The sequence below is a fragment of the Sminthopsis crassicaudata genome, chromosome 1 (assembly GCF_048593235.1).
Source record: "Sminthopsis crassicaudata isolate SCR6 chromosome 1, ASM4859323v1, whole genome shotgun sequence".
Lineage (NCBI taxonomy): Eukaryota > Metazoa > Chordata > Mammalia > Dasyuromorphia > Dasyuridae > Sminthopsis > Sminthopsis crassicaudata.
Window position 1 is genome coordinate 605,969,810 of NC_133617.1, and position 60,948 is coordinate 606,030,757.

Consider the following 60,948-nt stretch of genomic DNA (forward strand, 5'->3'; position numbering starts at 1 on the left):
AGTTTATCTTTTTTCTTAAGATTTGTATCATTCTGAACTATTATAATTTTATTGTCTTCCCATAATTTGACAAACTTCCTTTAAGTACAAGAACATATATGTATATTAAGGATAAAACTTTTAAACCTAATAGTTTCCCTTCTTAAATCTTTTTATTTAGACTATGTCTAGTATTACTGTTGTCTTACATGAAATAATTATTGGTACTCCTCTCTTTAGGCTTGCAAAGAAGACTTATAATTCTGCTTTCTAAGACAATCTGTTATCTCTTCCATTTTATGAGTGAATTCACCCCATTGACATTGTTATGATTATTATTTGTTCATTTGCATCTATCTTATCTTCTTGTACTTTTCCCTTACTTTACCTTCCATTTTTACAAGAAAGAAAGTTATATAAAAGAAAGAATATACTTAATACTAGTGATCTATAATTGAAGTTATCTGTTTTTTTAATCTTCTCTTCTCTTTCCCCTCCCTTGCTGCCATCACAGATTTGTACTCTTTTTTTTTTTAATTCCTCCTTCTTCACATCCTACCCTTCAATGGTGGAGTTTATTCTGCTTATGAATACTGTCTAACCTATCCTGTCCTTCCTCTCATCCCTTTTTGCCTGTACCTTTTGCCCTTGTTCCTCTTTGAATATGTGTGTGTGTGTGTGTGTGTGTGTGTGTGTGTGTGTGTGTGTGTGTGTGTGTGTGTATCTGTGTGAGTGTGTTCACCCTTCCTTTGTCCAGTTCAGGTGAAAGTCAGATTCTTGGGATATCCACTTTTTCTATTGTTTCATCCTTGTTCACAAGCTTAAATTCATGCATCCCTATTATGTGATGTTACTTCTCCTTCCTTTTTATCCTTCCCCATTATTGTCCCCTTTTTTCCTATTTCCTTCTTCTCAGACTATAAAAATAGAAGTGACTACTCCCAGGCTTCTATCTATCTTGTTTAACTCTCTCTATAACCTTTGAAAATAATAGGGTTCTGAGAAGACACTTGTTTTTCCTCCTATTATTGTTATATGAACAATTCATTGTCATGCAGTTGGGTACTTCTGTCCTACTCATAATATGGTATACAATAATGTCAATATAATAATAGATTTTATTGAGAGGCCAAGAATCCAGGGACTATACCATATCATAATCACATCCATCTGCAATCTTATATTGAATTCTTAATCCCATATTTTAGGAAGAATATTGATAAACTAAAGAGCATCCACAAGGTACTTTGAGATCTTACCATATAAAAATTGACTGAAGGAACTATGTATGGTTTTAGAAGAAAAGACTTAAAGAAGGACATGACAGTGGTATAGATAGAGGGATTCTATTTGCTTGGGTCCAAAGGACAGAATTGGGTAAAGTAGTTGGAAGTTAACAGACTTAAATTTGGGCTTAATATATGGCAAAACTTTTTATCATTTAGAGTTATTAAAAAGTGAAAAGGTGGTATTGGCTAAGAAATAGACCGGTAGATCAGTGGAACAGATTAGATACAAAAGACAAAAAAGGATACATAAATAGCAACCTAATCTTTGACAAACCCAAAGATACCAACATTAGGGATAAAAATTCATTATTCGGAAAAAACTGTTGGGAAAACTGGAAATTAGTATGGCAGAAATTAGATATGGATCCACACTTAACACCATATACCAAGATAAGATCAAAATGGGTCCATGATCTAGGCATAAAGAGGAAGATAATAAATAGATTAGAGGAACAGAGGATAATCTACCTCTCAGACTTGTGGAGGAGGAAGGAATTTATGACCAGAGGAGAACTAGAGATCATTATTGATCACAAAATAGAAGATTTTGATTACATCAAACTAAAAAGTTTCTGTACAAATAATACTAATGCAAACAAGATTAGAAGGGAAGTAACAAATTGGGAAAATATTTTTAAAAACAAAGGTTCTGACAAAGGTCTCATTTCCAAAATATATAGAGAACTGACCCTAATTTATAAGAAACCGAACCATTCTCCAATTGATAAATGGTCAAAGGATATGAACAGACAATTCTCAGAGGAAGAAATTGAAACCATATCCACTCACATGAAAGAGTGTTCCAAATCACTACTGATCAGAGAAATGCAAATTAAGACAACTCTGAGATACCACTACACACCTGTCAGATTGGCTAAGATGACAGGAACAAATAATGATGAATGTTGGAGGGGATGTGGGGAAACTGGGACACTAATACATTGCTGGTGGAGTTGCGAAAGAATCCAGCCATTCTGGAGAGCAATCTGGAATTATGCCCAAAAAGTTATCAAACTGTGCCTACCCTTTGACCCAGCAGCGCTACTACTGGGCTTATATCCCAAAGAAATACTAAAGAGCGGAAAGAGACATATATGTGCCAAAATGTTTGTGGCAGCTCTTTTTTTTGTAGCTAGAAACTGGAAGATGAATGGATGTCCATCAGTTGGAGAATGGTTGGGTAAATTGTGGTATATGAAGGTTATGGAATATTATTGCTCTGTAAGAAATGACCAGCAGGAGGAATACAGAGAGGCTTGGAGAGACTTACATCAACTGATGCTGAGTGAAATGAGCAGAACCAGAAGATCACTGTACACTTCAACAACAATACTGTATGAGGATGTATTCTGATAGAAGTGGAAATCTTCAACATAAAGAAGATCCAACTCACTTCCAGTTGATCAATGATGGACAGAAACAACTATACCCAGAGAAGGAACACTGGGAAGTGAATGTAAATTGTTAGCACTAATATCTGTCTGCCCAGGTTGCATGTACCTTCGGATTCTAATGTTTATTGTGCAACAAGAAAATTATATTCACACATATGTATTGTACCTAGACTATATTGTAACACATGTAAAATGTATGGGATTGCTTGTCATCGGGGGGAGGGAATAGTGGGAGGGGGGATAATTTGGAAAAATGAATACAAGGGATAATATTATAAAAAATATATATATATAATAAAAAATTAAAAAAAAAAAGTGAAAAGGTGCCATAGAGGCAGAGGGTTATCTTTCATTGGACATATTCAAGCAAAACATAGATGACCACTGGTATAGTTTGTATTTAGTGCTTCCCCTTTAGAATGTAAGCTTCTTGTGAAGCTTTGTTCTTAGTATTTATATTCCAAAACCTGGCACAGTTTCTGACACATAGTTTAAGTGCTTTTTGATTTTAAGAGATGGATGCTGAGGTCCCTGACAACTTTAAAATTTTAGAATCCTAGGATCCCCTACAACTCATTAAAGGACTTAGATACTCAGTTTCTTTAGTATCACTTTGAACATTCAAATGTTGCTATTGTTGAATCATTTTTCAGTCATGTTTAAATCTCAATGATCCCATTTGGAATTTTTTGGCAGAGATACTGGAATGGTTTGCTATTTCCTTCTCCAGGTCATTTTACCCATGGAGAAACTGAGCAAACAGAGTTAAGTAATTTGCCCAAGGTCACATAGCTAGTAAGTGTCTGAGTCTAGATTTGAAATAATCAAAATGAATCTTCTTGACTCCAGGCCCAATACTCTAATCACTGTGAAACCTGGCTACCTCACTCAAGTGTTGGAAATAAACATACACATATTATTATTATAAGAAATAAAAGTCATACTAAAATCTATTATAACTTTATTAAAGAAATCATAAAGCAAGAACTATGATTTACTTCCATTGCAATAACATCTAACAGCATACATGATTGCATAAGTATTAGGCTCACATGAAGAAGAGTATTTTCAGCAAAATGTTCATGTTCAGTCTTCTACTTTACTAATGAAGGCAGTGATTTGTTCCATATTTATTGTGGTTAACACATCATAATTGTGGTTCCATCAAGGCTCCATTCCAAAGCATTCCAGGAGGAACCCTGGACAAAGGTGACAATTACTCCACAATTAATTAGGAATTTACAATAAGCAATGGCCCCAAATGCTTGAAAATATTAATTTGATCTACTTAAATAACATTTTAATTCTACTTACTGCTTGTTCCCTCCTTCCCTCCTTCCCTTTATGGAACCTGGATTACGAAACAAAGAATTTATGATGTGAAAAGTAGAAGTTTCATTCATTGTGTACTTGGTTCTAAGCCCAAACATAAAACTTCAATTTAAGTGTGTTTCTAGGATAGTCAATGCAAATCAAAGGCACTGATTCTAATTCTAATAAAATACTAATGACTAGTAGCTGATTCCCTTTTATAACTGTTTGCTTTGAAATCCTAGAACATATCAGTAAAATAAATTAATTCGGAATCAGCAAGTGTTAGGGAAGGGAATTTGGAAAATTAAGTTTCTTATCTGAAGAAACTGAGATACAGAATAGTAATGTGACCTGCCCAACATCCAGCAGATTGCTGGTAAATGTTTAACAGCCAGCTAACTGGGGAAGAGAGAAGATATATTCACAATACACTTAAGTTTCATTTGCATTATTAATGTTTTCTCTGTCACTTCTTAAGCCTAGACAATCAACAAAATAATAAATCAAACCCTGATTTGTAGCATATGCCAATTACCTAAAACCCAATATTATCATTCCTAGTCTGATGATCTGTGCCAGATTGCTTCTCCACTTCTGTACACTCTGTCACTTGGTCATTTTATCAGCTTTCATTGGTTCAATTAGCATTTCTATGAAATTCTGATGATTTTCTATGGAGTGATTTCCACATCTATATATCCATCCTTAGTCTCTCTCCTGAGTTCCAGGACCATATCATAAACTGCCTATTGAAAATTGCCAGTACCACTGGCAACTCACAAAATCATCATTTTCAAAACTGGACTCATTCTCTAGCCTTAAAATCTATACCTCTCCTAAAATGTTTTATTTCTGTTGAGGATACTACCATCTTCCCAGTCATTCATGTTCACAATCTCAACATTATCCCAATGTTTCACTTTTCCTCATCCTACATACCCATCAGTTGCCAAATCTTAGCATTTCTACTCCCCACAACACCATCCATTCCGTTCTCTTTCCTCCCAAGGCCATCACCATAATTCAAGTCCTCATCACTGCTTATTGATCATTGCAACGGCCTCTTATTTTCCTACCTCAAGTCTTTGCCTACTCAAAACCAAAAATTTCTAAACTGTAGTTCATGGCCCCATATGGAGTCTCATAACTGAATTGGGGATTGTGAAATTATGATTTATTATCAGCAAATGTTCTATTTGTATACCTATTTTATACACCTATATGCCCTGGCTTTCATAAAAATTTCTTGGGGAAAAGTAGTCTTGAGTTGAAAAAGTTTAAGAAACCCTGCTCTAAACTATCTTCCATACAACTACCAAAGTGATTTTCTTAAAGTATAGATTTTTCTTAAAGTATAAAGTATACCTCTCTCTTCAGCAAACTCTATGGGCTTTTTATTATGTCTAGGGTAACCAAAAAGTATTAAAGCTTTTTATAACTTAGTCTCTTCCTATCTTTCCTGGCTTCCTATGTTTTGCTCTCTTCCATTCACTCTGTGATTAACCCATATTTGGGCTTCTTTCTATTCCTCATACACAATGCTCCATCTTTCCGTTTTGGGTCTTTGCACTTCCTTCAGAGCTTTCTTGGCTCCATTCTAACATCACTTTCTCATAAGACCTTTCCTCTTCTGCCCAGTACTCAGAGCCTAACTTCTGAAGGATGCAAAATTTTTCATGTATTTTCCTGTACTTATTTACATATGTGTATATGTGTGCATATATATATATATATATATATATATATATATATGTAATGCATGTGTACATACAATTGAAAAGCTATAGGTGATAGCTATAGGTATATAATATTAAAATTTATATTGGGCATAAATATTGTCTCTCTTGTTAGAATATGGGTTGCTTAAGAGTAAAGATTACCATGGTACAAGACACATAATAAGTGCTTGATAAATGCTTGTCAGTTAATGGCTATTTATCCAGATACATGTGCTTATGAGTCAGTTATTCAAAATTATTTATATCAACTTCTAAAAAACAACCTACAAATAATAACTTTTTAAAATACCAAACTAAAAAAGTACATTGAAGGATCAGTTCTAATTCCACTGAGCCTCTTGGCCTCTGATAATTCAGTCACTCAAAAGTCACAGCTCCCTAAAAGCTAAAGATTTTGCACTTCTAGATGTCTGAATCACTTCAAAGTTTAAACCAAGCCCAATTTAACCTCTTTGTCAGAATCAAGAAAAAGGAAAAAAAATGTTCCAACTTGATTCCAAGGTCAGGATGCACAAAACAACCTAGTTAAAAAAAAAAAAAAAAAAAAAAAAAAAAAAAAAAAAACAATTTAAGAGAATTAGGACTTAAGGTAACATTCATCCAAAAGTCTCTTTGAGGCCTGTAACATGACAAACACAAAGATGTACTCATGGAAGCAGAGTCCCATCTTGTGCCATGAATGCTGATTATCTGTCAATATACATGCATATTCATGTATACATATATATACTTATGCACATATATGCATACACAAATATTTACACACATGTGTGTATGTATGTGCATATAGCTGTAGATCCTGGTGTATAGATATAAATGTATATCCATATATCTGGACAGCAGTAATGGAAATTATTTGAGCTAACTAGAGAAAGCTATCCTAGGGACAGAAGATTGCTCATTTCCACATACATACCAGCAAAAAGGAGACAAAAAGTTGACAGTGATTATATGTATACCCCATTTGGACTAGAAAAAGCCTTTGAGATGGAATGAGAGACCTTGCCTCAAACTCTGGCTCTGCTACTTGTCTAACTTAAACATGTCACTTCCCCAGTCAGTTTTCTCTTGTAAAATGATGTGGCAGAGGCAGATAGATGGCACAGTGTTACTAGTAGTGTGACCCAGAGCAAGTCACTTGATCCCATTACCTTACCTAAAAAATAGATAAAATAAGATAGCTGAATTAAGTTATTTCTAAGGTCCCTTCAGCTCTAAAACCTCTAATACTCCCCTTTTGGTCACCATGGCTCCTTCTTTTCCCTGTTTCCTAATGTATATTCCTTATAAAACCATATCTGTGTCTCAGGTACATGTCCAGTGCTGTTTCCAGAGAAAATCAACACTAAGCATTTCCCTTTTCTACCACAGGCATTAGGAGAGTTGATCTGAAAGCCAAAGATAAATCTGCATTCGAGTTTGCTTCTGACACATACTCTGGACAAGAGGCCCTCTCTCTGTCCTCCAGGCAATTCTCAAAGATTATAAATTGCAGAAAAGGTGCCAGATTACACTAATAGAGCTTCTCTCCAGGAACTTTCTGGCCTAAATTTCTACTCCTACTTCATTCTTGCTTTGCAATTCTTCTGTCTGGCATTTTTACAACATGAAGGTTCTCTGCTTAGTGTCCATGGAACCCAAAGGGGTCTCTTGATGGATAGGTTTCAAGGGGTCCATGCACTCAGAAAAAAAAATTACATCTTTATTTTTGATTCATCTCTAAATGAACTTTAGCATTTCCTTCAATTATTTAAAAACAGGATTCTGAGAAAGGACCCACATACTTCCCTGATTGCCCATGAAAAGACAAAAAAAGATTAGGACTTTATGCTATAAAAGAACAGCAAGTTCTTCCTAAGCCTAGTTGCTTGCATTGCTCCAAATGTCCCCATTTATCTCAGAGTCTCTTCCTTTAACCAGAATTCTCTGAAAATATGTATTTCAAAAGTTCTTGTTGGACCAAGAGACTTCCTGCTTTGTGTCTTCCTAATCTCTTTGAAAACAAATACGAAGAAAACACAGATAACATAGCAGAGCCTTAATCTCTGAGCTGGCCATTGTCAGCATGGGGACAGGCAGGTCTGTAGATTTTCTCCCTCACTAGCTTAGTCTACTGCCTGAAAGCCAAAGGAAAGCATGGGAAAAAGAAAAATCTAAATTTCCTGATGCTTCTACCTTCTCTAAACCCACTACACTACATATATATATATATATATATATATATATATATATATATAATATAGTTGTGTCCAACTCTCTGTGACTCCATTTGGGTTGGGTTTTTTTGGGGGGGAGGGTTGGGCAAAGATACTGAAGTAGTTTACTATTTCCTTCTCCAGTTCATTTTACAGATGAGCAAACTGAGGCAAAAAGGGTTAAATGACTTAACTAGGGTACAGCTAATAAGTATCTGAAACCAGATTTGAATTCAGGAAAATGAGTCTTCCTGACTTCAGACTTGGCAGTCTATCCACTACATCACCTAGCTGTCCATTCAAACACATTCCTTCTAACTAAAGGTCATTCTATGCTGTTATTCCCCCAACACAGTCAAAAATGAGAGCCCAGACTATAGTTACATTTCAGTCTTCTTGATTTGGATCAGAAAATTCCTCAGAGGTGAGGAATTCCCTTGTTGTCACTGAATTTTTCAAATATGGATTCAATCCAGCTTCTTCCCAGGGTTGCTGCTCTGGTTCCAGAATTCCACTAGCATTTGGCCTCTGGAAAGTTTTATCCTTGGTTTCTTCATCCAGCCTTTCTGAAGATGGTTCTTGTGTTCCTTTGAGTGAAACTAAGGCTGAAGATAGAAGCCCTTGGAAAACTTGTCCTGAGGGACTGTAAAAATTATATGGGGAATTCACATACTTCTTCCCTTCCACACTCAAAATGTTTTCCTGCATCTTCATCAGTTCTACTCCATGAACTTCAGTTTTGTCCAGAAAGTTCTCAAAGTCTACCACTAACTTGTCGATCAAGTCCCCAGAGGAAAATAAGTATGGTTTCGGAATCCTTTCATCCAGTGTCTTGCCATGGAACTGGACCTCTCCAAGATGCAGCTTGGACTGTCAAAAGAAAGAGGAACATCCACCACCAACCACCACCATCAAAGGTCACTTGGATGCCACATAGGCAGTTCTAAAAGAGTCTCACATAAAAAGATCCCAGACTCCTTTCTCATTCCACCCTCCCCCTACTCCCAACTATTCCTGCTCCATTCTATTTATCCTTCTAGTCTAGCAAACATGTAGGTATCATATGGTACATATATTATTCCATTAAGTTTGTCAAAAGATATGTACTGTATATCTGTAGGTCAATTCTTCTAGAAAGCCCAAAAAGATTTTGGGAATTATCTTATCTTTACAAAATTCCTTGAGCCCTGCCTTATAGAACACCAAAGTTACTTATGGATCATAGGATCATGGATGTAACTTGGAAGGGCCCTTTTCCAACTTTTTCATTTTACAGATGAGGAATCCAGGTGCAAAGAAACTAAGTGATTTGTATACATTTTCACAGCTACTAAGTACTATACAGCACTTGAACTCAGATTCTCTGACTTCCAAATCTAGTGCATTTTGTGCTGTCCAATGTTACAAGGGTTGGAAATTTGCCCAGAGTCCAGATATCCTGATAGTCCATCCAGCCCTTTAACTATCAAACTGTGTGGGGAAAAAGGTGAAGAATTTACAGAATAAGCACATATTGATCAGAGACCGTTAGCTAAAGTAGATCAAGCCTACAGGCCCCAGTCATGTGATTTTAGATAAGGCCTAGACTACATTCCATTGTCCAAAGAAGGGATTACGTGGCCAAAGAAGCTGTGTATCACCTTGTCTACTTCATTCCACTGACCAAATAGGGGAATAAAGGTTTATGTGACCAATCACAACATATAGAGGGCGGGATTTTGGAGGTTCTTTGTTTGAAATGTATAAAAGCTGTAAGCATTTTCAAGGCTCTGGCCCTATCCTGCTGTGAAATTTGGTTCACAGACCAGGATGAGGTCTGCTTCTTGAGATTCCAATTCTGCTTTCTATGAGTGATCTCTGAGTAGTCAAATTGGGTAGGTCTTTTTGTCCTAAACAAAACCATAATGCCTCTTTACTTGAATCATTTTTTTTAATCTAATTTTTTGTTGTATTTTAAGTTCTGAAATCTCTCCCTCCCTGCACTAGAGAAGGCCACCATTTGACATATATATTATATATACATATATATAGTACATCTATATGTGTGTGTATGTATGTATATATATATATATATATATATATATATATATACAATATAACTTTATATGTATATATAAAGTTATATTGTGTATGCTTCTATTGATCAGTTCTTTCTCTGAAGGTAGAGTTGACTATCTTTAATTTGAGTATAATACTCAGAATGACATAGTTGTTCACATATCATCTTTTGATCTTTAAGTTACTAAACTAAAAGGGAAATTTTGCCACTTAAGAAGGGCGAAAGTGGCAATAGAGTCCAGCTTTCATAACAAAGAGTATTTCCATAGTTAGAGCCTAAGGTCAGGCACTACTAAATTTGCTCTGGAGCAAGCAGCAAAAAAGATTCCTTTAAAAACAGCTTCTTAAGATAAATTCAGTGGAAGACAGCCCTCAGAGAGCAGAGTGGAACTGGATGACACAAGGCCCCAAAGCCTCTGGATCATTCCAAGGCATTCCTGGGGAGGCCATTACTGGCAAAGGGGAAAAACCCAGGGTTTTCTCTTAGAAATTTTCTAGGAAAAAGGTCAATGAGGAGAGGAAGCACACTTAGTGGTTTCCTAAATTTAATTACTCTTCCTAATGAAGTATAAAGGTTACTTGCTTCTACTAAATTAGAAGAGCTATCAGTATCTTGTGTTTGTTTTGGCAAGAAACTAACAAATTTTTGAAATTTCTCAATAATAATCTAGAGACAGATTTTTCTGCATATTACTCAGTTAAGCAGAGAGTTCCATTGATACTTAATTTAGATTTCACTGTAATCCCACTCAAAAAAAAAAAAAATTCCAGCCAGCAAGATGGCAATGGTAAATGGAATACCAAATTTGAAATCAAGAAGATGTGAGTTCAAATCTGCTTCAAATGGTTCTTAGTATGACCTGCGAAAGTCACTTAACCTCTTAGCCTCTATTTCCTCATCTATAAAATAATAATCCTTACCTCAAAAGTTTTCTTTAAAGATCAAATGAAATAATACACATAAAGCATTTCATAAACTTTAGCTTGTTGTTCTGTTGTAAATGACCCTTTGTGACCCCATTTGGGGTTTTCTTGGCAAAGACATAGGTATGGTTGGCCATTTCCTTTTCCAGATCATTTTACAGATGAGGAAACCGAGGCAAACAAGGTGAAATGCCTTGCCCGGGGTCACACTGCTAATAAATGTCTGAGGCTGGATTTGAACTTGGGAAGATGAGTATTCTTGACTAAGCCAGGTACTCTAGGCATTAGAGCACTACCTAGCTGCCCCAGCAAACCTTAAAGGAATGTGCAAATGCTAGCTATAGTTGCTCTAGAATCTTAAGACTAAGAAGGAGGTCTATTCATTCCAATCAGGAATTCCATTTACAATATCCCCACCCAGAGGTCATCCAACCTCTGCTTTGAAACAATAGTGTGACCAAATGGGAATATCAGGGAATCTGTATTTAAATCCAATATGTGATGTTGAGCAAGTGACTCTCTGAGCCTTAACTGTCTCATCTGCAAAATGAGGAAGGTGGACCAGGTGCTTTTTAAGGTTTGGAGTGTTTTCCTCATTTTTACTCCTTGAGAAGACATAAACCCCAATAACTAGCTAGCCACAACCCCCAAGGAAGCCCATGTCTTTGATAAGCAACTCTGATTATTAGGGTTTGTTTTTTTGTTTTGTTTTGTTTTTAATTTTGAACTCTCTATCTGCCTTTCCATAACTTTCAACCCAATGGTCCTCATTCTGCCCTCTGGTGTCACATGGGCCAGAAATCATAGATTCTCAGAGCTGGAGGAAGGTCATCTAGTCCAGCTTCAATAGGACAGAAACCCCTGTAAAATACACTGTAACAAAAGGTCATCCAGCCTTTAATCCTTCTTTCACATAACAATTCTTTTAAATACATCAGAGGCTATTGTAGCTTTGAACAGAAAGGTAATTTAGAGATTACCTGATCCAATCCTATTATTCTTATACTTAAGAAAACTCGGGAAGAAGACCAAAGTGGCTCACAGTTTCTCACAGATCATAGTCCCCTAATGAGGTTATGATCTTAGACTTCTGAATTCAAAACCCAGTTTCCCCTTCCATGGCACTAGGTCTCCATGTTATCTCTATGACATCTCGCAACTCTCAATCCTCACCCCCTCACCCCCAATCTAAGACTTGTCTTCTTGAGACATCTAATACACTCTAAATTCCTCCCATCTATCTTTGTATGGCATGGTTTGGGGTCAGCCTTCCGTGGTCATTTGTATGCTCCGTTCCCTTTGAAGTCTATGTACTGAGTTTTTACTCTTCTCACGGTTGTTTGCTATGTTAGCATTCTTTCTTTCTTTAACTAGGAAATCAAAACAAAATTTTATCATATTCCCCAAACCACCAAGTTTATGCCCAGATATACATTAGTGCTCAGTAAATGTTGATAGCATCCCTTCCTCCTTCTAAACTGTGAGACTAGATGTATATGTAAAGTGGATTCTACCTGATTTCTCCCATTCCCACTTTGATCCTTGTCATACAAAGTCTGCGCAAATCTCTCACTGACCCAACCTGCCTTACTCAGCTTCTCCTCTCTAAAACCCAGACTGCTGGAATGATTTTTAGTATTAAACATACGATCTCTTACTTTGAAATTGTCATCATGCCACAGGACTACATTGCTCTTTGCAGGATTGGGGATTTCTGGACAGACTAGACGTTTCAATCTGCCATTTAAAAAAAAAAAAATTTGATCAGGTTTTGCATTTTCCCCCTTGCCATGCCAAGTTTCAGGTATAAGTCATGCATTGGGATCTGGATCAAAAGGCACAAACATTTTTGTTATTCTTATTATATAATCTTTTATTGCTTTCCCCTAAATATGTCAGTCCCACCAGCAGTATTTTAGTATGTGAATTTTCCCACAACCATATCAGCAGTGAATTTTATCTCCTTTTCTATCTTTGTCAATGTTATGGTTATAAGGTATCCTCAGAGGTGCTTTATTTTTCATTTATCTGGTAAGTGGAAAATTTGAATACTTTTTAGAATAACTATTGATGGTTTTTTCTTGTAAGAACTGCCTGTTTCAGTAGGTCCTATAGATGTCTCAATTTGTCAAATTATAAGTACTAGATTTTTATCAGAAATATTTAAGGTAAAGATATTCTCACCCAATCTGTATTTTTATCTTCTTATTCTGAATACATTTTTTCTTTTTTTATTGAAGTTTTTTATTTTCAAAACATATGCAAGGATAATTTTTTAACATTGATCCTTGAAAAACCTTGTGTTCCAATTTTTCCCTCTCCTAGATGGCATGTAAACCAATATATGTTAAACATGGTAAAAATATATGTTAAATCTAATATAGGCATATATATTTATACAATTATCTTGCTGCACAAGAAAAATCAGATCAAAAAGTAAAAAAAGGAGAGAGAAAGAAACTAGAATTCAAGCAATAGAAAGTGAAAATGCTATGTTTTCATAATTTTTAAAAATAATTTACATAATCAACATCATTTATTCTGTCCTTAATAATTTCCTCTTAGTTATAGCTTGAATTTCTTCTTTCCACAATTATGAAAGATACAATTTTTTAATTATCTTCTTTTATTTTGTAATCATGTGCTTTCCTGTTATTAATCCATTTGGAATTTTTGGTTTTAACATACTAATATACTGCTGGTGGGACTGATTGACATATTTAGGATGCTGACTAAAACACAGTTTTCAACTAATTATATCTAGTTTCCCTAGAAAATTCTTGATCTACAAATAGAGTCTGTGGATATCACTGATTATCCAAAGTAAAAATCAATATCCCTACTGGAGACAGGAAAACATGAGAAATGGAATAATTAGAAATTTGTCGAGTTTATATAATAATTAACCTACTCAACCAGAGCAGGCAGGATACCTGCGATAATTAAAGACAAGGAAACTATGTCATAATTTGTTGTATGGAGTTAGGTACTATATGAATCTAATTAACCAGAACTGGGCCTTCCAAGTGAGCCAGTTAGAACAGATATATGTAATGTGATTTGAGGAAAAGCAAAGCAAATAACCCTTCTGATGTGCATTACACATTAACTCTATAATCTATGAATACTTTCATATGAATGAGTTTTCCAAGTCTCAAATTGGCCTTTTCACTATCCTTTCTTCCCCATGCTGGAAAACATTTCACTCTTTCTTGCCTCCATTCCCTACTTTAATTCACATCAGTACTTTAGGGAAATGAGTCAGTGCTTCAATGATCCCTTCATACTCATCTCTAAAGATCCTAGGGCACCTCTGGCCTTTTCTGCATCAGCCCAGGCTTCCTTGACCCTTAGTAAGAGCTATATTAGACAACAGCTTTGAAATTAATATATCAAATTTGTTATGTACTTTAAAAAAACAAAATTTTGCCATTTCATATGTAACCATTCTCTTTTTCATCATATATAGAAATGTTCATGTTCTATTATATTAATATACTATAATTTGTTTGACCATTTCCCCTTTGAATCCTCTTTTAGTTTTTAGTTCTTTGTCACCACAAAGGAGCAGCTATAAATATTCTTGTACCCATTAGTCATTTCTTACTTTCTTTGTTCTCTTTGGGGGAAAGGCCTGAGAGTGTATTTCTAGGTCAGATAGTATGTATGTACAGTTTAGTAACTTTTAATGATGAAGCTTATTACCTACCTCCTGAGAGGCAATGAACTCAAAATGAAGAATGAGACATTGATATTTGGACAGAGCCATTGTATGAATTCGTTTGGTTTTACTATGCATATTTGTTTTAAAATTTGGTTTTGCTAAGCATATTCTTTTTTTTTTAATGTAGGAGGGAGGTGAAGAGATAAAATAAATGCTTATTAATTCATTTCCATTGGTGCTTTTCAAGTGCAAAATAGGAGAAAAGAAAAGGCTTGTGGCTGAACTAATTTCCTCTTTTCTAGTTAAACATCTGATGAAACTTTTTTTTTTTTTTTGGCAAGGTAATTGGGATTAAGTGACTTGCTCAGGGTCACACAGCTAGTAAGTATTAAGTGTCCAAAGCCAGATTTAAACTCAGGACCTGTTGATTTCAGGGTCAGTATTCTATCCACTGCACTATCTAACTGCCCCCTTGTGAAACTTTCTAATCAAAATAATGACAAATAATTTCCTTACAACACACCCTTTTCTCCATTTGACAAACATACATAAATACTTACTTGGGTTTGTTGAGACTACAGACCATCAGTAGGATTCCAAGGGAAAAAATACCACCTCCAGTGATAGCAACCAAAAGCACAATTTTGATTATACCTATAAGAAAAGGAGAACAATATTTAACTACATCCCCCATGAGGATTATTCCATTGAGAATAATCTGTTACGTAAACTAACATATGATGATCAAAAAATTTTCAAACTGTATGGACCCTTTGACCCAGCAATGTTTCTACTGGGCTTTTATCTCAAAAAGATCTTAAAGAAGGGAAAGGGACCTGTATGTACAAGAGTGTGGCAGCCCCTCTTTGTAGTGGCCAGAAACTGGAAACTGAGTGAATGCCCATCAATTGGAGAATGGCTGAATAAGTTATGGTATATTAATGTGATGGAATATTATTGTTCTGTAAGAAATGACCAGCAGGACTTACACGAATTGATGCTGAGTGAAATGAGCAGAATCAGGAGATCATTGTACACAGCCACAAAATTCTGATGAATGTGGCTCCCTTCAACAATGAGATTGTGTCCCCTTTAATATTTGGGGGTCTCCTCTGTGTCCCCTCTGTGGGGAAGGGTGCTTCTGACTCTCAAACCCTCCAGGCCCCTGGGAAGGGCACACCCTTCTCAGACAACTCCAAGATAAGTAATCTCACTCAGTTGGAAATCTGGGGCATAGTCAAAGTTCTCTTGAGTTGCTCAAACTGTTCCCCAGCTCCAGGCCAAGACTAAGCAGATATAACCAAGGGTTTGTCAACCCATCTTTGCAGAATTCCTTATCAGATGTTTGCCCACCAAGAAAGCTATCTTCTTCTTCTTCTTTTTTTTTTTTTTTTCCCAGAAGCTGGTGTTAAGTGACTTGCCCAGGGTCACACAGCTAGGCGGTGTTAAGTGTCTAAGATCAGATTTGAACTTGGGTCCTCCTGAATTCAGGGCTGGTGCTCTATTCATTGCACCACCTAGCTGCCCCGAAAGCTATCTTCTTAGTATAAATAAATTCCCTTTTGCCACAAACTTCAGGTTTGTGAATTTTTTTCACAAAACCTGCTACCAGCCAAAGGGGATTCCATTGCTGTTAAGGGATCTCTTACCCTCAATTCTCACACCTCAACATGATGACTCAGGCCAGTTCCAATGCTCTTGTGATAAAAAGCTCCATCTACACCCACAGAGAGGACGGTGGGCACTATGGTTCACAACATAGCATTTTTACTCTTTCTGTTGTTCCATTTTATTTTCCTTTTTTTTTTAACTGGCTTGATTTGATGCTTCTTATGCAGCACAATAATTGTATGCATTAGATTTAACATACATTTCTACCATTTTAACATATATTGGAGTACTTGCCATCTAGGGGAGGGCATGAGGGAAGGAAGGCAAAAATCGGAACACAAGGTTTTGCAAGGGCTCATGTTGAAGAATTATCCACGCATATGCTTTGAAAAATAAAAAGCTTTAATAAAAAATTTTTTTTAAATAAACTAACATATGTTTCTTTTTAAACATCTTTCATAACACGTAACACTATCAATCAAGTCTATCTGAATCACCCATGTCCCAACTCTTGGCCTAAGTTGAATTTGTTCTTAAGTTTAATTTCATCTGGCACTCAAGACAAGCACCAAAAAGGGATTCCATTTTTTCCTACAGTTGAGCAAATGCAAAATAATTGTAAAAGTTTTTAGCAAACAAATAAGATATTATTAAATATATCATGCTTTTTGAAAGCCAGCTATAAATAATTGAAATTCAATTTTCACATACAGCTCTCTTTTTCTGTTTATTCTTTTTTTTTAAGGAAATAATCATGTTTGATGAAGTCTGTCAAGATCATAATTTTTTTAAAGGAAGCATAAGCAGCAATACAGGAATTCCCTAAATTGCCATAAGATGGAGCATGTTGTTCCACAATAACTTTTTTTTTCCCTCATAAAAGCAGCTGCAAGCCTCTTTATTTAGAGAGCAGAAGATAAAACATTTTTCCCCAATGAAATTGAAAGTTGTAATATTTCCAAGTTTGAGGCAGTAATTTAAAACATGTTTAAGTAATAAAGTCCATTATCTGAGTAGTGGAATTTTCAAGGCCTAATGTTAATAAATGAATTAAAACTATGTAAGAACATGGTAAACAATGATTTGCTTCTTTCTTCTCCATTATCCTTTCTTCTCTTTTGGTTCTGTGTCATCATCAGCAAAAAGGTGGAAATAAAGTATATTTGTTATGAATGATTAACTATTTTTATTGAATAGAATTTTATACTCTCAATTCTTATTTGTTGAACTGATAGGCCATTCTATGTGGTTTTCTCAAAAAAATCAGCAATAGCTTAAATTAGGTTGAATTCTCAGATTGTATGATATCAGGTATGGCGGATTGGAGTTAGGTAATCAGCATTTAAGGCTTGCCTCCACTACTTCCTTGCTTCAATTATAGGCAAATCACTTTCCCCTTTATAGGTTTCATTTACCTCATTTGTAAAATGAGAGAGTCAAACTAGATGATCCCTAAGGGTCTTTACAGTTCTTGATTCTGTGATAGGCAAAAGGTTCCTCATCTTTTCTCATGTTAGAATCAGGGTCTGTGACTTGGTAATAATTCTTATTCTTAAATTTTGTTGTTGAAATTGATGTGAAGAATAGCCACTCTTACTCAATCTGATTTGGGGAATAAAGAAAATTTACCCTTTGAGCCCAAGACACACCAGAATGGCTGTTAACTCCTAACTCAATTCTAAATTTTCCTAAGTAATGATTCCCTTTGACAATTACTCACTAATGGATGTCTTGAAATTGAAACTTGTCCCATTCTTGCCTCCAGCCAAGGTATTTGCCATGATCTTAACAGTGTACTGTGTGTTGCTCTCCAGGGACTCCAGTTCATATTGCAAGATATTAGAATCGACTGTTCTAGCTGTAAGAAAAAAATATGATGAATTTTTAAAAGAAAGGTTGGAGTGACTTAAAAGTTCCATCTGGCACTCTTGCAGGGATCCTGTTAATGGAACATTTTGATGACTAAACCAAAAGCATGGACACTCTGGATTCTAAAACAGGTCACCTCATTCCTCTCAGTATGTCCCAACTTTCCAGATGTCCATGGCAGCCCTGGAGATTTTGGAATAAAGGAAGATTAACGGCAAGAAAAGAGAATTCCTGAAAAGAAAAGCAAGCAAGTCTATGAGTGGATTGAGTGTAGGCTAGAGTCTAGAAGACCTGAATTCAGACTTGCCTCAGATTTTTACTAGTTTCCTCGTCTGTAAAATATAAACTGGGAAAATAACAGCACCCACTTCCAAGGTTGTTATGTGGACCAAATGAGGTAATAATTTTAAAGCACTTATGACAATACTGGCAAATAGTAAGCCCTGTGTAAACATTTGTTATTGTTATTAATAATAATACTGTACTTTAACTTGTAGCCAAAAAGCTAAGTGATCAATAGAAGTTGCCGACTTAGGCTTGAGGTAAAGGGGGGAAAAAAGCCCTGCTGTCTAAAAGTAGGATGGATTGCTTCAAATACTGGGGTCCTCCTCACTGAAGGAAATGTTAGGAGACCAAAAGTCAGAGATATATGGGTTAAACTAGATAGCTTGTTCTATAATATAATCAATATAATATAATAAATGATTCCTCCCTCCACCTTAGTCAGTTTCAAATTCAGTTCTGTAAGGAAAGGAAAAGGAGGGAAGTGTTCATTAATCCTCATGAGATCAAGTTGGTTTGGGGACTATTGAATCCAATTCCATTCAATAAGTTTTTATTTATTAGGCTAAATAAATGCATATTATCATTATTATTATTATTTTCTTCTATACAAGGCAGAATAAGCCAGAGAATAGTAACAAAATTTTAAGTCCCTGCCCTCAAGGAGCTTATGGCATAGCCCAGATTTGTTTCTTAATGAAACAAGTGACTTGAAGATATTTGACCAAAGAAGACCCCAAGTTGGCTCAAAAGAATAATTGAAAGTTCTAGGTGTTCCTAGAGCAGTTCCTGCCTCTTATGATCCAGTCAGTGTCCTGAGTCCAGGGCTTGCCCTTCTAGATTCATCTTCCCAGGAATTGAATTGGAACTAGATGGAGAAATAAGAGTCTGGGCAAATAGTATTTGTTCTATTTCTATCTGTTGATGGCTATGAATTAATTGTGAGACAGAAGAGGCGCTGAGAAGAAAAGAATCATTCATCTAAAGCTGGCAGGAAATGTGGACGTTTGGCAGAGAAAGAAACACACCCAGGACAGTTAATTCCCCTGAGGTCACACAGGCATTAAGCATTAGAATTGGAATCCAGATATTTTGACTTTTGACTCTAGAGTCAGAATTCTTTCCGTTACGCACTGCTTCCAGGGAACTGTCTGTCAATTGAGTCAGGGAAGAACCTGAGAAAGGTAGTGAGACTGCTTTGGGGGATGAAAATGTGTCAACTGCTATATGAATAGATGGTATTATCCAGTTGCTATTCCTATCCCTAGAAATAACCTATTGAGGCAGTGATCAAAGTGATCTCTTATCACCCTTATTCATATAAGGAACTAAATGAATTACTAAGATCACAGTGTTATTGATTGTATCAGGGCTTCAGCAAAGGCTGGATTAAAATTCAACTTCTCAATCCCTTTGTAAATCACCTTGTGGGGTCTAGGATGATAGACCCATGATGCTGGACCTGGGTTAGTAAAACTCTAAATTCTCAACCCCTCCTGGCCTCTGGGAGGGGCCCCACCTCCTGTTCTTAGGGGAAACTCCTAGATGGCAATCTCCATCTACAATTCAATTGGAGATCTTGACATGGGGTATAATCACTATCCTTTATTAAACTGGAAAATGAGTCCCTCAGATTCATCTGGATTGTTCCTTAGTTTCTAGCCACAAAATCCCAATATAATGGAAGGATAAACCCCAAACTTTTGCTAATTCCTCTTGGAAGGAGTTTTTTCTCAGAGTAAACCTATTTTTGCTAAAAATCCTTTCAGGAAGTTGTTTTTCAGTATAATAAACCCATTTTTTTTTTTGCCACAAACCTTGAGGATTGAAAATTCTTTCCCAACACCATGACACTGGCCAGGGGATCCCATTGCTGTCAGGTTTCTCTCACCCTCATTTCTCACACCTCAATACAGTGATCCAGATCACTCACAGACCGGGATGAAATAGACTTCTAAATCTCAACAAGATGCATTGTTCATGCAATTTAATTCTATACAATTTTTTTTAACAACCTGAGAGTCATAATGAATAGAAAGCTGGCCTGAGAGGAAGGAAGGACCAGTTTGCAAGCTGGTTTTGTGAATACAGACAATTTCCTAATACCATAAGTTACAGAACAGTTGATCTATATTGGTAGAAGGAGTTCCTTAAGCAGGAATTCCCTATACCAATGAATTTACATGTCATATTCAAAACACAAACCTAACTAGATGTCAAGTTTTAAAATTCCTTTAAAGATTGTGAGTTCTATGTACTTTTTCCCATTATACACACAAAGGTAAGGAGAAAATGATCACTATTCTGCTCCAAGTACCCAAGTATCACATCTGCCACCCAATTCAGCTTTAAATTCCTTTCATCAAAATACAAATATATCTTTCTCAAATCTTTTCAAAGGCACTTAGGAATTTTACTTAATCTTGTATATGTCAGAGCCCATTTACTCTAACACAAGTTCCTTGAGGACAGGATAAGTGTTGGTTTCCATCTTTGTATTCCCTACAGTGTCTAGCACAGCACTGGGCACATAGTTCAATATTCCCTGAACTTAAATTAAAATGAATTAGCTAAAGGAGGAACTTTGTATGTCATCTAGAAAACAGATCTCCACTAAGAAAAATTTGCCCAAAAAAAATTTACAATATGATCATCTTAATTGATTTAGTCATACTATTTGGTTAGAATAAAAAGATTTTTTTTCAGCTGAGCGATATGTACACTTACCAAGTTCTAGTCCATTGTCAGATTTATAAAACACTGTATAGTTATTGATGAAGCCCCTTCTCTTGATCTTGGGTATCTCTTCCCATTTTATTGTGGCTGTCTGGGTGCTGATATTTTGGGCCTTAGCCAATGGACCTTCTGAGGGAACTTTTAAAAAGACAGAAAGACAGACAATGAATATTCATTCACCATTAATTAGCCCGGCTTTCTATCTATTGCATTTGCTGCCCCCAACCTCCAGGAAAAAGAAAAACTTCTGATGAACACTCAACTCAGACTGGATTAAAGCTGGGTCACAGTGGTTTTAGAACTGTAATCAGGGAGACTTATTTCCAACATCAGGTTCATCATGTTTATTAGCTATGTAACCATGGGGCAATTACTCGTCCTCTTAACTGCTATTACATCTCTATATTTGTAAAGATTTTTTTTATTCCATACAACTTAACAATTATGAGCATGCAGTATGACAACTCTTTAGAAAGTTTTTATGGATCAAAATTATGTCTGGGCAATTGTGAGCAACAATTCAGTCTGTGTTAACTGTCCAGGGCTGAGAATTCCAAATAATTTTGAGATATATGTTAGTATGATGATTTGTTATCTGGCAGACTGTGCTAGATAGTAAGCTTCTGATCTATCATTGTAGCCACTGAGTCACATCTTACTAGCTATGAGGTAAGAGTTGTGTTCCTTACGGAAAAATGTTCTGTAATTTCTGGTGACAATAACTTCAGTATAAACTTCTTCATTTCCAAAACAAATGTGTATGAGTCATCCATCTTTCTGTTGTTTCTTCATCAATATTTTGCTGGCTGGGTTTGTGCATGTGTTGGTCTTGGGAACTTTTTAGATTTTATTCTTGGATCTTAGATTTTATTTTATTAGTTTCATATGGTAGTAACCTACTGTTGATTACATCTGTTAAATCCAGTGGTGTGCAATTGCTATCAACATTTGCCTGTGCAGAGAAGATTTCTGGTTGCTCCAAAAGATTTTTGTAGGTTTGAGGGCCTGATAACATCTTGATCTATAATTTTGGATATTTGATTTGTTAAGTGTTAAACTTTTATAGAGCAGCTAGGTGACATAATGGATAAAATGCCTGACCAGGTATCAGGAAGAGAGAAAGTAGATTTGTAATAGAAGGAGTTGTCATATGTCCATTTATGAAAAATAGTGAGTTTTTATGGCACATGATGCTGGCTAGTAGATAGTATCCTTCTAGATATATGTAAATTACTGCTATTTATCCTCTGTAATGATATTTATACAATTTCTGTCATTATTGTTGTTATAATAATAGTAATGATTATCATTATTATTATTATTATTATCTTACAGTTGATATAATTCAGATAGAAATTATCTTAGCAGTTAGGTAGAACAATGGATAGAGAGTTAGGGCTGGAATCAGATTTTAGTTAAAATCTGACTTCAGATACTTAATAACTGTGATCCTGGGCAAGTCACTTACTGTCTGCCTCAGTTTCTTCATCTGTAAAATGGGTATAATAATAACACTCACTTCCCAGGGTTATTGTGAAAACCAAATGAATATGAGGAAGTATTTGTTAAATGCTTAGCATAGTGCCTGGCACATAATAACCTCTTTCCAAATACTTTATCCTACTTTTGTTATTTTAGATTTGATGTTCAGCAGATTATCAGGCAGATGATTCCTTTATTTCAAAAAATACACTTACAACTGAACAAGAGTGTTGAAATATAGGCTCACTCAAAACATCTTTGAGACAACACCAGCAGGAGATGATAAAATGGTGATGATAATGTTATACTTCATCCTAGTATCACATGAGTTACACAGACATAATAACACTGATAAATAAGAATGGGCTTCTAATAAAAATATGACCTTTAGGTAATTTCCAGAAGCAATGACCTGGTCAGTTTCTGCTTCCATAAACAGACCCACAAGACTTGGCCAATTTTAACGCTTCTTTGTTGATGCATTGTCATTTGAGTTCAGGTAGATGTCACTCATGGAAGGCCTTGGACTTTGGTCATTTCATTGGTTCCATCCAGAGATAAAAATGAGATTGATTATATTCAATAAGTCCAATGGCATTTACTTAGTGTCAGCCTTTAAAATTATCAACACCATCATCATCATCATCATCAATCAATCAATCATTATCATGTCACTCTTTTCATCCTGTTCAATGGAGTATAGATAAAAATTATCTGGAGCCAAGTAATTATCTTACCATTATTCTTTTATAGGTTTATTTGTATATGGATAATTATGCAGATGGATAAAAGAAAAATTAAGTAAAAGTTGGTGGATGTAAACTCATCTTCTGTAGTTCACTGACACCTCTGGAACAGATAGAATGATAGAAATGACATACTTCCTGAGCCCATTCGATTCTGATTTCTTCTTTTTGAGTCCTTATATTTTGATAACTTTTCATTCTATGTCATTTGGATGTGGACTTTTTAATATAGCTACAGTTATTTAAAATAGATTGTTCTGTACACTCATGAATATAATTTCTTAAAGTGGACATTTATTATTATATATTTTGAATCTTCCCTGATGTTCTGCTGAACACATGATGTTTTGTTTTGTTTTGTTTATTTGCCTTCTCTGTCTTTTTTTTCTATTCTGTTTTTTCTTACTTAATATTTAGTTCAATAAATAAATTTTTAAAAATAAAATTTTGTGGGGTTTTTTGTTTTGTCTTAAAGCTTTTTTATTTTCTATATATATATATATACATATATATACACATATATATATATACATATATATATATATATATATATATATACATGGATACTTTTCAACATCTACCCTTAAAAAAACCTTGTGTTCTAATTTTTTTTCTCTCTTCCCCCATTCCCTGCTCCTAGAAGGCAAGTGAGCCAATATATGTTAAACATATGCAATTCTTCTCTACATATAAAATAAGATTTTAAAAACTTTTTAAAGATTGTTCTTAAATGTATATAAATCAGTGTTACATTTGGGTAGATACATATATAGTTTTGCCTTTAATAATGCTCTGATTCCAAAACAAAAAAATAGGTTCAATCATGTTATTCCCTGACTCAAAAAGTTTCAAGGGTTCATATTTAGCTACTAAAATTCAAATCCAATCTGATATTCAAGACCTTTCATAATGTGGCCCCAAACAACCTACTCCTCCCCTACAAAGGTGCTTAGTCAAACAAAACTATTCACAGCTTCACAATAATGCCCTATGTTTTCTTACCTCTGATCCATGCCTCACTCTATTTCTTCTATCTCTAAGAGCATCTCTCCTGTCAAAATACATACCTATATTGTTTTTCTCATCTCTAGTCTATCCTTCACACAGAGGCCAAATTAACCATCCTAAAGTACTGACATCAATTGTTCAATCTGTTGTGCTACAGTTCCTTAAATTGTCCTGCCCCAGTTTCCATAATTGTCTGCCTCAGTTTCCCTAAATTATCCTACTTCACTTTCCTTGAATTGTCCTGCTTCAATTTCCCCAATTGTTCTGACTCTGTTTCCCTGGTTGCCACTCCCCTTTTCTGCTCATTAGAACTGAGGTAATTAGGGCTGTGGAGATCTGGCATTCCAAAAGATAAAACTCCAGATGTCCTGTCTCAGATACTTAATTGATATTCTCTATGTCCAGATTTCCTGGCTCTAGTTCGACACCTCCTTAACTCTCAATTTGTTGGAATTTATGGTCCTACCGCCAACCTATCAGAACCAGATTGATGGTCCCTGCCTGGAGATTCCCACTCACCAGAATTTGGACTCCACCCTATCTTTGTCCACCCAAGCTTAGAGTCATATATATGTCATTGAGAACTCACATTCACTGATAGATTCTTGGAGATGATAATCTCATTCAGCCCTGGAACCAAACCATGGATCCATTTGGTCCCAGTAAATCTCTCCCTTTCAAATAAAATATTAAAAACTCTTTAATCTCTATCTTGCCTCAGTTTCTCTGGCATTACAAATCCAGGCTCATAGTATGGAAGGTTGGACAACAAAGAAGATGATGAATGAGCTATGGAAGAGTGCCATCCTTATCCCATTATTGAAAGGGCCTCAGATGCACATTAACCCCTGCAAATGCAAGAGATGCTATATTTCATACATACTCCCTTCTTTGAAATAAGCTTGGATGGAATATGGAACACCAACTTCAAGTCCCACCATGGGATACACTGAGATGTTATAACACTGGAATGGCATAAAGTTTTCTGTAAAAAGAAAAACACAAATGTAAGCCCACATATGGCTGAAAAGAGAGATTCCTTTACCAGGAGTCAAGTAACATAATTCCTGACTGGCTGATTTTGTGCAAATTACTTAAAGTTGATTGGCTTTCATTTTCCTCTTCTGCTAAGGAAATTGGACTTGATCAATTTTGAAGGTAGTAATATTAATATTAACCATAATTAATTATATGGAATTATATTATTATACATAAAATGCATATTATATTGATTATATTTTTATATTGTTGTTATAGTATTTATATAGTGCTATATTTATATATAGGTTTACAGAGCACTTTATAGATATTATCTTATTTTACCTTCATACCAATCCTGGAAAGTAGTTGCTATTATTTGCAGTTGAAGAAATTAAGGCAGAGTTTAAGTGACTTGCTCAAGATTACTCAGGTAGTAAAAGTCTTTGAGTCAGGGTTTGAACTCAGATCATCATGATTCCAGATGCAACATACCATGTATCTTGGCTACCTAGGGTGGTGGATCTTCAGATTGACTCTGAAGCATCTATTTGCTTGGTTGTTGTCAGTTATTTCGTTTAGTTGTACTCCCAATAAATAGTGAAGATAGTTTTACATAAGATTCCACTTATTACTTTTGTTCATTTGGCTATTTGTTTTTGTTCATGTATACTAAATTTGTTAGGAGAGGAAACATGGTCTAGTGGAGGGACAAACAGTCTCATTATATACTTGGCATAGGACCATGGACAGATCACAATCTCTCAATGGGAAGCCAGGCTACTCTCTAAGATTATAAATTACAGGGAAAAAAATGGTTACCTACATGGTAACCATCTAGAGGTTCCTTATGCTCATTAAATCACAGGTCTAGTCCCTATACTTTATTACATATGAATGCATACTATATATCTATCTATATACCTGTACACACACACACACACACACACACACACACACACATGCATTTACCTCTTGACAGATTGTTTACTGTAACAATGAGATCTGTATTTTCCAGCCCTTTCTGAAAGGGTTCTGCCCATTGCTGATTTTCTGATAAATTGTTTCACTAAAGGAAATGGGCAAAACTTTGTACTTCTGACAAAAAAGGTTTCATATTTCTTTACTAATTAATAATGTTCTCCAGTTAAGAAGAGAGAGCTAAAACTTTTCAGGACAAAAACAAAACAAAAAAAAAAATCTAGTCAGAACAAGAACAACCCACTTCAATGTGGATTTGGTTTGGGGGTCTCAGTTTATTCACCTATAAAATGAGGGGGGGTTTCAAAGTAGAAAATGTCTAAGCTTCTTCAGGTACCATACAGTTCTAACAATAGCTTTTACAGACTGACAACTAATCCTTTGACAGCACAATAACCATGAATAGGTTGATGAGCTCTTGTATTCATCTTCCTTCCTCCTAGACAAAATCAATGATTTCAATACCTTTAGCTGGACAATTAGATTGAATGCACGTGTCTGATAAGTGCCAGATTGGCAGCACTGTTCCTAACACATATTGCCCTGAAAGTTGAAGGCTCTGCCCTCCCCTTTGGCAGCTAGAGGAAGGAGTGCATTTCTAGAAATTAAGGTTCTGTGTCCTTATTTTAACCTGAGCAACCATTTTCTAACTCTCCCCACCCTGAATATCTAATCAGATATATTTATATCTGAATAAAATGAAATTCAAGCCTTTTAATTGCTTGTGATTCCTTATTACCTTCTGAATTAGGTTCAGACTACTTTACCAAGGCATTCAAGGCTTTCCAACCTTATTTCCAGTCCCCTTTCATGCATCTTGCACTCCTTCCTCTGATCCCCACCTCCAAGCTGCTTGCTTCTCTTTGTCCTGCAACAAGCTCTGTGTTCTCAGAGCTCCATTGCTTTGCTCAACCTGTTTGTCATGTCTGGAATACCCTCAGTGTCTGTACCTGTTGAATTTCACTCATCCCCTACAATGGAATTTAAGATTATCACCTTTTTTAAGAGGCTTTGCCCCACCATGTTTTGAAATTCTTTATTGTCTCCTTGCCTAGGGCCTGGTTAGCTTTCTTGAGGCCCTTCAGAAGGGCCTTGGTTTCAGTAAGGGGAGCAGGAGGACAGGCCAGCCACCACAAGGCTGATAAAGATGGAATCAATATCTCTCCTTGGTTCCAAGAGCTTGAGCTCCCGCTTCCCTTCGTCTGTCTTCTCTGGCTCTGACTCTGGCTGAGTTTGTCCCAGCTTTATATGTTCTATTTTAATTACATCATCATAGGTGTGAATCTTGTAGAACTATATTAAGTACTAAGTACATGTACTGAACTAGAGAACTATTAATCACCATGCTAAACTAGATAACCATTGTCTTTATCAATTCCACTGAGTTAGCACCTTGTAAGAATCCTTGTTTTAAGCCCATAACATCTCCCACTTGCTTTTGTTTTAGAACATAGGTAGTCACACCTTCCCTGACTTCTCAAGGAGGTGAAAACCCCCAAAATGGAGGTGATCATGCCTTCCCTGACTCCTCAAAAATGGGTGAAAACACCAAAGGAAATGGGGAATCAAACTAGATTAGTGGGTTTCTGAAGGGTCTCACTTGAAACAGGATAAATCCATCAACATGGGAGGTATTACAAACAAACAACATGAATCAACATGAGGAATTATACATGTCCATAAATCCTAGAAATAGTCCAAAACCAATCTATTGTCCATTGCTTCATGTGTCAGGGAATCCAATGATTCCTGCAAGTTTTGCAGTCCTGCAATAGTCTCAGATATTCACTTGCTGTATGATCATGGGCTAGCCACTTAACCTCTGTTTGCCTCAGCTTTCTGAACTATAAAATAGAGATGATAATAGCAACTATCACAAGGAATTGTTGTAAGGATAAAATGAGGTAATATTTGTAAAATGCTTAGCACAGTGCCTTGCACATAGCAGATGCTTAATATTATTGCTTATTCTCTATGTTTTTTTTCCCATTTCTGGCATAGGGAAAGATAAATAAAAATTGCCTCAAATTCTTCATCAAAACAGTACAAATGAACTATCTTCAGCTCCTTGTTGGCCTCAGCCTTCAAAGAGTAAAAATAGGTAATATTCACAACTATTTGCTAATGCACAAACTCAGCTGATTAAAATTAACAGTATTTACACTTTGGGGGAAATTGAAGTTTGTTTTAAAATTATTACAATTAACTATCAGCCTGCACTACTAAAAAGTAAGACTTTAGTTACCTGCCCTTCCTGTCCAGTTCTTGGTTTGTGAGACAAATTCCCAGGACCTCTTGAAATTCTCCGTCTCTGGATCTGGGTACCACTCAATTACCCATTGGTCAACTTCTGCATCAGAGGTCTGCCACCACACCTCCAGGTGGTCCTGAGATTGGTGCACCTGCACAGCCTCAATGCACTGGAGAGCTAATGCACAAAATGGAATCGACCTTATAAAGCATCACTTGCTCAACATCCAGTAAAAGTGCCCCAAAGTATGCATTGCACAAACCAGAAGACATGGGACATGAGGGAAGGAAGAAAGCTCAAATTCAGACAACAAAACTATTACATAAACAAAATAGGGTTTTAATCCTCCCAATCTCTCCTTTCTGTTTTTTTCATTACCCTCTCAAAGATACCATTTGTATAATTCTACTCTACCCTGCCTCTTCCCTTTTCCTTTATTTCTCATGTCTTCTCTCCATCTCCCAGTAGAACTAAGTCTTAGGAAAGTATCTAATGCTTCATAAACACTAAAGTAAAATTGACTTATAAAGCCAAATGTGTTGCCCTCCTGGGAGGGTGGGTGGGTGTGAAAATGTTTGGACTGAAAGCCCTTTATAGCTTTTCTACCTCCACTTTATTTTAGTGAATAAGTGATGGAAATTTTGAGGGAAAGGATTAAATTTCTAATGGTAAAATTCCAGGAATCAAATGAGGGGGAAGAAGAAAAGTGATATCCAAAGGGAACTTCCAGATGATGCCAGGTAAATCCACATGTTGTTTACAGGTTCAGCAGACACCACAGCACTAGAGCCAGATTTTATAGGAGGGAATATACAGATGTGGTCTCAAATTCAAGCTGTGGTTTGAACAGGAAGGATGATTTTCTACTGAAAATACATGATTTTACTGATTTCTAATTCATGAAAGCAGAAAGAAGAGAATCACAGGACCTCCTCCAACCAACCCTGTCCCCATCCTCCACTGAAAAACACCCAGCTTGGACTTCCTGGTCAAGTTGTACTTAGAATTCAGACTCATATTCCATCAACCATGTCCAGGAGAAGCCTGAGGACTTACCTACTAACCCATATTTATCCTTTAAGAGAAAGAGGAATCTAAATGTGAATAGAAAGGCTTTTTTCAGTATGGCAAATTAGGAAAAGCCTCATGTTACAATAGTTTAGAATTCTGTTCATAAAATACTGCCATGGCTTTGCCAGTCTCTAAATGTGCTCTTTCCTCTCTGCTCCTGCTGGGTCCTGACCTTACTCACTCCACTGCCAGCACATGGCCATGATTCCCCAAAAAAGAGATAGAAGATATAGGGATCCACATAAGGGCCAAGGAATTGTGGAAAGAAGGTACTATATCCATAAATCATGTCTAAGAGCCCCATGAATCTCTCCAGTAGGTTCTTGCAAGTGTGAAGGACTTACTATTTGTCCCAGAGAAGCCTCCATTTCTAGCTCATTTAATCTCTGAGAGACCTCATCCCAACTTTACACTTGTCCTGACAGGTCCCATTCTCAAAGTGAGACCAGTTACATCTCTGCTCCAAGGCTCTGATTGCTCCTCAGGGCTAAGATGGTGACTTCCAAACTTTTGAAGCTCCTGAGATTACATTCATCATCAATATTGTTTTCATTTTTCTCAGCAACTGTAGGGTCACATGTCTGCAGCTTCATGTTATCTCTAAATGACAGAAGGTCATACAAAGACACCTCTACCTCTTGGGGATCTGTATTAGCTCATCCTACTTAAACACAGACGGGAAACAAAAAAAGAAGATCAATTTTTTTCAGATGCCATTTGAAAAGCCTTTTATCCATTTTTGGTAAGTGGACTAGTAACAGTAATGCAATACTTATCCATGCCTCAAAGCCCATCTAGGGGACTGCATTAAGTCAAGCATAATGCACAATCTCATAGGGGCTGGACTCTCATATGCCAGCACACTGTTGTATAATGCATTTTAATTAAATTTCTTCTACTTCATTGGTAATGAATTTTTAAAGCCATACAGTTAAGTCATACATATGGACATCTCTAATGTACCATGTTCATGTAATAAGGGTCTGTTGAATGAAAATACATAAGAAAAGGAAGAAGGTAGAGTTTTCCCAGTGGATAGGGATCTTGTAAGAGTCTTACTGAATAAACATCACCCTAAAGGCCAACAGTTACTATCTCTAAAAGTCTAGAACTTGGGAACAGAGGTAACTATACTTTGAGAACCCTAGAGACTGGCATTAGTTTCCTCATCTATAAAATGGGAATGATAATAACACTTACCTCCCAGGGTTGCAAAGTGCTTAGCACAGTACCTGGTACATTGTAGGCACCAATACTATTATAAGATGATATATTTGTGTGTTTTAATATACATTTTGCTAAAATGGTTTTTCATTCCAAAAATATTCATTCATTCAAGTCCAAAAGATTGAAGTCTATTAGCTTCCCAGTTCATAAAACATTTCTAAAAGCCTAAATTCTATAATGCTGTCCAGTTACATTTGACTCTTCAAGACCCCATTTAGAATTTTCTTAGCAAAGATATTAAAATGCTTTGCCATTTCCTTGCCCAGCTCATTTTACAAATGAGAAAACTAAGGTCAACAGTATTATATGACTTGCCCAGGATCACATAGCATTAAGTGCCTAATTTAAACTCTGGTCCAGGCCCAGCTGCCCCTCTAATTCTTGTTTGTGCTCCATAAGCCTTAGGGTAGCAGGCTTGCACTATTTTTTCAGGCTCCTACCTTGAATACCTCACCCTAAACACTGTCTCCTCCCTTTAGAGATAGTCTTAAAATTTGCTTGGATGCTTAATTTTCTGTTTCCTACAAATCAGTTTTCCTGCTTTCTTACTATAGTGGCAGATGCCCAGTATAAGGCTAGATAGAAAGGATAGCATCTAAACTCTGGCCGTTCCAACAGCTTTAGTTCAATATCTATTCTAGTTGGCTTTGATTAGCAAGATCCTAAGTTGTAGGAATCTGGAATTTAAATCACTCCATCCTAAAATGGATTAGTGAAAATGATTGCTGAGTTCTAGTTGATTCTATATATCTTTTTCACTAGCTTTGTAATCACATCTCCCTCTCATGAAGTCCTTTTCAGTATCTTTTGAGGATGGGTACCAAGAAGTTCCATCTAGGCTATATTATCCAGGTGTCATTAAATTTAGAAATTAACCCACTCCAATTATAACTCTAGGAACTAGGTGGTGCTGGGAATAGTGATGGTCCTGGAGTTGGGAAGATTCATCTTCCTAAGTTCAAATCTAGCCTTAGGCACTTATTAACTGTGTGACTCCCTTACGTTATTCACTTAACTCTATTTGCCTCAATTCCTCATTTGTAAAATGACCTGGAGAAGGAAATGGCAAACAACTCCAGTACCTTTGCCAGGAAAATCTCAAATGGGGCCACAAACAGTGGTCACAAAGGCTGAAACAATTGAATAACAACAATGATAACTCTTCTCCCCATCCCCACCTTAATGTCACCAAAAGTGTCTCCCTTAAACATAAGTTCCCTCTATGGCAATTATTTAGTTGGTTCAAAAATCAAAGTATTTTCTATTCTATTACAAGTAACATACGTTTTTCATGAACAGCTGGTATTCTGAGTGTCGCTTCTGGAGACACACCATCAAATGTACTGTACACCACAGTCACCAGGTAGGCACCACTTCCCAGATGTAATTTAACTTGTTGATTGGTCGTCATCTTTGTTTCTTTAAGAGTGGTCTCATTTTCTGGAAAGTACCAGATGTTGTAGCCAAGTGTTTTCCTTACGCTTGGGTCTGCTCTTGCCTCCTACACACAAATAATACTGAAACTACTACCAAAATCACAACAGATGTCACTGAAAACAGGCAATTTTGTAAAAGGGGAAATAGTGATGATGAAGGATTTGTGGGACTGATTCCATAACCAAGAAATTACCCTTTGAGACTAAATAGCACAACGTGGCTAAAATAGCATGACTCCTTTTAGGATTATCAAATCCTTTGAGGGGATCCCTATTTATGGGAGTGCTGTAGAGGTCATAGTACCCACCATGAAACCCAATTAAGTAAGAAGTCTTAGATCAATTTGAACAGCTCTCTCTCTCCAACCTCCTTCCACTTAACCCCATCAATGGTTGATTAATCCCACAAAAGGCTGGTATAGTCACAAATGCATGCCTAATTATGGCCTGTTCCTAGGCCATCCAGAAAAATACAAGCAAAGATTGATTTCAGAGTTAACCTATTCATTTAGTTCCACTCTAGGGCAAGTACCAGAAGTCACTAATCCAACCAAACTCTTGAACAAGGGCCAGAGAACTACTAACCAACACTTTGTTCTAGGGAAGCAGAGCAATGCCCAGCTTACAATTAAAGAGCCAAAAAAAAAAATGTAAAGGATGGCTTCAGAGAAATTTGAAAAGATTTCTATAAATAGAGGCAAAGTAATGGGAGCAAAAGTAGAAGAATAATTCATGTAACACCATATAATAACACTATAAAAACAAAAACAAAAAAATTAGTAACTCTAATTGATAGAATGACCAACTACAACTCCAGAGAACCAATAATGAAGCAAACAATTTACCTCTCAATAAAAAGGTAATTGACTTGGGGTAAAGAATCAGATATATTTTTATATGTCTAAAATGTAGATTTTTTTTTTTGCTTAAATAGGCATTGTTAAGAAAATTTCTTTTCTCTAGGGATATCATGGAGTCACATATTGTAGAATTAGTTCATTGGGACTCTGGGATTTATGTGCACTGGCACAAAAGAAATAATATTAGGTATTCTTTTTCTTTTTCCAATTTCCAAAGAAGAAATTAGGAGGAGGAAAGATACTAAGAGTGCCAACTCCCAAAAATCAATCAGTCAATAAATAGAGACCTTAAAACATTTAAAAGAAATTGCACAGGAGAGGTCAAAAGGAAGTTTAGAAGATAATATAGACAAGCAAGACAGTTTTGAAATTATAGGTTGAATTTAATTCTATGTTTTTAAAAAATAACACTTTCATACATAATAGAAATTCATGGTTTCATACATAATCATCTTTTTCTGTTATACTTTGTATATAGAGACATTTGTTTTAAGTGCAGCTTTTTAAAATTTGTAAACAAATGAAGGGCTCATGAAGCCCCATCTGCTTACAGATATTTTTCCCTACTCCCAGGCCATCATAAATCTGAAATTTTCAACACTGTATTCTCCTTCTATAAAATCACTGTTACTTGAGGATCATATTCCTACATTTAAAAAACACCAATGTCACCTGGGAAAGAAAAACTGCTGCATTAGCCAGGATCAATTTGTCAGACTATCAGATTCCTTCAGAAATAGGAAAACAAGGGCAGTTTTAACAAACACTCCACAAAAAGGCAATCACTATACAGAATCTGATTATGGGATACAATGGGAAGCACCAGGAGCAAAATTAAAACAAAAACAAAGAAGGAATACCCAAAGAAATGTGTTCTTCATCTAGATCACAGCCTGGGTCTACAGACATGTTTGCATGCTGTTCAAATTTGCAGGAAACAGCTGGGGTAGCTAGAAGTTTCCCAAAACTATTTCTTTTGTGCCAGAGCACATAAATTCCAGAATCCCAATGAACTAATTCTACAATATGTGACTCCACGATATCTCTACAAAAAAGAATAGTAAATGCTGGCCATGGATTAGATTTTTACACTCAGTAAAATAGGCAACATCATCTATTGAATGATGATATTTATTCATCCCAATATCAGAAAAGCCATTAAAGTTGTCATTACCTCCTCACTTTCCATTACTTAAAGTATTCATCTCCTATCTTACTTACTCTGTCTCCTTTCTTCTTTCTCCTCTTTTCCTGTTTCTTTACATCTCTCTTCTCTCTTTCCTACCTCCTTGTCTCCTCCCATCTTTTCTCTTCTCATCTCCTCTCTTTTCTGTCTCTTCTCTCTTGTAATCTTTCTACCATTCCTTTTCTCCTTTTTATTTTTTTCTTCATTACCTCTATTTCAACAACTCTACATTTTTTTTTATTTTCTCTTTTCTCACAGTCTTTCTCTAAAAGAATGACTTGCTACAAACTGTTGTTGTTCCTTTTGGAGAATTAACTGATATTTCCAATACCCACAATGATCAACTAATTCACCTATTCTTAAATCACTGCTTTTCAAACTAAAAGATCTTAGAGGGAAGTCCCAAGGAGGAAGTCCTCCCTCACTTCAATCCAATTCACTTGCATGTCATGCCATTTGTAACATGCCTTCCTGGCAGTTACAATTACTAGTCTGCCCTAGGCCCAACAGAGTACCTTTGACCACTGACCTTTGCAGTGTGAACTCTTCCCGGCTCGCCTCCCCTGAGGCCTTCAAAGGTCTCTGGCCACAATCTCTTGAATCTATAGCTTAATAACCGGTAGCGCACTCAAGAACAGCCACGTGTAATCTTAAAACCTACCTCCCTGGTGTGATGAACCTTTTTTAAGACCAAAGGATAAAAACATCAACAACAAAGGCTTTATTCGTGGCATTTAAATTGTGATCTACACTGTTGAATAGCTTTTTCAATATCATAGGTACTATCCTTGCAGATGATTTATGTAGGGCTAGATAGAATTCTTTCTATTAAAAAGACAATTGTGAACTGTGGAGGATTTCCTGAGCCTTTTGGGCAAGGGAATATGAAAAAGATTATGAAGTTCTAGTAAACTAGTGGAACCTAGTGTGTGACATGAGAACATTACCTTCCATAACAGTTGCACTGTCCTCCCTCCATCAGGCTGAGCTGGCCCAAGAACTCTCCACAGGTCCAAACTGGAATTTGGAGCTGTGGAAAATGAAGTGTGAGATGATTGGTTTTCCCAAGCTACTATTATAAGTGAGGCAGGATATTATTAAACAGAAGGACTTGAAAGAATTCACCAAGCTGCTGCTAAGGAAGATGCCATTTGGAAGCCCTTGGTTGTGTCTGTGCTTTTGAAGAGAGTGGAATCAGAGAAGTGGGAGCAGAGATGACAAGAATAACTTCAATCTGTCAGGCAAAGTAATTAGTTAGTGACCAGCTAGTTCTCCAGACATGTGAACAAGAATCCCCTCTCTGTTGCTCAAGATGGGATTCCCTCTTGAGGAAGAACAGCTCATTCCATTTTCTGGCAGCTCTAACACAAGAATTTTTTCCTTACATCAAGCCTGAATTTTCTTCTCTGCAACTTTCAGTTTGGAGGTCGAGAATAGCTTAAACCCTTTCTTTCATTTGATACCCCTTCAAAACCCTACTACTTCTCTAAGTCTTCTCTAGACCAAATAGTCTCATTTCCTTCAACCAATGTTTATAATATATACTCAAGAGGTGTAAAGATCCTGGTTACCCTCTTCTGAAAGCACTCCAACTTATCATTCATTGTCCCTTTGTACATGTAATGTCCAGAATTGAACAAAATACCATAGATGTGATTTGACCTGAGTAGCACAAAATAGGACTAATTTTTATACTATTTATCTCTTTTCTTATGACTCACCATTTCTTTTATCTGTACAAAATAATGAATAACAATACTCTGCAGAGAAAAAAAATAGTGGTTTAGGATTTAAACAAGTCCCTTTATCCTGAAGCATATATTTTAAGACTTGGGACTAGTAACCTTAACTCCAACATCTCTGGGTTTAGAACCTTTGAGTCAGTGGCCTTCGAAGGCTTGGAAGCTTTGGAATCACTGAGCTTTGTGACCTTAGTACCATGATAGCCTTGGAGTCAGACTTGGTGACCTTTGTTTCAGACTGGAAGTTGTGGTCAGATGTTATGACCCCAGGGTCAGACTTGGTGATTGGGGGTCAGTGGTTCTAGGGACCTTAGAGTTGGGCTTCATGATTCTGAGGCCTGGGCATTTGGTGCTGGCCCTCAGGCCTGTGTGCTTGGTGACTTCATAGGGCCAGCATTATAGTCAGTATTACAGAACCAGAGAAAGGAAGTGATGTCCAAGGTCACAGAGATAAGTGACAGAGCTCAGATTCAGGGTCTGGTCTTCAGACTCTTAATCCTGTGTTAGTGCCACTCAATAATAATAACTGATGATAATAATAAATAAAAATAAATAATAAAAGATCAGCTTGCCTAGTCCCTCAGTTGTTTCTATTCTCTCTTCACTCCAGTTGCTCCAGAATTTTGAGGTGACCATCCGGCATCGCATAGAGATGGCATATTGCTGCAGAAGCAGCAGACCAGTGAGATTATATGGTCCTTCATTTTCCAGGCTTTGGTTATCTAGCTTCTGAAGAAAAAGACAGAAACAACAAATTGGAAAAGAAACATAAATTTGTCCCACCTCCATCTTATTTAAATGAATGCAAAAAAATTGCCCTTACATGTACTTAGGGGAAAAAATTAAATAATATTTTTAAAAAGAAGTGGGTGACATATTTCATCTTTGGTCCCTTGAAATTATGGTTTGTCATTGCCTTTATCAGAGGTCTAAAGCATTTCAAAGTTGTTTTTCTATATAAAATTGTTATCATCTAAATTATTCTCCTTACACTCTGCATCAGTTCATAAATGTTTTTCTAGTTTTTTCTTGAACAGTACACTATATCATTTCTTACAGCATAGTAGTATTCTATTAAATTCATATACCATAACTTGCTTACCCATCCCCCAATATGCGGGCACTCTCTTAGTTTCCAACGTTTTGCCACTACAAAATGTAGCAGCAATATTTTTGTACAAATGGATCCTCTTTCTCTGATCTTTTTGAGAATATGAAGCCAGCAAAGTTATTGCTAGGACAATGGATATGAATATCTTAGTATCTTTGGGATTATAGTTCCAAATTGTTTTTCAGAATGGCTGGACCAATTCAATGTTCCATCAATAAAGCATTCTTGTTTTTATATAGCCCCTTCAACATTTGCCATTTACCTTTTTTTCACTTCTGTCAACCCGATGGGTATGAAGTGTAATGCCAGAGTTGTTTTAATTGAAGGTTGGACTCTATGGCTTCAAAGGATCTTTTCAGTGCTAAATACATTATCCTATCATACTGTGTCAGAGTGAAAGGAGAACAAAAGAAGAGAGTAACTACATATAGCTTTATTAAGGAGTTTGGCTGAGGTTTTTAATTGATTGATTATTGATTTGAAAGTGAGAAGAAATATGGGATGACAGTTTGGCTGGAAGGGTATATATAGTAAGATTTTTTTTTCTTAAGAAGGGAGGACTTAGGCATATTTGTAGGTAGTAGGAAAGAAACCAATCCATAAGAATAGATTGAAAATGAGTGAGAAAGGAGGGATGGTGAAAGGAAATAGAAGGAAGAGAATCAAAAGTTCAGGTAGAAGAGCTGGCCTTGGCACAGAGAAAGGTCTTCTTTTCATCAAAGACTAAAGTGAAAAAGGAATTAACGGGGCATAATGTCAAAGAATTTTAGTGTGTAAATTAGGAAATTTAGGGCAATGGCCTTTGATTCTTTTTTTTTTTTTAAATAAAGGCAAAGAATTCAGCTGAGACAGTGGAGGACAAAGTGCTAAAGAAAACTTGAGAAGAAAAGAAATCTGGAATAGCCCATGTGGTGAGTAGAAAAGAGAATCAATTAGGAAGGAAGAAAAGAAGTGCATACACATACACACACACACATATATATATGCACACACATATAAATGGAAAGAGAGAGAGAGAGCTTTGTTGAGAACAGATAAAATAAGTAGGCAACAAATGATTTAGTAACACGTGTAGAACTAATTATAAATAATGCCAATATTTCATAAATCAACATAGTAAGTAAATAAATTGTCAAATCCACTGGACTAGAATACAGACCCCATCACTCAATTATTAATTATATATATATATATATATATATATATATATATATATATATATATACACACACACACACACATTATATATGTTTGTGTAAATATGTGTATGTGTATAATATGTATGGTTATTTGTGTATTGTCTGTTCTATTCACAGTTAAAATATTCAAAAGACAGGGATTATGGTTTTGCTTTTCTTTGTATCCCTAGCATTTATCACAGTGTCTGGTACATAGTAAATGTAAGCACTTCTCAATGATTATTGACTGATACTGATTGTTACTTACCTACATTATTCTTATCCCTATAATTGCCTTTTTCACTTTTGGGCTTGACATTGTGTTTTCTCAGAATCAAATATACTGACTTAATCTGTACAGATTTACACAGAGGCACAGGTCTCATTTTACAAAAGGTAGCAACATCATATTTTCACAACGTAAAAAGCAAAATAGAAAAATGAGGTGGTGAGGGGAATTTATCATTCTCTGTCAGCTACTTTCAGTGTAAAGTCAGAAAGTTCCTACTATATGCATCATTGCTTTTATCCAAGCTGCCTTTCATTTGATAACTCTGGAAAAGGAACTCCATTTCATAGAACTTACCCAATTAGTACTATTCACTCTCCTATATCTCAGTTGGCATATATATGAACCTGCTTCAGGTACCCCATTTGGTTTACTCCATGTTACTTGAAGCATATGTTTAACACCTGGGATTGGTTTCACAGTTAAATTGGTAGGTGGCTCTATTTTCACTGAAAATAAGAACAGGAACAAAAAAAGTCATATGTACAAAGGGGATGAGAAGACATAGCCAGAGATAATGTAATTCAAACTGAAAAATATTAAATCTGAAAATTGATTTAAATCTTAGATGTTTTAGGCCCACTATCACTATATTCTAGTCTAGACAAGGATAAGCAAAAGGGATTCAGGGAGGAGAGGGCAGATAAAATGCCTGCTTTTCTATGGAGCATCCCTTCTCCCCTAAATGATTGGAGACCCCTATATCTTGTGTAAAAATGATAAGAGGAGGCAAAATTCAAGCAACTCAATAATGGACCATTATTCTAATCTCCCTCCAACTTCATCTTCATTTCTTGAGATGGATTATATTTCCAGGGAGGTGATTTGAGCCTCTCAATCTCCATTCTAATAAAAAAAAAAAATCCTTGATTGATACATGTAATCAACCTATTAGCAGTAGCTATTTTATTCTCAGTTTCTAAAGTAAAAATGTCCTAGAGGCCAATCTAACTACAGGTTAGTCATGTTGAGGATTATTGTTATTAGGTTTCATAATTTGGTAGAGATAGACTTGATATCCTCTTAAGTTTCTTCCAACTTTAAGTCTAGATAGGAGGGCCCTATCCCTCTTAGAGAGGAGAATATTATACTGCGAAACAAGAAAAAGTCATCAGTTACATTCTTTCTGACATCAGACATATGGGAAACCCTGTCAGAAACATGGAGGTAGTAGCTTAATCAATGCAAAATATTTTTCTGATAATATATGAACTAGTCTTTTCCTACAGTCTGCTGTAGCCCTTGCTGCAAAGAATGAAGAGAGATGCATTTTCTTATCTCATCTCCAGACACATGTTTGGCCTTTATATACAAAGGTAAGTTCTAGATTTTCTCTTTGCATTTAAATTTAAAGTATGTGTGTGTGTGTGTTTATGAGTGTGTGTATACACACATACATACATATATATGTATGTATGTATGTATATATATATGTCTGTGTGTATGCACACACATACATATCTACACACATATATACATTTTTTCTTCTTGGTTCTGTTCCCTTCATTATGCATCAGTTCATTTAAGCATTTCCATGCTTCACAAATTCTTCCTATTCATCTGTTTTTAAGGTACAATAACATTCCATCACATGCCTATACCACAATTTGTTTAGCTGACTCCTAATTGGTGGCCATTCACTTTGTTTCCAAATTTTTTGTTACTATAGAAATGCTTCTATGAATATTTTGTGTATATATCGGACTTTTCTTTCTTTGACCTCCTTGAGGTATATTAATAGCAGTAAGTTCCCTGGGTCAGAGGTTACTGATATTTTAATCACTGTCTTAGCATAATTCCAAATTGCTTTTCAGAAAGGTAATACTAATTGATAACTTCACTGAAGTATATCAATGTGACCATCTTTCTATAACCACAGCATTGACTCGTTCACTATTTCCATCAGTGTAATATTTGCCAGTTTGCTGAATATGTATGATATGAAATCTTGAGTTGATTTGATCTGTATTTCTCTTATTATTATTTAATCCAATCTTTCACATAGTTGCTTCCAACTTCCAAGTCTTTTAAGAAATGTTTATACCCATCTCACAAACATTTATCCTTTGGGGAATATCAGTTAGTCTTACAAATTTATGCTAGTTCCTTAGATATTTTGAATCTCAGATCTTTTTCAGAGATACTTGGTACAAAGATAACCAATAGTTTTCCCTCTCATCTATTTGCTTTGATTTTGTAACTGCAAAGTTTTTCAACATCATGATATGAAATTTCTCCATTTTAATCTTTGATCATCACCTCCCTCCCTTCTCTGGAGTTGTAAGTGGTAATTTATCTGGCCCTTTATGTTGTGATTTAATATTAAAGTTTTATAAACATTCTGAGCTTAGCATAGTAATGTAATACAAGTTGAAAGTCTGAAAATAATTTCTGCCAAACCGCTTTCCAGTTTTCATAATACCTCTTCTCAGATAGAAAGTTCTTCCTTAAGCAATTTACACTATAAAAATATAAGTTATTAATATAAAAATAAACAATTTTTCAAGCTTCCTTAAAACTTGAAATAACTCACTGACATATAAAAGAACAAATTCAAGAGCATATAAAAAAGTAAAATGAATAAGTCAAAGGGGTCTTTATCTTATGCCAAGCCAGATTTAGCAAGACTACTGCGAGCAAAATTTAATTAGTCCACTAACAAAAACATTTAATTTTTCTTCCTTAAAGATAATCTATAATCCATAATTCTCACTAATTCAAACTGTCCTTTATTCTTGGACCATATGAAAAACTAAAAGTATCATAGATATTTGTGTGAATAAAATCATTTGTATCATAGACATACTGGAAGTTAAGAAACATATAATTTATATGAATTTGACACATTCATATTCCCATATTGTTGTTTTAAAATAATATTTAACATTTAAAATATCAGAATGAAGATTAGCTCTATCAAGAGACCGAGAAAGGCAAAAATTAATGAGAATTTTTCTTTAATTTGTGGCAAGGGATGCTTCATTACGCAAGGGAGAAAGGAGGAATGTATTTAGAAATGAAAGCAATGTAAAAGCATAAAATATAAATAAATTTAAAGAAAACCATTTAAAAGGACAAATGAGTATGAGTTTTATTGTCTTCTTTTTCCCTTCTATATAATCAAAGAAGAATTGATTGCTTTAAGCATAATTAATACTAGAAGGAAGAGACGGGAGTCACTGAAAATAGAGTTCATTTTTCTTTTAGGTTTTCTTTCCCACAGGTATTATCTTGGCTTTGGTTGGGGGTCCTTTGTTTTGTTTTACTGACAAGGTAGTTTTCCTGTGGTATATATATAATAGCATCTACACAAGGCATTCCTGAGCTAGGAATTGGCTCTAAAAGTATGCAGACAAACACTTTAAAATAAAACTTTTTATACTACCAGCTCACACTCACCTATGTGTTCCAAGTTCCAATATGTTATGTTAGACTTTTGTTCACCAAAAACATTTTTGGCTTCCACTTTAATGGAGTAAGTATCAGGATAAGACAAATATGGGTAGGAGAAAGAACATGATGTATGATTCTCACTTCTGCATGAGTCTTTTCTTTTTCCACTTTAAATATAAAAATGGTTAGACATTAATTTAATGATTCAAAATTGACCATATTAATAATAAGAAAAATCATAATTATCAATAGATACAAAAAGAACTTTGGACAAAATATAACATACATTTGTGTTTTTTAAAAATACTAGAAAACAGACAAATGGACATTGATCTATCCAAAACCATGAGCTAGAATTACATATGCTGGTGTTGTTGCCAACAAAATCAGGAGTAAAGCAAAGATGTCTATTATCACAGCTACTATTTATTTTAAAGCTAGCAATGGCAACAAGATAAGAAAAAGACATTAAGGGAGTAAGCATAGGCAAAGAAGAAACAAAATTATCACTTTTTACAAATAATTAGATGATGTACATAAAGAATTCTAGACAGTCAGCTAAAACTAAATAAAGCAATTAATAATTTCAGTAGATTTGAGGAATATAAAATAAATCTATATAAATCATCAGTATTTCTGCATATTTTCAACAATATGGACTAAGAAGAGATAGAAAAGAAAATTTTATTCAAAATAACTAGAGAGAATACAAAATACTTGGAAGATGTACCTTCAAGATGTACATAGAAACTAAAAGAACACAATTACAAAACATTAATTACAGACATGAAGACAGATCTAAACAGTTACAAAATATTAATTGCTCAAGGATAAAGCTGTTAGGTTCTTACTAAGTGCTAATGAATTCATGAGAGTTCTGTTTCTGTGACCATAAAGTCACTTAATCACTGTGTAAAGGAGGGTGCTGTCTGAGTGGGCAAAGGAAAATCACACACATAAGTCCTTGACTTTTGGCAAAAGAATAGATTTCATAATCACACAAAAGTCATGGAATGGAAAGGCTAAAATCTTCACAATGGCCTTCCTATCTTACAAAAGAATTATACAATTGATAAAGATTTGTCATATGCCTGTATGCTTGCATACAATATGCTTCAAGTTTTCCTCAAGTGGGAAAAAATCATTTTTCAGTGAGTTCATGTTCTGACATGTTTTCCTTTCCTTATCCAAGGAGTTGTGTGTGTATGTCTGTGTATATGTGCTGTGTCCATGGCACCATGTCTCATGGATGCAAATGTTACAAATCAATAGCATAAGAACACATGTGCCAGAATCCAATCCTCCCCTGGGGCCATCAGGACAATCCATTTTGCCTGGCTCCATGGTCTGTGGGGAACCTCTGGAATGGTCTACATGCTAGTCTCCAGTAGCATCCATATCTGAATCATGATCATGTTTGTTTTTGCTTCTTGTGAGAATCAATGATTCCCTATATTTTTTTTTTAAGAGCAATCTTACTTTTTTCTCCAAAAGCACTACCAGACTACATAACCACATTAGAAGATGAAGTTCCACTAGCATGTTTGGGATCTTGCTACAGATGTAGGGACATATTGAAAGTGGAGCCTATTTTAGATAGGCTGGGGTAGTATCCCTTAAGAGCAAATAGTCCTTCTCAGTATCATCATTTATTTGTCTTCCTTGCTCCGTAGGCATAACAAATATGCCTCTGGAGACCTCTATGATAGAGAAGTTAGAGCAGAATTCCCATTCATTCTAACTCTAAGCCTGAGTCACAGTTTTACCGATGTAAACATAATCCCCAGGGAATGGCCCTTATGGGTAATAGATATTAAGGATTGCTTTTGCTCTATCCCTCTTCACCCTGAGGACAGGGATAAATTTGCTTTCTCAGTGCTAACATATAATTCTCAAAGACCTGTAGGGCTGGGGACGAACCCTAGAGGTGACAGGCCAAATGATGTATGGCAAATGGATGTTATACATATGGGAAAAACATCCATTCATGTTACAGTTGACACTTACTCAGGCTTTGTATCTGCATTCAACAAGGGGAAGCTGTTTCACATGTAATAAATCACCTATTTCACTTTTTGCCTCTACGGGTATCTCACACACCATTAAGACTGATAATGGACTCTCATATACCTCAAAAATATTAAAACAGTTCTTACAGGAATTCTCTATACATCATATTTTTGGGATTCTTTACAACCCTACAGGGCAGGCTGATGAGGAAACCCCAAAACTCTTAAAACCTCCTTGGATTCTACCTCAAGGAAGGGACCCCATCCCAAGCACAAACAGTTTCCTCCTTATGTAAAAACCCATTGAATTCTATTAAAATTCTAACCCTGGCTGAAGCTCAAGCAAGAAGCCAACCTGGGACTCCACCCACGGCCCCTTCAGATGGCCCAAAGTCCCCTTATTATAAAAAGGGTTAAACTCTTTGCAGAGATCCCAAACATGGTATCCTTACGCCAGCCATGTCAGGATTTCTGTCCACTGGAGCTCAGGCTCTGGTGTCCTTATATCTCTACCCTCAACTTTACTAACTAAACTTTACTTCCAAACCCCACAATAAACCTCTTTTATCAATCTAGGTTTTCGGGTCTGTAAATTCCTTTACAGGGGACTCTTGCGCCGCTACTAGATCTCATTTAACTCTGTATCCTTGCGCTGAATCCAAAGGGGTTGCAGGGGAGCTCTATTTGACTCCCTGTACCCCAAACCTGCCACTAGACCTCAATTAATCCCAATTTCATTTAGGTACTCCTTATCTAGTTCTCATCAAGGCCATTATAGAAAAGACTAATCACACCCTCAACGGATTTGTCAAAAAAGCAAAAAAAAACAAAAATAGGAAAATGGAGGTAGAGTATAAAGCAGGGTACACAAATAAATTACTTAAAATTTGATTCAAATGATTTAAGTCCAGCTATGAAATACTCTCTGGTAAACATAGACAGAGAATCACTCAAAGATAATATCCCATCTTCATTAAGAAGGCCCCCTAAGAATGAGACCATGGTAATGAAAAAGGGTCCTGAAGGAAGAGATGGACCCTACAGGGTTCTAATGTAGGGGCCAGGATATGCTTGTATCTCCACAGGAGAAAACCTTCAGCATAGGATTCCCACCAGACATCTCAAAGTCGTCCATAGAATTGAAGAGAAAAAGAAGGAAGAAAAGGCGACCGTCCAACAGGAGGAGAAGATGTGCCTCCCAAAGACCACTAGATAGATGTTTTCTGTATATTTGTTACACACAATCAGAACTGGCAACAGAGGCCAAAAGACGGGCTATGGCCCCACTATAGCCTAGGATCGTCTCATAGGGAGTGGGATATCATTGAAATTGAAAGTCATGGGTATATGTGATCACTAGAGCTCATATATCAATGCTTCCTGTCAAAAGTGAGAAGCAGACCTTAAGCCTATCAGAAAAAAAGAAGAGTATCATTGGAAATCGAGTTATTGAAACTCCAGGCTCAGTTACAATGTGAATACAGATAAAACTGCTGAAAAAATCTAACATTGGTTTGATACTATCTCTTTCATGATGGTTAAAATTAGAATCATGGATTGCCCTGTGTGTTGTTACGTTGTTGCTGCTTTGTTTTTGCCCTGGAATATTAGGATGCTTTCATAGATCTTTCTCCACCATCCTTTCAGAAGGTGCAGCTCAAGAAAGGACTTTTTATCTTAAAGAAAAAAGGGAGGATTGCAAGGGTATGGGATTCTGCTGAGGGAATACCAAGGCTGCCTGGACCTTTGATGCACAATAAGTTTTCTGCCACATTGCAGAAACGCCCTTGTTGAGCAAGGAGCATTGATTTGTGATCGTGAGAATGGCTGTAAGCCAAAAGTCACAGCCAGTGGCACAAGAGCAGGGAAGCCTAAACAGGGCCTCTTGCTTGTGAGTGAGCTGCTGAATTGCTGGATCAGCTCTTCTCCCATTGTTAGATACCGTGCACACGCAATGCAATGTCCATGAGCTGCTTCTCGGAATGGAGACTGGAAATTGTCTTGCACTTGCAAAAATGTATATCAACAATGGCATAATAAACTGGAGCTCTTTTCACACTCTATGAATCTCCCGTCTCTGAGATCAAAGGGCTCATTTGAGCTTTTGGCCACAACACTTTGTTTTTCTGAAATATTGAATATGCAACTGTGTCTCTACGGCTTAGAGTCAGATAGGAGGTTTTGAATCTCAGAAAATTTGCAAATCAATAGCACCACCCTACATTTCTCAAAATCCAATACACTCACCAGACCTCCAGGGCAGTCTACAAAGCCTTTTCCACTCCACCCACCCAATTAGCACATTGATTTACAGCCTTGGATAAGATCTACTGCAATTCTTTGAAGAGACTGGTTTAAAAAGAACAGAGAGGACTGCCAAATGTTTTATGGTTGTTGAACTTCTAGATAAGGAAAAAGAATGTAGTTATCTTATTTTTAAAACCCAAGGTACAGGTGAAAAAGTCTAATTGACTAGAAGTTTAGTTTCTTCTAGGTCCACCAAAGCTAAAAAATGCATAAAGAAGTTGCTGCTGAGGCTAACCTCTTGTGAAAATAGTTTGAAAGCTTTATCGTATAATATCGTATAATATATATATATTATATATAATAATTGTATAATACATAATTATATAATCATATAATATCGATTTGAAAATAAATGCCAATAATAGCTTTGTCTACACCAAGGGGTCCCTAAAATGCAGTCCAGGCCTCCTGTAAACCCCCAAAACTCATCAAGGGTATGCAAGATCAAAACTATCTTCATAATAATGCTCAGACATTTTTATTTCTAATATGGTAAATATTGATAACCCACATCAATAAAAGCTTTCGAGAGGGGGAGAGGAGGTATTTTCAATGATTTTTAAGAATATAAAGTGGTCTTATGGTCAGAAAAATTGTGAAAGACTAGTCCACACCAAGCAGCATTCCAGTTATAGAGATGACCAAAAAGAAATTTCTAGAACCATCTGATATTAACAGTCTAATAGTACATATATCTAAAACATGATCATCTGTGTACTTTCATTTTTGGCAAAACGAAATTATTTATTACCAATTTAATTTTTTAAAATTAGCAAATTTTAAAATTATATTTAATTAAAAACAGAAACAATCTTTTATTTTGCTTTCCACCAAGATCACTGCAAAAATTTCCAAATTTAAAGGAAAATTTTGGTGTTGTTTTTTAAACAGTCCAAGCTGGGAAGATGGAGCAGTAGATAGAGCACCAGCCCCGAAACTGGGGAGAATTCAAGTTCAAATCCAGCCTTACATACTTACTAGCTATATGATCCTGGGCAAGTGATTTAATCCTATTTGCCCCAGTGGCTCATCTATCAAATGGCATGGAAAAGGAAGTAGCAAATCACTACCATATCTTTACCAAAAAAATAAAAATCCAAATGGGGACACAACTGAAATAACTCAACTACAAAATAACAACAACAAGCTGGGGAAAATGAGATCTATGATCTCAGACCTTGCCAAGATGGTCTATCTGTAGCTCTAGAAAGTTTGGGAGCCACTAGTTTGCTTGCCCCTCCCCAGACAAAAGTTCAGTTTTGTCCTGAATACAATGTATTGCCTGATAATAAATGCATACAGGCCACTTGGTGAAGCGATAAGATCCCAAGATTTGGAGTCTAGTTCTAATGCATAATGTATGAGCATAGACAAGTTATGATATATCAGGGAGAGATCTAGACAGCACCTATTCCAACTCTCTCATGTTAAAAGTGAGGAAATTTAAACCCAATGAAGTGACTTGCCCAAAGTCCCAAAGGTAACAGAAGCCAGACTCAAAACTCAGATCTGTGCAAAAAAGCGAATGTTGGAGCTGGATAGTAAATGGTAGATAGAGATGCTAGGTAGACAGATGATAGATAGATGATAGATGAAAGACAGATGAGAAGTTGATAGAAAGATAGATGAAAGATAGAGACATAGATAAATGGATGGATGGATAGATCCATGTATCAATTGATTAAAGATAGGTGACAGAAAGATAAATACATAAAAATAGAGAGACAAGGAGAGAAAAATAGAATGTAGAGAAAAAGGGAGAAATAAAGGAGAAGTAGAAATAGAGAGAGATAGAGATATAGATAGATACATGGATGGATGGATGGATGATAGGTAGACAAAGAGAAAGGATAGATCATATCTTTCTCATTAGACTGGGAATTTTACAAAGATAGAGGCTTCACTTTATCTAACTTTCCTGGCATCCTTCAAGACTTAGCTCAACAGGCTGGTTCAGAAAAGCCTGTAAAGACTTATTTGAGTTGATACTGAATGAAGTGAGCAAAACCAAGAGAATACTGTACCCAATAACAAGATTATGTAATGATCAACTGCAATGGACTTGGCTCTTATCAACAATGTGGTGATTCAAGGCAATTTCAATAGTCCTGGGATAGAAAATGCCATCCACATCCAGAGAGAGAACTATGGAGACTGAATGTGGATCAAAGCATCATATTTTCACCTCTTTTTAAATTGCCATTTTTTTTCCTTTCTTTTGGAAAGAAAGGTATTTTTCTTGCACAACATGAAAAATTTGATTTTTCTTGCACAACTGTAATGTCCTTCTGGAGGTCTCTGTTTGGGTGCTAAAATGCTTTCTGGAGGATCTTGGGACCAGCCTTGGTCTTAGTAGAGGAGTGCAGGAGGCAGGAGAGAAACCAGGAGGATGGTCAAAGATGGAATGTCTCTATTTCCAGTTCTCTCAGCCCTTAAATACCTCAGTATGATTACATCATTACAGCACACTAAATATGTGTAAACTAGAGAAACATTACATCACCATACTAAGTACTAAATATATGTAAGCTAGAGAACCATCATCTCATCAATCACAGGGTTAACATCTTGCTGTAAGTATCTTTGCTTCAAGTATACTTTTCTCAGAGTTCCTCAGTATCTGTGGTCCTCTACATCATGACAAATAGGGAAAATGTTTAAAAGGATCGCACATATTTAACCTAAATCAACCCACCCCTTTTACACATAAAGATACCAAGGTCTTAGAGCTAATTGATAGCAGATAGGGTCCTTCAGCCCAGTTCAGAAATCTTTCCATGCTTCATGCCCATTATTTCCCATTCCATGAAATACTCAGCCATAGTCCAGCAGCCTCCTTAACTTTGCATAGATTGCTAACTCAGCCATCCTGACTTCCTCAATAGAAAGTACTCCTATCTCTCTATCCTTTCTCTCTTTAGGTGTTTATCCTGTCAGGATTAGCACCAAATTTCTGTTATCCTAGCTCCTGACCACTGGACAAGAGTTAGCATGACATAATGAATGAGGCACCAGTACTTGGAGGTAAGAAGCCTTGTGCTCCCCTGTCTCTTACTTGCTGGACAACTTTGAGCAAGTCAATTGATTTCTCTAAGTTTTTGCATCCATAAAATAGAGATAATTAATCTGTTAGTGGTATATTGTTAAGTATTTAACAACTAGCTGCCTAAAAAAAAAGTACACAGAACACTTACAATTTTAATCTGTATTATTAACATTTCTCCATCGTGTTCTTAAGTCTAGACAATCAAGAAATCAATGCCTGATTTGTAACATTTCATGATTTCTGAGATGGAAATGCTCACACTGAAAATTTGACAATCAGCTCTTAATAGTGTACAAGCTGGCTCCAGCACATCCCAGAAACCTATAATGGCTACTTCTTGGAATTGCAGTAAAGATCTGATGAAGTAACATATAAGCCACTAAATAAGTCACTTATTCTTATCATGTGGTATCCGGAGCACCAAACAACTATAAAAGAAAAGATGTTTTATATCTCCACAGACTTATACCCAGAATGAATTAAGACTTCTCCCATCATGCAAGCCCATCTCATACTTACTAAGTTCTCCTGACAGTGTATTCTGTAAGATAGACTTCCTTTTCTGGACTCCAAGTACAAGTGAAATTTTTATTATGATAGAAAATGCAGGAAATGTTTTCTGGCTGCCTTGGTGTATCTATAAATCACATGAAAACAAGGGAAATAAGAAAATATAAATGTCACCATTGTGTCTTTTGTTAAAAAAAATGTAACTTGAACATTTTCCTGAAGTGAAGGAAGCATTCAGAGATGGGTGGGAACTCAACAAAATAAAAGTAAAGAAAAGGAAGAAAAAACAAGAGTATAAGGCTAAAGGCAACTGGGATGAAGAAGACACTGAGTTTTGCTCTTATTTTTCAATGGGAAGACAGTACCCAAGAATTAGAGAAAAAGGGAGAAAAGCTCTAAAGCATACTTAGGTTCTTCTTGTGGTAGTAATACAGAGAAGACTCAGTCCAAGCTTCCGGGGGGTCCTGGAGACTTCCTGCCAAAGCAAAACATCATGGTTTATAGGAGTTGGCTATACACACACATACACACACACACACACACACACACACACACACACACACACACACACACATATATATATATATAAAATTGGAAAAAGACAATGACCAGCTTTTGTGCTTCCTTAGATTCATTAGCATGGCAGACTCTAAGCATTTTCATTTCTCCAAAGCACTATAGTGGGTGAGACTAACCAGGTAATTAATTTTAGGGTGCATAACTCATTTTTGCTAAAACACACACACATACACACATACGTACATACACATACAACCCTTCTATATAGTTCTTATTTCCTATTCTATTCCACATAGAATATAGAACATAGAACTGTTCTAGATCTTGTTCTCTCTTCCAAACACCCTAATAACACCCCAGTATTTACAACAGAGCACTGAGATTCTTATTTTACGGACAAAATTGTCATCCAAAAGGAACTCCCTCATTTCTACTCTTCAACTCCTTAAAACTCAAGATCACTCATTTTTTCCTCATTCATGAAAGGCTAGAGTAATGCACTAATATTTTCTATTTCCCAGACATTACCTAAGCCTATCCCCCCAAATTCTGATATCTAACTTCCCCAGGTAGATGCTGTTGTTGTTCAGTCATGTCTGCTGATGATGGGTTTTCTTAGCAAAACTAATGGAATAGTTTGCCATTTCCTTCTCCAGATCATTTACAGATGAGGCAGACAGGGTCAAGTGACTTTCCCAGAGTCAAAAAGCTAGTAAGCCTCCAAGTCCTGACTTCAGGCTTGCTGTTTATGCATTAAGCCACCAGCTGCCTCAAGATATTCTCTTTAGCTCCCTACAAAAGTAGAAAATTAGGGAAATATATATGTATATATAAATGCACACATAGATACACACATACCATAGGTCTATATATATGTATATATATGCACAAATACATACATACAAATACATACATATATATATATATATAGCTCCTAGACACTTCATACTAATTCAATTTCTATCTTTAACATAGAAAAAAATTATAAGCATTTTGCGCTCTTCTCTCTCTCCTTATTGCCAAAAACTGTCTTTCATAAAGCCATCCATTCCCCCTCAAAATGGGACTATATTAAATGGACAAATTGGATGATCATAAAATTAACATTATATCAGAAGGAGAAAATGAAAATCAAATGATCCACAAAAAAATGGCAACATACCCGCTAGGCAGAAGTTACCAAGTAAAAAAAACAGTGTCCAGAACAGCATCTTCTCCACCATGATTCAGAGGGATTGATAAAATGCTGAAAGAAAATAAAGCAAGAATTGATGTGCTACCTATTTTCAGAACAGAGTGCTATTATTCTGTATTGAACAGACTGTTAGTTCCTTGAGGGAAGGGACTGTTTTGAAGTGCCCAGGCGAGAGAAAAACAGGGTAGCCAAAATAATGAAGTTTTTTTTTTTTAATTTAAATTTTATTTTATAATTATAACCTTTTTTTGACAGTACATATGGGTGGGTAATTTCAAAATAATGAAGTTTTAAGAGCGCTTTATATCTGGCCAGGACTGAGTCCCACACCATGACTGGAGGGGTCAGTAATGAATGGCCTCACAGCCATATATTTATAGAAAGAAGAGAGAGAGACATCAAATGTTTCTTGACACATTTGTCATATTAAAGGAATTTCTATTCTGAACAGGAGGAAGAAAGGGATTCCCTAATGCAGAGGTGGGCTGGGAACAAAGCCAGTGGTGATGCAGATGCCCAGAGATCTGAGATGGAATATTACGGGTGACAGAGAAAACCAGTTTGATTGGGGTGGGGATTAAGCTCAGGAAGCTGTTGTAATTATGTCCAATAAGGCCAGAAGTATAGCAGAGGCTTAATTTGAGAACTTTAAAAGCTAAATGGAAGATATTGATTCTAGAGGCCGACAGGAAGCCACAATTTATGGGGTAGAAGAGTGACCCAACAAATAGGCACTTAAGGAAAATTGTTTTTTGGAAATTAAGTATTGTTGCTGTTGAATCCTTTTCAATCATGTGCATTTGATTGATGATTAAACCAATCCAACTGTTGGTGATTGTATGGAATTAGGGAGCAGGGGATCAATCCCTACACTTGAGGGAACACAGTCAGTGTGGGCTAGAGTCTTCGGTAGAGTTTAGACGACCTTCAATCCCTGTAAGGATACCACAGAACCCCAGAGGAGGAGTGAAATGCAACACACCTGGCCTTCAGGAAGTGAGACCAGGATAGTAAGTGTGACAGAGAGAAGGGGTCAGTGCAAGAGGCTGTGATGTTGTGAAGGGAAGAAATGAAGAAATGAATTCTGGATTCCAGTTGTTAGGAATCTCTAATTTCATATTTGAAATCAGGCTCTTTTACAAAGGACTCTTTCAACCAAGTTCAAATTCCAAAGAATCTATGACCAAAAGTTATTCTTCTTTTAATCATCACTCATAGAAATAGCACTTCCTCAGATGAACATCACATGCCTCTGGGTCTAGTTCAGGATTGTCACTGACTCACTCATTGTGTAAGAAGCTCCATAGCATAATAGATAGGGCTCTATTGGGGACTCAAGAAGAAAGAGTAAGACTGATGCACCACTATCCATACAATTCAGTGACAAATCAAGACATCACCTGCGATATCACTGGTCCTCCTTGAAATGAAGGACAAACAATAACAACCAACTATATACAAAAAATGAAGCAGTTTTAGAAGGGGAGGTTTTTCCACTTTCAGGCCAATCAGAAGACATACCTGTGAGATTTTGCTCTATCATTCTATTAAGCACCATAAAAGATCCTTCCCTCCCTCACATGGGGTCTTTGACAAATGAGGAATAATTGGCCCCATTTATTAGCTAATAAATGGAGCACACTCAGGTCTTTGCTGCCTCAATCTAGCTCTTTATGTTATTGTTTACTTGCATTTTTGTTTTTCTTCTCAGGTTATTTTTACCTTCTTTCTAAATCCAATTTTTTTTTGTGCAATAAGATAACTGTATAAATATGTATACATATATTGTATTTAACATATACTTTAGCATATTTAGCATGTAGGGGGAGGGAGTGGAGGGAAAGAGGGGAAAAGTTGAAACAAAAGTTTTTGCAAGGGTCAATGCTGAAAAATTATCCATACATATGTTTTGTATATAAAAAGCTAAAAAAAAATGATGGGCAGGCTGATTTTTAAAAAATTCTAAAAAGACTTACGCTAACTTATGCTGAGTAAAGTGAGCAGAACCAGAGAACATTGTTCATAGTAACAAGATTATATGATGATCAATTATGAAAGACTTAGTTCTTCTCATCAATACATTAATCCAAGATAATTCCAATAGACTTAGGGTAGAAAACGCCATTTACATTCAGAGACAGAACTATGGAGACTGAAGAAGAGAAGAAGAGAAGCCTTTCTAAACTCTGACCCTTGATTACCCCCACCATTCACCTTTTCTACTTCTATTTACGTGCTGCTAAAAGCTGTAAAAGAAGTCACATAATGATTTTAACTGGATCCATTACAAATTTATTAAATCTATTGTCTACCAGATCCTCACTAATGAATTATCATATTTTTACTATTCTCTAATCAATTTTATATTTCCCTTCCCAACAACAGTCATATCAGACTTTCTCTGTTAAAGGTGCTTCTACCACCATACTTTTTTGCAAGAGAACATAGAGGTCATCTGATATTTCCTTCTTCTCAAAGTTATACCTCTAATTCCCTCAACATTGTTCTCACCTGTCTACCCATTTTCTCTGCTCCTTTACTCTAGATATGGATGCAGATATGGTCCTTCTTCTCACAAGTCTAACCCCTCTACCTGAATTCTCAATTCTCTCCATTTCCTTCAGGACCTTGACCTTGGAGAGAAAAGAGAAGAGGAACTTCCACTCAAGATTAGGCTTTTGAGGTTGTCATTGATCTCTTAATTACAAAATCCAATGGTCTTTTCTCAGTATTCACGCAGCCTCTATGAATTATGTGATATCGTTACCAAATCCTAACCTAATCATTCTTTCCTCTGAAATTGTCATGTTGCTCTTTCCTGGTTCTCTTCCAATTTTGTCTACCTATGCCTTTTCAATTTCCTTTGCAGAATCATTATTTAAGTTTGAGTGTGCTTCAGGGCTCTGTTCTGGTCCTTTTCTTGTTTCTCTCTACACTTCCCCATTTGATGGCCTCATTAGCTCCAATTATCTTTATGTTTTACTTTATCCAATCCTAGTCTCCGGAGCTCTAAGCCCCAGTTTTCTCCTAAACTCAGCCCTTTTCAAAACTTCCCTTTTCTACTGGGGGCACCATCCTTCTTTTAGACATACAGCTTCAAAAACTCAAAAGTTATTCTCTTTTCCCTCTTCCTCATTCTCCATATCCACTCAATTGCCAAATCTTGTCAATTCTAACTTCAAAACATCTTTCATCTTTGACTCACTCCATTTACATGGCCACCAACCTTGTTCAGACCCTGTCACATCTGGCTTCAACTATTGCAATAGTTTTCCAAATGATCTTCTCATTTGTATTCTCTGTCTTTCCAAACTATTCTCAATAGTTTAGGAATTGACATTCCTAAAAGGAAGGACATGTACTTAATGTTTTATTTGGTGGAGCTATGAATTTATCCAGTTATTCTGAAAAGCAATTTGGAATTATGACTCAACAGATAGTAAACTTGTCATTGATCCAGTGATACTAAGTCTATAAGCAGAAGAGATCAAGGAAAGAGAAAAAGGATCCATGGGTACAAAGGATTTGTGGCAGCTCTTTGTTTTGTTGGCAAAGAAGAGGAAACCAAGGGCTTTTCAGTCAATTGGCTGAACACATTATGGTTTATGAATGTAAATAAAATATGATTTTTACAGAGTGCCCATCTTAATTGGGGAATGGCTGAACAAATTGTGGTATGTGATTGTAATGGAATAAGCTCAGTGGTCTTAGAAAAATATGGGAAGACTTGCACAAAATCATGAAGAATAAAATGAGAAGAACCAAGAGACCATTGTATAAAGTAACTGAATTATTGTTTTAAGAACAACTTTGAGTGACTAAGTCATTTTGACTATTATAAACACCCAAATTAACTACAAAGGGCATGTGAAGAAAGATGTTATCTGCATCTAGAGAAAGAATTGATGAATAGAATTTTATAGAGAATGATTGTATAAATGTGTATAGCATCTGTACATATATATGTATATATTTTATTATATTTATGTATGTGTGTGTATGCAGAAGACATCAAAGAAAGAGAAAAAAGCTCCATACGTACAAAAGTATTTGTGGCAGCCAACGTTCAACCTACCATACCTTATAAATTAAAAGCAATAAGTGATTTTTAATAAGATGTGATCTTTGTTTTAATGTACTTGAGCATCAAGAAAGAGAAAATGACCTCACTTTTTCAGTAAAGGGAAATAGTTTTGTTTGAAAACTAATAGTATTGAATCAGATTTTTCTCCCTAGTGCCTAAAATATTACAAGGAGCAAGAATTAAAATTGCCAGGATGCTACCAGGAATGAAGAGAGAAGTTCAGTGAATAGTTCACTAGACAAAGAATCTGGATAGATGCATTCTAGACTGCAGCACCCTTGACTGGCTGGGCAATTTGGGGCCGGTCATCTTGACTTCTCTAAGCCTCAATTTCCTCACTAGTAAATTTGTAATGATAATGAGATGGTTAAAAAAACCATAAAGTACAGTACAAAGTTAGTAGATAGACTCTGTATTTAGAGTTAGAAAGAATTTTGTTGATAATCATTTTTATAGCTAAGCAAGCTAAATCCCAGAATGATTCTTCAATTTCTCCAGTCACACAGGCATAAAATGATGGGTCAGAGTTTTGGGTCTACTCAAAACTGCATATCTAGCAAAGAAATGCAGAACAATAAAACCTCTTATTGGATTGTTCCTTATTTGTCTTCTGAAAAAGCCCCATCCTGACTTCTTATTTGTCTTTTTTGTAAGAGCCACATCCTGACTTTTTACTTGATGACATCCTGGTCCCAACCTATAAAAGATTACATCCTAACTCCTTATCTATCTTCTGTACTTGACAAGCCTGCTGACTGAAGTCCAAAATTCTACTATATCAGTGCTCCCAATTTTCTAATACCTTACTAGATCATCTAGTCTCTCTCTTAGAGATTATCCATTTCACTTTTATATTAATAAAGTCTTTTGTGACTATAAGAGAATCTCTTTGAATTCTTTCAAACTGACTATGAACTTTTGGGCATGAAGTGCTTCAGGTACAACATTAAGAAACTGAAGGAAGAATTAAATCTTAGTCTTCCAAACCCAATTTTGATTTTATGAATCTTTCTTGTTCTCCAACATATTTTGTACACTGGTTGACTCAAAATAAGAGCTGTCTCCTCATATACTTTTAAAAAGTTAAAAACAAAAGATTGGCAAGAATGTTATCTTCCCTTTGCATTTGCGTGAGAAACTAAAAACTTAGTGAGTTGAGAAAAATCAAAGGACCTCAAACTCCACTGTCCCTATTATGTTTCTTTAACTGATTCCCCTGAAATGAATTTGAGGGCACAGAACCTCCATTATAAAACAGGAGTTAAAAGGCCTTTCTAATCCTAGGTCAGATGATTTAGGACAGAGGTTTCCAGAAGGAAAGAGAGATTCAAAAATGCACTCAAAGTCCATAGATTATATGTATCTAGCTAGATGTCTGGGGTTCCAAAAAAAACTCTGCCCCTGCAGGGTACAATTCTTCTTCTAGAGAAAAAAAAAAAACTACTTACAACTAAGACTTTGGTAATGGACTCTCCTCCTAATGGAAAGCAGCAGCTGCCAAGAGTCTGTAAAGAACAACCCACACTGAAAGAAGTGAAGTTCTGTTTTTTATTCATGTCCGACCCTTGATGACCACATCTGGGGTTTTCTTAGCAAAGATATTGGAATGGTTTGCCATTTTCTTCTCCAGTTTATTTTACAGATGAAGAAACTGAGGCAAACAAGATGACTCGTTCAAAGTCACCCAGCTGGAAAATGTCAAAGGCCAGATTTGAACTCAGGAAAATGAAGTTTACTGCAATCAATCAGCCCCCCAACTTCTATCTACTAAGCCATCCATCTGCCCCCCAAACCTCCAAGACATAAGTTTTTGGATTTTTTAAGAGTTGACTCCTCTTTTATTGGGAAGAGACAGCATCTCCTCTGAGAATTCCAGCTGAAATCCTGAAGCTAGTTGTACAGAGATATTCTGTAAACACACTCACAACAGTGGAATGCCTATTAGCAATCCCAAGACCAGCTAAGCCTGGCAAGTGAAAGACAATATGATGACATCAGCACAAGATATCCATGACCTTCTAGTGTGAGATCTATGGGTGCTCCGCTCCATATCTCCATACATCTCATGGGTATGTATATCGCTTATTTGTATGTTCTATTGATATATCTGCTCTTGTCACTAATAGCATATGTGTTCAAGGAGGGTATTTTTCAGGTTTACAGCAAGAAAAGTCTATCATGACTCCCCTTACTTTGTGAACAAAGTGGTCTTCTGATTCTATCTCAAAAAGAGGACTGCACTATCTTAGATCTTTTCCACTTAGACATTCCGATTTGCAATGACATTAATATCAGGGAAATACCTTCTGAAATGACCTGATCTTGGACAATGCTAGTTACCACAAAGTTAAAAAAAATTCTCCTCCTCCCAACCACTTGACTTCCCTGCTCTTTTACTCAGCTTCTCACATAAGGAAAGTGTTTTGTTGTTGTTGAACAGCCTCCCCAGAAGCTTTTGCTGGCTCCCTTAAGATTGTGTAAAATCACAGGCGTTTATTTTTATGTGTCCCATTGCTCTGAAGAATTATTAGCCATTTTGCAACTGCTCATCAGCTGATACTAATTCTGCTTTTTATCTTATAGTCTTGTCTTCTGATTTATTGTCATTCAGTTATGTCTCATTCTTTGTGATCCTATCTTGGCAAAGACACTAATGTGGTTTGACATTTTCTTCTCAGTACATTAAGGCAAATGTGGGTCAAGTTGTCAAGACACAGCCAAGTCTGAAGCCTGTTTGAACTTGGATCTCCGTGACTTTCTCCACCACGCCACTTATTTGCTTTCTAATTTGATTTATTGACCTCCAATCAAACAGTTCCAGGTAGGAAGCACACCCCTCAGTGTGACTGGAATTAAGTGAAAAAGAGCTTGCAAAATCATCAGCCTAACTCTCCAGAATCATCACAGTTCAGTGGCAAGACAGAGCAGGACAAGTGGCTTCCCTGAGGACAGTTTGGACAGTTTCAGGGTTCACCCCCATCATTTCCTCCCAAAAGATCTCAGTTTACATCAAAAGGTCACAGTCACTCAGTGCATGCTGGGGTCGTGGCCACTTGAAATATAGTTCTTGGGCAGTTAGATGGTGCCATTGCCTGGAGTCAGAAAAACTCCTTTTCTTGAGTTCAAATCTGGCCTCAGATACTTTCAAGAAATCATGAATGAAAATGGCATAGGACAAAAAGTAAATTGTCCCAAATTGTCAAGGGAAAAAATAGAATTAGAAGTAAATAAATAAATAATGAATAAAGATGAAATGTAGAATTCCCAAGGGCATTCCAAACAGTAGATTTCCAAGGCCCTTATTTTTTTCCAAAATAAAACACCTGCAAATAGTTACTCATTTTCTTATAGGTTCTCTTAGTCTAATACTGGGATCAGAGTTTTAAAGCTGAAAAAGGCTTTAAGAGCATCTAATTCAACCACTTCATTTTATAGATAAGGAAATGGAGGCCCAGAAGGATTAAGAAATTTGCCTAAAATTATGTAGGTAACTATGGCAGTGATGAGATCCTAAATAACTGGGTACCGTTGGTAGAGAAAGAATTAAATATTGATGGAATTGCTCCCTGGGGCAGGCAGGAAAGGGCAATAATAGGAATCATTTTAGCCTTGTGGTCTCACTCTCTATGGAGGTCATAGGTAGCCTCCACTTGCGATCTACTTGTGATGTCCAATCAGAAATCCAAAAGATTAAATTTCCCCTATAAATCTGTCCATATGCCACAGCATATGTTACACCACAGTTTGGTGTTATAGCACTGTATCTCATGGTGTTTTTCCTCTTCTGCCTCCCCCACCTCTATTTTTTCCTTCTTATAGCCAGTTCTTTTTGGGTGCTAAACTCCTCTATAGATTTAACCTGTCAGCTAAGGGCATACTCCAATCTCATGATGTTTTCCCTTTCTCCTGGTTAATTGTGAAAATCCCAAATGGGATCATAAAGGATAAGACATGACTGAACAAACAAAAAAAAAAATAATAAATTCCAGAAAAACTCAGTGTTTTCTAAACAATAACCTCATAGCCATTGAAGAGTCTAAAACAACACAAGTGGAAAATTATCACCAGTTTGATTTCTTTTAAGATCTCTGAGTGGCCTCTCTGAGCCCCCTCATCTAAAGTTAGCAGCTATATCTACTAAAGATATTACTCCTTTCTTCTTGAATCTAGAATGTCTAATGCCCCCTACCCCAGATCAAAGAGATAGAAATGAAAGGAACCACATAGGACTCATCCAATCCACTTGTTTTACAGATAAGGAAACTGAGTCTCAAAGACTCACCTAAGGTTATCACAAAATAAGTATCAGAGGCAGGCTTCTGAAACCTACTTTTTTTTTTTTTTTTTTTTAAACTCCAAGGATAGGGTTCTATCCATTATGCCATGCTATTGAGAAGAGCATGAGCAAGAAAAATGGTTTCAAATATGGTCTCAAGCCTTCCCTAAATCCTGAAAAAATTCCTTTATCCCTCAGGTTCTTTATCTTTAAAAAGGGAAAATTATTTGTACTCTATTTCGTGAAGTTGTTTATTAGAAAGACACTTGTAAAATCTCCAAATACCAGAGAAATAGGAACAATTATTATTAATATCTTACAGCAGTCAAATGTCTTAATCCAAACCACTTCCCTTAAACAATGAGAAATCAACAATTTCATTAGCTCCTTCTGCTCTTGATAGACCCAATTGAGCAATCGTAGAATCTGAGACCTCTCTGTTGACTTCTGAATAATCCAGAATTCCATTTCTAATAGAACAAATAAGATGAAAATTTGGCCAGAGAAATGTGGCCAGTAAAATTACAATCCTTAAACTTACCCTGCTTCAATATCTGAATGACAAAGAAAAACCCTCCAGCAACTCAACAAAAGACTTAATCAGTAATGATTTAACTCATTGGAGTCAATTGAATAATTTAGGATTAAGATGAAGCACCCACCTCAAGCAGTGTCCCTCGGTGACTACAATTGTAGAACTACCTTCTTTACTCACGCTCTGTCCTCTAGCACCAGTCAAATCCAAAAAGGTCTTTTGGGCTTTGTCATACCCACTTTTAAGCAAGATACAAATTTCCCCTGGGGAAAGCTCTGGAGCTTTCTGGGAAAACAGCACTTTTGCTTTTAGAAATCTACCCCCATGCTACTACAGTGATTATCCATTTAAAGTAGAACATGGAATAAAGTAGAACAATTATCTCATTTTAGGCTTCATTACCTAATCTTACAGGAATCCGAATTCTGGAATAAAACATTTTTTAAAATAATATTTTCAGTAGTAATTCTTGAA

The 60,948-nt window shown here is 36.1% G+C and overlaps 1 protein-coding gene across 1 annotated transcript; it reads right to left on the bottom strand.

Moving 5' to 3' along the window:
• Positions 1 to 7,961: 7,961 nt before the first annotated feature.
• On the bottom strand, positions 7,962 to 60,699 carry IL31RA (interleukin 31 receptor A). The gene is made up of 16 exons (XM_074282498.1): positions 60,602 to 60,699; positions 51,547 to 51,630; positions 50,272 to 50,340; positions 49,875 to 49,992; positions 42,000 to 42,160; positions 38,898 to 39,049; positions 36,595 to 36,751; positions 35,228 to 35,310; positions 32,083 to 32,299; positions 28,495 to 28,677; positions 25,174 to 25,275; positions 21,046 to 21,192; positions 17,888 to 18,025; positions 15,117 to 15,210; positions 12,551 to 12,629; positions 7,962 to 8,780 (listed from the first exon to the last, which is right to left on the bottom strand). Exons 2-16 carry the CDS (start codon positions 51,605 to 51,607, stop codon positions 8,298 to 8,300), a joined length of 2,244 nt encoding a protein of 747 aa, XP_074138599.1. The 5' UTR covers positions 51,608 to 51,630; positions 60,602 to 60,699; the 3' UTR covers positions 7,962 to 8,297.
• Between the last annotated feature and the right edge of the window lie 249 nt (positions 60,700 to 60,948).

Coding starts and splice junctions, on each gene's coding strand:
- IL31RA (XM_074282498.1), bottom strand. CDS start 51,607: ATGGTGGAGAAGATGCTGTTCTGGACACTGTTTTTTTTACTTGGTAAC. Junction 50,341..51,546: donor TGGTAACTTCTGCCTAGCGG/GTATGTTGCCAT, acceptor TTGCTTTGGCAG/GAAGTCTCCAGGACCCCCCG. Junction 28,678..32,082: donor ACCAGCTGTTCATGAAAAAC/GTATGTTACTTG, acceptor TTTGTGCATTAG/CTCTCCAGTGCATTGAGGCT.